The 72,089-nt window shown below is 40.9% G+C and overlaps 1 protein-coding gene and 1 long non-coding RNA gene across 2 annotated transcripts; both read right to left on the reverse strand.

Moving 5' to 3' along the window:
* Positions 1–25,558: 25,558 nt before the first annotated feature.
* On the reverse strand, positions 25,559–53,425 carry foxo6a (forkhead box O6 a; the record flags this gene model as incomplete). Its single annotated transcript, XM_082150582.1, has 2 exons — positions 53,027–53,425; positions 25,559–26,893 (listed from the first exon to the last, which is right to left on the reverse strand). Exons 1-2 carry the CDS (start codon positions 53,393–53,395, stop codon positions 25,559–25,561), a joined length of 1,704 nt encoding a protein of 567 aa, XP_082006708.1. The 5' UTR covers positions 53,396–53,425.
* Positions 53,426–63,983: 10,558 nt separating this feature from the next.
* Positions 63,984–65,011, reverse strand: LOC309484530. The gene is made up of 4 exons (XR_014200894.1): positions 64,849–65,011; positions 64,550–64,588; positions 64,280–64,467; positions 63,984–64,162 (listed from the first exon to the last, which is right to left on the reverse strand). It is a non-coding gene; the product is annotated as an uncharacterized lncRNA (long non-coding RNA).
* Positions 65,012–72,089: the final 7,078 nt, after the last annotated feature.

The raw sequence follows: 72,089 nt of genomic DNA on the forward strand, positions 1-72,089 counted from the left end.
AAATTATACTACCGGTAACCATATATTTCTATATAGCATTGATTATTCCACCACACAAAGGACTGTTTATAAGACGATAATCCGTTACATGTGAAGATTGTAGCCTATATGGCTGTATCTTGAAGATTTTTGTATTGTATCTTCTGTTATAAAGATGAAGATTGACATTTCGTTAATTAAACAAAATAAGAACACAATGTTGTAAAAAATAAACAACTTAGGCTACGTTCTGTTAGATGTGTTTTGACTACTTTTTGTTTAATTATATCTCTAGGTAATGAAGATATAGCCTATTAACAAAAATAAATCTTAGGCTATATATAATATATAATATAAAAAAAAACTTATAGGCCTATATAAAATATATTTTAAAAAAGGGCCTCATTGATTAATTTTGCCTGATTGGGGGCTGTTACTATTTGCTTAAGCTTTTTGAACGTAGAAGTGTGATAAAGGCGCGATAGGCTGTCAATTTTATGTGGATAAAGGCATATTTTGTACATGACTACACATGTCCTTATAAAGGCAAAAAAAAGATGTCGTTTTTAACGACATCTCGTTATTACGAGAAAAATATGTCGTTTTAATGACATAAGATCACGTTATTACGACAAAAGATGACGTTAAAACGACACAAGATCTCGTTATTACAACATAATTGAGGGGAAAAAATAATATGTATGTGGCAGCAGCTATGCGTCACCGTAGTACTGCTCTTGATGTAAAGTGTAACAATTATCGTCAGCCCTCTTGCGCCCTCTGTTGGCATTTGTACATAATATACATATGTTCATTGTTTATATATTTCTTCATGTATTTTAATAGTGTTGTTAAATAAAATAAAATAATTAATTACTTTTAATACCCTACTTTATTTGAACCAATTATATTGCCTCATTTGTAATATGTATTTAAGTCATAAAGGCTATTGTTCACTTCAGATCTATCTTTATGACCAAAAAATATATAAATAAAATAGTCGACACTGACAGCCCTAGTTTTGAACATTTGAACATGAACCTACATTGTTTTGCATTTTGTGACTAAAAGACTATTTCCCTGTCTTATATTTTTTCATTGTTGATTTCTTGAAAATAATAGGCTATTAAAATACTTTCTTGTCACCTTCTCCTGTAAACAATATCGTGAATAGTTTCATATTGTGTATTCGCCCATTATGGTCAACTGTGTAAATTAAAATTATTACCACCTTCAAAAGTAAAAACTCAGAATGACACATTCCAGAATATTATGTTTATAGATTACAATTAATGAATTTATCTGTTCAACTTTAAAGTTGTTGTTAATAATTGTGCAAAAAGTTGTGACTTTGATGGTGTATAATTTGCATAGTCCTCATATCCAGTAGAAAGTGAGTGAATTATTTTTTTTTAAAAATACTATGTTTGTAAACCATTCAGAGATGACATTAATGACATACACAACTTTGTATACAATACAAAATTTGTATCAGTGATATTTTCAATGTCATCAGAATACAAGAAAAGAATGATTGATTAGAAAGATAACAAAGGAAAGATAAGAAAAGCTAGGGGGAAAAATAGATATTATTTTATTGTGATGCGACGTTGGAGTCACACGTTGGTGTCACGCGTTTGTGGTGCGGCGTGCTGTGGTGCGACGTTGGAGTCACGCGTTGGTGACACGCGTCTGTGGTGCGGCGTACCCCTTCTGTCACGTAAAAGTACACGACTGTCGACTTCGGTAAGTTATCCGTGGCACTATCCACTCCTCATACGCCATAGATAACGTCTGCACGTCTGCCCGTCTTAACGTCTGTACGTCTTAACGTCTGCACGTCTGCACGTCTTAACGTCTGCACGTCTGCACGTCTGCCCGTCTGCACGTCTTAACGTCTGTACGTCTGCACGTCTTAACGTCTGCACGTCTGCACGTCTGCCCGCCTTATTTTCCTTATTTTCTCATAGGCTACATTTAGGCTACTGTTATAGACATTATAGATAATCTTATTTTGGCAGTTTACTTAGGACTAAATTGGATTTATTTATTTATTTATTTATTTATATAATGCTGAATGTCTGTTAAGTATGCATTTTGTATCCCAATGATAGATAAAAGTATATACGATGAGAGACAAATAAAATGGGTTAGTAAATTCAGAAAAAGTGGGTCATATATTTGTTTGTTTAAGATGTGTTAAAGCCCTGCAGCAGCCGGTCTGCATGCCTCAAGTTCATTCATAGATGCTGCATTTAGTATTAATTAACCATTCTGAAACCACTTTAAAACTTATTTGATTTTAAACTAAAATTAATTATCATACTTCTGATTGCTGGTTACTGCTATACTTATTCTGAACAGGTCATTAATCATTCAATTTAAAATAGTTTAACATAAATATACTATTTAATAGAGCTACACTACAGTTTTTATAAAGCCTAGCACTCTATTAAATCTAGCCTAGTCATACTGCAAATTTTTTTTGCTATATGTTAAGAGCATACAAATATATCACCCAACTCAGGCAAAACAATTGACAGCCCTGATAAATAAAGTAAAAGGCTTAAACAGATGCATCTTGTTTTCACCTGCAGGAAAAACAAACACTTAAAACAAAAATGGCAGTAAATGACCACTAAAGTCAGTAGGTGGCAGCAGAGGGACACTCATCTGCTCATTAGCCATGTCCACTCCTTCAGATACTTGTAAGAAGTTTCAGTAAGTCTTGGGTCATTTATTCCTGTACATTAAGGGCTCAATGCATTAACGATTTCTGAAAGGAGCAATGTTCGATATAGTATACATTTGCTTTTGTAAAATATTTTCAGTGCTTTAAATGTCTTACAGATTTGTATGGGTTCTGCATGCATCTTTGGAAGTTATTCCACAAGATAAATATTAAGTAAAATGTATGACTGAATTATTTTTTTTAAATGGATTTTTATGTCAAAACGAAGAGTTTTTTTTAATAACAGAATAATAGACTTAAATAGTCAGAGTATGACTGCTTTATTCTATGGTATTGTCTGCATGCTGGTCCTTTTCCTGTCTAGCACATGAGATACCCATACCTTTACTCTGCTCTTAAGCACACAATAATCATAAATGCTACACTAAATCTTTAAATCCTGGGAAATAAAGTTTGTTACATAAATAAGAATTACAGTAAAAAGCATTCACTTAACAATTTTGCAGTTAATGAAGTACATGTTATACAATATGCTCAGTATTTTGTGTTCAGTATTTTCAGATTTAAACTATATGGCTACGATTTATATTTATGTTCTTTATATCACAATGACATACATATGTACACATCAGGGTTTCCGTTGAAATGTCCGACAAAATTAAATCTCTCCGGTCAAATTGTCCGATTAAAATTGCCTAATAATCCCGCCCCCCAACACAATCTGAATTGGAGAATAAGCCTAAAATGTATAAAGCAAAAATACACCGACCTTTGGCTATGTTATAAAGGAACAGGCTCTACCGTTTTAAAGTTATTAAACATTATTACATGGCTTGGTTGAATTCCAATGTGGAATGCGGTCTGTTATTTCTTGATATCAGACCGCTGAAGCACTTGCGGCGCCAGGATTTTGATTAGGTGGGCCTCCAGAAAACTGGATGGCCCAGTTAAAATAAGCCAAAAAATAAATAAGAACGGTTTCCCCTTCATCTCCGTTTCAGCGCTTTTCTGGGCACTGAGGACAGCGACTCAGTAGCCAACCTGAATTTAATGCGTAATTAGCATAGGTAAAAATAAATAAAAAACAAACAAACAAAAAACACTTAAACAGGATTTTTTTGTTGCTTTTTTAATACAATTACAATTTCATTTCATTTATTGTTTAATAAAATTATAGGCCTATTATTTGTAGTTTATTAACAGCAACAACAGCTGTAAAGATGAAGTTGACGATCGCCATCTCCGTAGTGAACGCGCATATAGAGAGAAATGCACATGATTACATAATCAGAGAGTAGCCTAGCCTATTTCTTTTAGTTTTAAATTGTTAAAAAGACATTTCAAGCTTTCTTAAGATATATTTCATGTCTGTGAGGCCTATGCTGAGTTTTGTTAAATTAGGATGAGATGCGCTCCAGTTCACGAGCAATGCAAGTGACCGCGCGGGCGCCTGCATGATTAGGCCTATATCGTCTGCTATATTTCCAGGCAATCGGGTGATAAACATTTTTTTATTAAAATTAAGATACAATTTATACAAAACGAAATTCACTTCAGAAAAGTCTTTCTACAAAACAAAACTTAATTAAGTGGTCAAAATCATGTCTGACCCGCTCCATGTCTCTCGATATTGCTCATCCTATCTTACTTGTGCTGTTCACTTTTCATAATCAACATAAATAAAAAAATAACATTATAATATTTTAACAAATATTAAACTAAATGAGCTTAATGGCTACAACACTTATAGTAGGCTATACCTAGACTCTCTATTTGTACAAATTGCTGCACATTCATTTTATTCTGAATTTTGCACACACAAGTTGAAAGGCATTTGTTTGTGCATGCATAGCAAAACATATCTGCAACATTGATCAAGTTTCGCTGATAATTATGCGTGCAATTATTAATTATCTTAATGAATAATGAAACAAGGACGAAGCATATAAACTGCGTTGTTTGTTTAGAATGGAATGGATCGCAAATAGATCCGAATGAAGAAACGAACCATAGTAGAAAATGTTTTTTTTTTCGTCTATTTGAAAGTTAGGCTAATAAACATGTTGCATTCGGCCTGATTATGTAATTTTTTAAGTTGCATAGCTTGCCTCTAGTTTTCCTCAACTTTACTAATTAAGTATCTTTGACCAGCATATCATCAAAATGTCCGGAAAACGAAACCTCTGCCGGTCACTTGTTTTCTAGCGGAAACTCTGGTACACACACACACACACACACACACACACACACACACACACACACACACACACACACACACACACACACACACACACACACACACACACACTGTATATATATATGTGTGTGTGTGTGTGTGTGTGTGTGTGTGTGTGTGTGTGTGTGTGTGTGTGTGTTACATTCTCTATAAAGTACATTTACTGTATTACTGTATGTAAAATGCAAGTGGAGTACTTATACAGTATTACAGTACTGAAAATAATGTCTGATTACACACCTGTTCTGTCTACAAACGTTTGAATGATTGAAGACACTGTTGTTCTCCCAACATTCAGCTTTACCTTTTGACCCTCAGTCATTGTAAGGTCATGATTGATAACATTGTCTGCAATAGTGTCCTTATTGCATTAGAAACATGTCCACAATCTTGACCTCTTCCACTGTTTTGCCTCTGTACCCTTCTTCCACCACACATCATTACTCCTCTTCCAGACTGTTGACCCTGTTTGTTTCTGTGTTGTTCTTCCATTATCTAAATGTGTGACAGAGTTGTGCTCTGTCAATATATGCTTGTCAAATGAAGCTTCAGGAGATGCAGCTCTGAGCTATTTCAGAGACCTGGTTGATTTAATGCTTTACATTCCCCTTCATTAGTGAAATGCAAAATGTATAGCCAAGACACTGTCATTAAAATGTTAAAATGTAGCATGTCATGGGAATCAACAACAGCACATAAATTAGGCTATACCCATATTTCTATTTATAACGCAGCCACTTTAAATTCACATAATGTTTCACATCTGAGTAACAGAAATATTAGATTAGATTAGATTAGATTCAACTTTATTGTCATTACACAAGTACAGGTACAAGGCAACGAAATGCAGTTTAGGTCTAACCAGAAGTGCAATAGCAGCAAGTGCAGGATATACAGTGGTTCCATAAGTGCAGAACATGGATATGTACTGAATAAATATAGAGTTGAATACTATTATAAACAAAAATTTACAGATAGATTTGTCCTATGAATATAATATACAGATAACTATTACTGTGAACAGAATTTACAGCTAGATATGTACTGAATATAATATACAGATGGCTATTACTATAAACAGAATTTTTACAGATAGATATGTACTGAATATATATACAGATGGGTGTTACTATAAACAGAATGTGAGCATAATATACAGATGGCTATTACTATAAACAGAATTTTACAGATAGATATGTACTATGAATATATATATACAGATGGGTGTTACTATAAACAGAATGTGAGCATAATATACAGATGGCTATTACTATAAACAGAATTTTACAAATAGATATATGTATAAGTTAGGCTAAAATGAGCAGTATAACAATGGATTTAAAGTAGTGCAAATAAAGTTTGGACAGAAGCTATCCGAGTGAAAGTGCAGTGGAAGTAATTGCATATTACAGTTAAAGTATGGTATTGCAAATGTATATGTAAACAGTCGGTACTGTAAATAAACAGTCGGCAGTGCAAATTGAGCATATTCCAGTCAAGGTAGTAGTGCAAGATGCATATGTAAACAGTTGTTTCTGTAATAACAGTCAGCAGTGCAAATGAACATTATAGTATTGCAAATAACAATGGAGGCAGGTGTGAGGAGGGAGAGGAGAGTCAATCAGTATATGAGGGGAGTGGGATCAATGAGGGTTAGAGTTTAATAAAGAGACAGCTCTGGGGAAAAAACTGTTCTTTAGTCTGCTGGTCCTGGTCCGGAGGCACCTGAAACGCCTGCCGGAGGGCAGGAGAGAAAACAGTCTGTGGGCTGGGTGAGAGGAGTCCTTAAGGATGCTGCGCGCTCGATGCAGACAGCGTTTCCTCTGGATGTGCTCGATGGCAGGTAGTGGAGTCCCAGTGATGCGCTGGGCGGTTTTCACCACCCGCTGCAGTGCCTTGCGCTCTGCAACAGAACAGCTCCCATACCACACTGTAGCACAGTTGGTCAGGATGCTTTCTATTGCACAGCGATAGAAGTTCACCAGGATAGTGGAGGAAAGCTGATTCTTCCTCAGTGTCCTCAGGAAGAAAAGGCGCTGGTGAGCCTTCTTGACCAGGCTGGAGGTGTTGGTTGTCCAGGTCATGTCCGCCGAGATGTGGGTCCCCAGGAACTTGAAACTGGAGACACGCTCAACAGCCATTCCATTGATGTGGATGGTGTCGTGTGTGCCTCTTGACACTTTCCTGAAGTCCACGATGAGCTCCTTCGTTTTGGTGGTGTTGAGGAGCTGGTTATTTTCAGTGCACCATGTGGCCAGGTGCTTGATCTCCTCCCTATAGGCAGTCTCATCGTTGTTGCTGATGAGACCAATCACCGTAGTGTCGTCCGCAAACTTGACGATGGAATTAGATCCGTACACAGGCTTGCAGTCAGAGGTGAAGAGGGAGTAGAGAAACGGGCTTAGCACACAGCCCTGTGGTACACCAGTGTTGAGTGTGATGGACGTGGAGCAGTTGGAGCCTGATCGAACATTCTGGGGTCTGTTGGTCAAAAAGTCCAAAATCCAGTTGCACATGGAGGTGTTGATGCCCAGGTCTCCAAGTTTGGCTATTAACTTAGTTGGGATGACAGTGTTGAATGCTGAGCTGAAGTCAACAAACAGCATGCGTGCATAAGTGTTCTTATTGTCCAGATGTGTGAGCACAGAGTGCAGTGCCATGGAAACTGCATCCTCTGTGCTCCTATTGCTACGGTAGGCAAACTGGTGTGAGTCCAATGTGGATGGAAGAGAGTCTTTTAGGTGTGCCAGGACCAGCCGCTCAAAGCACTTCATTACGATGGGTGTGAGTGCTACAGGGCGGTAGTCGTTAAGGCACTTCGGCCTGGAGTGTTTTGGCACTGGCACAATGGAAGTGCATTTAAAGCATGTTGGTACAGCTGCTTGGGCAAGAGACAGGTTGAAAATGTCTGTAAAAACCCCAGCGAGCTGCTCCGCACATGCCCTGAGTACGCGTCCAGGGATGTTGTCTGGTCCAGCAGCCTTGTGCGCGCTGATCCTGCTCAGTGCATTGCAGACATCTGTGGAGGAGAGTGTGATCGGCGGGTGGTCAGCTGAGGATTTGAGCTTGGTGGCAGTTTCTCTGTTGTCTCTTTCAAAGCGAGCATAAAAGTCATTTAGCTCGTTCAGGAAGTTGACATCAGTGGCTGCGGGGGTGGAGTGAGAGGGTTTGTAGTCACTGATGGCCTGAATGCCCTGCCACATGCGCCGAGGGTCAGCGTTGGAAAAGTGTCCCTCTATCTTAAGCTTGTAGCAGTGCTTGGCCTCTTTGATGCCCCTTTTCAGATTTGCTCTGGATGTGCTATAGGCTTGTGCATCTCCTGATCTGAAGGCAGTGTTGCGTGTCTTCAATAGGAGTCGCACTTCCCTGTTCATCCATGGCTTCTGATTTGGGTATGTGGTGATCTGCTTCTGGGTTGTAACACTGTCAATGGTGGTATTGATATAATCCAGTACAGAGGAGGTGTAGCAGTCAATGTCCGTGTGAGAGCCACTGGTGGCTTGAGAAGCAAACATACTCCAGTCTGTGTGTAGAAACCTTTCCTGGAGTGAGGAATCTGACCCCGCAGGCCACACCTTGATGGTCTTCACTGATGGCTTCACGCGATTGATGAGAGGTGCATATTTGGGGGTGAGGAACAAAGAAAGGTGATCTGACTGTCCCAGGTGGGGGAGGGGTGTCGCGACGTAAGCTCCAGCCATGTTTGTGTAAACATGGTCTAAGGTTTTGTTTCCTCTGGTGTGACAGGAAACATGCTGGTGAAATTTCGGTAGCACTGACTTTAAGTTTGAATGATTAAAATCACCCGCAACAATAAACGCAGCTTCCGGGTGAACGGTCTGTTGTTTACTGATGGCTGCGTGAAGTTCTTTCATAGCAAACTTGGCATCAGCATCCGGGGGAATATAGGCTGCAGTTATAATAGTGGAAGTGAACTCCCGCGGTAGATAAAACGGTCTACATTTAACCATGAGAAACTCAAGGTTAGCTGAACAATGTCTCCCAACAATAGCAGAGTTTGTGCACCAAGCTTTGTTAATGTAAATGCACAATCCACCACCTCTGGTCTTACCGGAGCCATCTAATGTTCTATCCGCCCGGAATGTATGGCGTCCCGCTAGCTCAATAGCGTTGTCCGGTATTCCGCTGTTTAACCATGTTTCCGTGAAAATTAGAACATTACAGTTCAAAAGTCTCTTGCTGTATGTGATGTTGAGTCGAATCTCCTCCATTTTGTTCAACAGCGACCGTAAAGAGAGCCGGTGTGGTGTTAGCTTTAGCTTAGCTCTTAGTCCTCCGCGCTTCCCCCGCCTTTGTTTACGATCTCGACGCCGCCTGCGAGCACTTCCGCCCGGCCGGGCAGAGTGCATAGCCCCGGGTGTTTTGGCGATCTCAGGAAGGAGTCGAAGGTTGTCCATAAAACTGTCGGAAATTCGCAAACCAATATCCAAAAGCTCACCTTGGGTGTACGATGTTAAGGCACAACTGTTCTGCACGAACAGACCCGAAATGAGCAAGAAAAATACTACTAAATTGCAGAATCTGGAGAGACCGCGAGCCTCGCGATGTACTCGCGCCGCCATCTTGGTTTCATCCATATACATATATATATATATATATATATATATATATATATATATATATATATATATATATATAATGAAAATGAATTGCCAACATGCCAAGAATATCAAAAAATACCAAGTAAAACACAAATTTGTAAATATTTGTTTGAATGTTTCTGTAATGAGCAGTTTTTAGAAAACCAGAATGCCTGTAAATAAACAATATATTAATGACTGGCATTTCACACAAAAGTCAATGAAAATACAGTTCCAAACAGCGCCACAGCAGAACAATTGTCTAAAAGGAGTAGTTGTGTGGGTGTTAAATATATATTTGTGTTTTTGAAAGAATAGGTTGAACATCAACCAGTAATCTCAATAGAACAGGGCCTTGGCGCCATCTACCGGCAATTTTATATTGATATTTAGTAGTTTAATATTAATTTAGCCTCCGTTCATTTCGGCATTTACAACTCGGTTTAAATGAGCTTGCTAGAAGTTCATAGAATGATTTTTTATAACATAGAATTTAAGAATATATTTAAGTAATGCATCCACTCTACTATAGAGCTTTTTTATTATTATTATTGTAGCCTATATCCTATTTCATATTCCCACATGCTCGTGCATAATTGATATTGCAAAATAGGCCTACATTCAAAGCTTTTTACTGTTGAGATTCGTTTTTTTATGTATCCAAACCTAAATAGTATTTTCTTAATATTCTTCGAGGATGTTAAAAGCTAGGCCTATGTTAAATAGCTATTAATGTGATTTTCTCTGCTGAAAATTACTTAATCTAATTTAATAATAGCTTTAATAGCTAAATGATCAAGTCTTCTAGCCCACACTGTTCGAACAGTGTCTCAAATAAGACAAGTCTATTCAATTCAATTCAAATTTAGCTGTAGCGCTTTTCACAATATTGTTTCAAAACAGCTTTACAGAAAATGCATTTCAGAAATGTACATAGAAAAATACAATTAGTAAGTTAGTCATTTATTAATCCATCATACAAGTAGCTGCATAAAAGTACGTGCGCTATTTTTAAATTAGCCAAGGCACGTTTTGCGTTCAGACGTGCAGACGGGCAGACGTTCAGACGTGCAGACGGGCAGACGTTCAGACGTGCAGACGGGCAGACGTTAAGACGGGCAGACGGGTAGACGTTCTCCACACGCACGTTAACACGTCTTTAAGCTTGGTTAGGAAAGAAATGACACAAAGCGAGCGCCATAGAGTGAGTGTGTGTGTGTGTGCGTGCGTGCGTGCGTGCGTGTGTGCGTGTGCGTGTGCGTGTGCGCGTGTGCGTGTGTGTGTGTGTGTGTGTGCGTGTGCGTGTGCGTGTGCGTGTGTGTGTGTGCGTGTGCGTGTGTGTACGTGCGTATGTGCGTGTGTGAGTGTGTGTGTGTGAGTGTGTGTGTGTGTGTGTGTGTGTGTGTGTCATTCCTCTGTTTCCCTCAGGATCTCATGTATAATGCATGCAGGTCCTCATGAATATGCTAATTGGTCAGAATGCAGTGTGAGGTGAGAGGGCTTCCCCAGTTCTCTGCTTCTGATGAGAGAGGAGTGTGTGTGTGTGTGTGTGTGAGCGGAGACATGCTTCACAGACACGAGATGAGAAGAGCTGAGGAATGGTATTCAGCAATGAAAATTAGGGAATTCATAAATCCATATCTAAGCAAGATATACATTGAAATGTGGTTTTCTGATAAAAAATGCACACGGTCTGATCTGACGAGGCCACACACAGCACAGGACAACTCTGTTAAATACTAATAATCAGGGGCGGGTCTACGTGGTGGCCAGGGGGGGCACCGGCCCCCCCTGAAATTCGATTGGCCACCCCAGGTGCCCCCCCTATAAGATGTCTTGTGATTGGTTCATTTTACGGCCAATCAGTTTATAGACTCTACTGAAGTTCGCGATTCAAAGAAGTGCAGCGCCAGAGAAACAACGGTCGCAAGTTGTGAGTAAGTAACCCATCTTAAGTACACAATGATGGCCTAAGACACGAAACGAGCGGTTTGTGTGAGAAAACGAACAGTATTTATATCGTTTTTTACCTCTTGTACACATCCGAGATCACGTCCGGCTCTTTCCGGAGCTTGCGCAGACTAAGCCAGAACGCGCGCACACGTCACACACCAGGAAGCGCGCGCGCCCTCAGATCACTTGGACGTGGTTGTGTAGAGATAAAAACGATATAAATACTGCTCTTTTTCTCACACAAACCGCTCGTTTCGTGTCTTAGGCCATCAATGTGTACTTACGACAGGGAATTGTTTAATTTGGACTTCATTGTGCATGCTCTTTGAGATAGTGATCATAGACCTGCATTATGACTGACAGACAAGAACGGTTTGACCTAAAAATATCAAAATTGAAACTACTGCGGAAAAAAAAGACACCTACATCTTGAATGCCCTTAAACATACGTAAGCTAAAACATACCAAAATTTAATTTCAAAGTGAACCATCCCTTTAACTCTGAGTTACTCAGCTTTTTTGTAAATGAGTCTGAAAGAAATGCTGAATGAAACACTGATGTTTTGGCCAAACCATTTGAATTATTACAGTGGGGGGAATTTGTTTTTATTTTATTTTTTTATTATTATTATTTGAAAGAGATTGTGAATAAAACTACTCTATATTGTAATGGCCAAACTAATTAAAAGAAAATAGTTGACATCGTTTCTGCTTCTGGGTTTTTAAAATGGCTCATTATTAAAATTGCTTTTATTTTATAAACTTGTTAGTTTTATGAAAACACAAAAAATAATAAACACTGGCTCTCAAATTTAACTTAATGGATGCAGGGATGACAAAAAACTAAATTAATAAAAAATGTGCTTTATTACTACATTTGTTTACAAGTAACTTTATTCAAGTTAAAAAAATAAAATCAGTAGGATTTACGTAATATAGGCTACTGTAGAATTTAGCTTCTTTTTTTTTTTTTTGGTCACTGGCGGCCACCCCGTTTGGAGGCAGTGCCCCGGCATGGCCCCCCCACTGAAAATGCTCTAGACACGCCCCTGCTAATAATAACAGTTAAAACAGTTAAAAACTACTTTCAACTTTTAAAAAGGAGATTCAAATGCTTGTCATAAGTTCTGAAATCATTTGATGTGTTTGGGCACAGATGTATCCATATGTCATCATCCTCAAATATCATGGACAAAATGCTATCTGTCAGGTCTGAGCACGTCTCTGCAGAGATCTCCATGAGCTGAGGTACAGTACGTCCAGCTGTAGGAGTGATTCAGAAATGCTCACTTTACACTGTAATGTTGGGCTGGACGGTAGCAATGCTTTGACCACGCATTCATGCGTTCACATGCTTCTGTCATGTTTGCATTAAAGCCCACCATATCTTATGATTTTGCCAACTAGATAACTTATGCACTATTATGGGTTTAGTGAGAGAGTTCCAGCACTATTAAAAAATAAAACTTTTAGGATTAAAACTAGTATTGTTTCTGCTAATTAGAATGTTCTTTATAGATTTGTAGTCACTTTTAAAGGGACATATCATGAAAATCTGTCTTTTGCTGTGTTTAAGTGCTATAATCTATAATCGGGTCCAGGCGCTTCTAACAACCCAGAAAACATGAAAAGTGAAACCCAGTAACTGTGTTCTGGTGAGTCTCTCTCTGCAAGCATGTCAGAAAATAAGCCGGTCAGATTTCACTCTCCTTCTGACGTATGAAGAGGATCTTATTATAATATTACCGGCCCTTAATCTGCACGTTTACACACACCAGCCGACATTTGGTCCCACGAGCGACAACAGAGACCAGTTCTAACGCAATGATAAAGATCCAGCAAAGCCTGAAACTGTTGTGTGGTTGAGCACAGACGAGCACTGAACACTATTGACCAGAACATGTCACCGCTGTCTTATAAACACCTCAGGAACTGTGGACACTTGTGGAGAAGTTAAACATGATGATGAGATGATCAATGTAACTCCACAACAACTACAGAAATGTCTCCACTAACATTCAGAAGCTCTTCCTGAGTCTCTCCGTAAGGCTGCACTCGCTACTGGTTATTCTGGGATTCTGGATGAGTGAGATTGGCCTGTTTTGTTATTGCTGGAGTTTCTGAAGCTCGTGTAAAGGCTCCGCCCTCTTCTGAACGGAGGCGGAGCTAAAGCTCATTTGCATTTAAAGGGACGCACACAAAAACGCTGTGTTTTTGTTCACACCCATTACACTGTGTCATAGTTAGGACACGGTGTAAAGGGGCAAATTTGACAAGTTATAATAAATAATCAGGAATTTTTAAATTAAGTTTCACAGACACATTCTGGGGAAACTATATTTATATTACATCTTGTGAAGAGTGGCATAATATGTCAGCTTTAAAGCACAGTCTTTAAAGATAGATGCATACATTTAAAAATGACATTCCACAACATCTTTCTTTTTCACTCCTCTGTGAGTGTGTGCATGTGTGTGTGTGTGTGTGTGTTGTGTTGTGTAGTCAATACACTGTAGAGAGAGACGGGTCCGGTTGAGAGGGTTCAGTGAGAACAGAAAGCAGAAAATAAAGCAAGACATGCTCATGCATGTTCACAAAGTCATACAAACCTTCAGGCACACATATCGGAGAGTCAGATTGTTCACTATCTCTGGCTAAAGGTTGTTGGTGGCTGGCGGGTCAGAGAGAGAGAGAGAGAGAGAGAGAGACCTTCAAAGACAACAGATCAACAACCTTGGGCAGACGTGAAAAGTCATTCTGACACTGTAAAATGTATATATGTTGTCCGAAAACATTTCAGAGTAATATATTGATGTTATTTTGTTGGAAAATCAGTATGTAGTTTTCTTGCATCACACTGTTGTATTTTTTTTATTCATTTAAATTGGTAAATGTAGTAATAAATAACTTTTTGCACATTCACTCATTAATTAGATGCTACTGATCATATACAATATGGTTTAAGTTGAAAAGTATTAAGTTATGTCTGTTTTATGTCTTGAAGGCAAGACTTCAGTGCCGTTGGTAAAAGCTTGACCTCACAAAATATGTCCTCTTTCTTTCTTTTTTCCCAAACTTCTCCCACTACAGGTCACAGTTTCATTCAGAAATGCTCAATCTTCATGTTGTTGTTCCTGAAAAAAGTGCACTAAACAGAATCAAGATAAATTAGATGATTTGTTTTATTACAACCAAGCCACTGTATGTGCAAAATAACAACAGTTATGTAATTTTCCATAATGCTCTGCTAGAAGAGTTTCATCACCTGATGATACTGGATCTCTTTCCCTCTCCAGGATCCCAAGAATAGCCAGATTACTTTGGCTTGAATGACCTTCATCTTTTACATTTGTGATATTGGGCAACATGTACTCAGTTTCTTCCTTCATCCCAGTATATTCTCTTTGGATTTCAATAATCACACATGAGTTTTCTCTTGTAATGTTTTCCAGCACACATGATATGATAATCATCAGTTGTCAGAGCTCTGAGGATAATGATAGTGGCGGATCCAATACCCTCGGTTTGAGAAACCTGGAGACTTACACCGAGTCTCAAGCACAAGCTTAAAGTCACCATGAAATCAAAACTGACATTTCTTGTTTTTTATGGAATATAGCAGTTTATTGTAAATGATTTATACACACACATCAGCATTATTGTGCCTATAATCTTAAATGAGAATAAGTTCCTCTTGCAGCATCTCTTCTCTTCTCTGATGACGAGGGCGGGGCAACCTGTCACTCACATGAGATCAGCCAATAGCAAACCACAACCATCCAATCAATTCCCCACAGACACAATCAAGCTTGTTCGTCTTGTTCCAGAACGTTTCAGTAGTCAAAAGTCTGGCTCTGATATTAGCAGCAATAGTGTTTGATTAAAACTAATATCTCTAATATCATCGTCTGTCTCTTCCCATGTCACTTCCCAGAATTCCCTCTTTCTCCTGTAGCTGTGGGAACGCCGTGTTCTGGCATCTGTGTGTTGGAGGAGTCTAATGAGTCTAACGAGACGTCTATCGCCTCAGTCTAGACGTTCAGTTCAGGCGAGCGCGATCACAGCTTGAGTTCTGGAGAGACAGCACTGGAAGTGACAGTTTTGCTGGTGTGTGTGTGTGTGTGTGTGTGTGTGTGTGTGTGTGTGATCTCTAGAGTAGGGATATGTGAGTGTGTTAATGTTGCTCAAGGATTCTGTCATGGATGCCTTCACAGCACAGCTGGATCCGTACAGATGAAGATGGGCTCTGTTCCAGAACTCAGAAAACTGTTTTCTAAAGCAGCATCCGAAACATGATAGATTATTATTTATTTATTTTTGTCCTCGAGAGGAAATTAGTCTCCACCGTACAGTAGATGCGTACATAACACAAACACACACAACATGTTCAATTATCAACAAATCATAATAAAATTAAAAATAGTCACTGACATCATAAAAAACAACAACAAAATATCAGCAAAGAGAGCATGAGACGTATCAATGGCCGAACCATCATGGAATCTTAGAAGTTACTGATTTGAAACAATCTGCAGGAAATATAGCACTACTTTATTTGTTCACTGAGCTTGTCACAATGCATTCTGGGATTGTTTCCTCTTTTAAGGAGACATGTGATGATGCCTTAGAATTTGGCCAAAGTAAATGAGCCGTCATGCTACTGTACTGCAGTTAAAGCAGAGAGAGAGAGTGTGTGTGTGTGTGTGTGTGTGTGTGTGTGTGTGTGTGTGTGTGTGATGTTCATAAGCCTGCTGTATTCACCGGGGACATATCTACTTCTTATTTCAAATTTCATTCAAAGGCTTCTCTTCTAATCTATCATTGGTGATTGTAAACACTCAAAGGTGATTAAGTAGTCTAGAGAAATAAAGAATGAGTCATGAACCATAGGAGGAGAAATAAGGAGGGCTTTAGTAAAAGAAAAACCAGAAGACACAAAAAGGAGCATGGTACAGTATATATAATATTATTTTAGCTGCACAGATATTCATCAACTAGACTTCAAATAAAGTTTTTTCCTTCTTCATGCCTTAAAATATATTGACTGTAACTCGACACCCTTGCCTCATTTAGTATTTGTGGTTCTATGAATATGCAAATGAGCCCCGCCTCCACTCACTCACTCAGCTCAGAGATCCACTGGTTGACGATCACACGTTGATCTGATTGGTTACAAGGTAGTTTGTGACGTCAGAAACACCAGCGATTTCAAAGCGTGTGTTTGAGACTGTCTTTGGTTCACTGCAGTTTTAAGGAGGAAATACTCAGCAATGCTGTCGACTTATGAACTTACACATGCTTTGTCTTAAAGTGTATTAAACACACCACATAGACACATAAACAACATTAAACGCTTCTGTTTCTGTTGTCTTTTCTGCTGTCTCCTTTTCCTCCAGTAGGATTGGTCCTGGACTTAATGTGAAGCTGTTAGGGGTTGGACCAGAGAAGAGACCTGGGGTGCGTTTCCCGTACAACTATATAGCTCGCTGCTTAACTACCATAGTACGATGCATCGTTGGAGAAATCAACTAGCTAGTCACGACTGTTTCCCGAAACCGTATGTCGCAAAGTATCGTTCAACCACGTTGGTTTATGACGTCTCGCACGTGGTGGACTAATAACTTATTTTAATTAATCTGTTTGAGATCGAATTAACGCTAGATTTTGTCATATAAGTTACAGACATGGCATCTGAAGACCATTTCTAATTTTTCTCAGTTATTTTGCTTTATTACCAGACTCAATATTTGGCTCGTTCTTACATAGTAGAGCACGTTCGCACATGCGCAGTCTTCAAAAACGGTGCTTTAAATCTCTTGACAAACTAAAAGACATAAATTACATTTGTATGTATTCTAAATAAATAACACGGGTTGTACTGAATGTCAGCTTGCTTATTTTGCTAAAGACAAGGATTTATTCAGTCTACATCTAATGTAAACTAGAAACTATGCTTCTAACGACAGCTCGAGAGCTGTCGTTCCAACCACACAAGTTTGCGATGCTGTTTGCGAACGTTCGTTTGAACGATGGTTTCGGGAAACACCAAATCGTTGAACTATGCTGATAACGACGGAACTTGCGACCATAGTTGGCTAACGATGCTTTCGGGAAACGCACCCCTGGACTATAAATTCCCCAGAATTCCTCTGGAGGGAGCTCTCTGCCTCTTTGATTGCACCTGTTGTTGTACTGTGTGTTAGCTGGTGAAAATGTAGCGCAACAGATTGTGATTTCTGTGCTCTTCTTTGTGTTAACACAAAGTGTTAAAGGGATACTCCACTTTAAAATGAAAATTCTGTCACCCTCATGTAATTCCACACCTGTATGTGTCAGCTTTCAGTAGCATACAGATCTGAATGCAACAGTATCAGATTTATTAATAAAACTCTGACGGAAACACTCAGGGCTATGAGCAGAACAACAGAACATAATATTAAAAACACAGAATGAAATGAATGAAGTCTCCGGTTATATCGTAACCTCGGTTCCCTGAGAGGCGGTAACTCTACATTGCGTAGCTGACGCCATGGTTAATAAGCGGGACTGGACCAATGAGACATCAGCTCTGACGCTTCAAAATTTGCATATCCAAACGAGGAAATGAAAGCAAAGGCTGCACTGATCCAGGGAGACACAACACAATAAGCACTCAAGCATGAGGGTAAAACACAGTGTCAACGGTGGTAGCGGTAACAGCTGTATTAAACACTAGTGGCCATATACACAGAGTCAACAGCATAGCGGTAACCACTGCGTACAACTAGAAAGTTCACAATACATGAGTAAGAAACTTAACTCGCCGAAAGCACTTGCGACGTGAAACTCACATCCAGCTTGTGAAATCTGGCGAAGGTGTTCAGAGAAGCCCAGCCAGCAGCAAGACATATATCCTGAACAGACATCCCTCTCGACCAGGCCCACGGAGAGGCAACAGCCCTCGTCGAATGAGCTCTGATGTTAAAGGAACACGCCGACTTTTGGGGACTTTATCTTATTCACCGTATCCCCCAGAGTTAGATAAGTCCACACATACCCTTCTCATCTCCGTGCGTGCCGTAACTCTGTCTGACGCACCCACCGCTAGCCTAGCTTAGCACAAAGACTGGAGGTAAACGGCTCCAGCTAGCATACTGCTCCCAATAAGTGACAAAATGATAAACGCCACTAAAGCGGGGTGGTCTGCCTCCGAACTGAAGAGAATATCTGTGTTGAATACTTTGGCCAAATTCAGTGGGCCTCGTCCCCGTTATCCGATTGTTAAGTCTGACGTCACGCGTGACGTTTTGGGTCCAAGCGCTCCTCTCGTCCAGAAATAACAACGGTGGAACCTGTAAATTTATTTAAGATCACGTCCTTCTTAGTGAGGCACCCTTGGCGGTCAAAAAGGGTTTAAATTCCTTTAACACCAACAGAGTGGTTAGTGAAGCTCATCACTCAGGTGGCATAATTAAGGGTAGAGTCCAGGCATCAATGAAAAAGAAGATTTACGAGGTTGAAGTGAGTTAGCTCGGGACACGGGACACAGCACTGCGGCATTGTAAAAACACTCAATAATAACCAAAACACTAGCGAAAGCGGTAGGTAGGTAGAGAGGACCTGGACTTTGGACCCGGAAAGAGTATTGGTTACGTCACGACTTAACAACCGAATAGCGTGAACCACATCCATATGTCTAAAGTGCACTATTGAAATAAAGGGTAAACAAACAAATAAAGCATCATAAAAGTAGTCCAGATTTGTCCACAGAAACCTCCTGACATGTAAGTTACAACTAAAGCAAACACCACTGGAGGTGTAAGAGAGACTCGATAGTTGTGGCAGAATGGAGGAATTTCAATTAATAACAAATTATGAAGAACTTTTGTGATATTTTGGTGCAAGTTTTTGGTGCTTCACAGTCCACTGTATGGAAAAGAGCAGTGTGATAAATTTCTTTAAAAATTATGGAATAGACAAAAGAAAATTGTATGGACTGGAAACCACATGAGGGTGAGTAAACGGTTACAGAATTTAAATGTTTGGACTACATTTTTCTTTAACGCATTAGAGCCAATTTAACATGCAATGCCATTCTAACTTTTGCCTGTAAGTCATATAAAAGTGTAAGAAGTTGCTTCAGTAAAGAAGCCAATAGGATAAATAAGCAGAAACTTCTTTCATATCGGTCTCTCAGCATTTCCCGTCTGTCTCTCCTCGCCAGTGAGCGACAGACAGCACTGAGTCAATTAAAAGCACACGCCTGTGGAAGAAGGGAGGGACTGAAGTTCCCCAGTGAGAACACAATATGTCTGAACTGAGAGACGCACTCCCTCTGAGACTCCCTCACGACAGCTGTGAGCATCTCCAGATAACAAGCCTTATTAGACACACACACACACACACACACACACACACACACACACACACACACACACACACACACACACACACACACACACACACACACACACACACACACACACACACACACACACACCTTCACAGCACATTCTATTTTTATACACATCATCTACATTTAAAATGTGTAAAATATTTACACTAACACTGGCTTCATGTGTAGAGGATTGTAGACACACAGTTTGCATTTACTGTATTTAGTTATTCTTTTCATCATGTTCTTTTATTTTTTGAGTGGGACATATCAGTTTCACAGGCTCTGTTGTATGATCACACACACACACACACACACACACACACACACACACACACACACACACACACACACACACACACACACACACACACACACACACACACACACACACCTGAGCATTTCAATAGTTCTGCTGTATCGTTACAAAATAAACTTAAATTATTATAAAAAAGAAACTTGTTCAGCCACACGACAGCATTATCTTGTCATTTATTTAGCAGTCACGAAATAATGAAAACATTCTCTTAAAAAAGAAATAAGCAATGAACTCAATAAACATCTTTTAATGTCTTAAAGACTATTATACAATATTCTCAATATATTGATTTTGTTTGTACAAAATAAGAATACCTTGACGAAACAATGATTCTATTTCACACACAGAAAGCATCATAAAGTATCAGGACACACACACAACGAACCAGAGAAAGATGGACCTCTCTGATACATCAGTTTCATAGGCTGTTGTTTTTTATGTATCATTTGTTTAAATGGAAGAGTTTGAGATGGAGTGAGCTTTTTAGAGCAGCACTTCAGATGTAAAGAGTCAGCAGGATATGGTCTATGCTTGTGGGTTTGAAATTACAAGATAGATACACATTTTGATAGAGTAAAATTGAGCTTTTGGTCTAGCTTAAAGTGTCATGAAACCCCCCTGTTTTAGTCTGGACATTCACACCTCAGAGTTGGAAAAAGTCTCAAAGAATTGGCGTGTAAAGCTGTGGAAAAGTGGGAGAGTAGAGGGTGGGAAAAGGGGAGACAACAACAACCAATAAAACACAGAGCTGCAACACTTATTATACAGACACATGAATATAAAAATATGACCTCGGAGAGAAAAAAACAGAGTTAAGGGTTAAAAAACTCTAACCCTATAACAAACTGCCTAAACGAGGGAGAAACTCGTCATCACTTTTCATTACATTTACCAGCACTACAGTCTCTGAACCAATGACGTGTCAGTTTAACAGAAATAATAAAGACATGGTTACTTTTTTATCCATTGTTCTATGAATTGTTGGTTTACATAATTGTCTTCTGTGTATCAGAATAATCCATCGTGTCATCGTGTTCATGATCAGACGTACTTATTTGCACATATATTTCATTTGAAGAAGACATGTGCACACACACGCTGCTGGTTCATGTTTAGAGCACTAGAGGATATGAAATAAGTAAATGCGTTTGCTCCGGTCAGTATATGTACTATATGATCCGCATTGCGAGCAACATTAGCAACTCTCATGGCATGCGCACCAATGGTTTTTTGAATTCTCCGCTGTGATGCGATCTCAACGAGCTCTTTCTCATGAATAAATGCAGAGATTGGCTGGAGGGTCAGCTGACGTAGACTCGTGCAGCAGCCAATCACACACTCCGAAGGCGCTTCTACCTCACATTCCCTGACGGTGCCTCGACTTCGCTTTTCAACCTGGAAGAACGAAATTGCATGGAAAAACGCAAAAATAACCAATTTCCACTTAATCATAACATTTATGAGTGCTTTTAGTGTCTTCAGTGATGTGCAGCCTGTACATATCTGTTCACATCTCAAAAAATGTGTTTTGGGGTTTCATGACCCTTTAAGAAAACAAGAGTTTGGGATGGAGAGTAATCATGAAACCACACATCTTCATGGCTAGATAACATTTAGCACCCATGAGGAACTGACCACTCAGATCAGACAAACAATATCAACTCAACAGTTCCCTTCGTTTCTGATGATCATATGTATGATGACGATTATCACAAAATAATTCAGCATTTTGCTAGGGTGTATTTCCAGTCCCAAGCTGCCCTTGTGTCTCCTTTCTGAGAGAAATTATAAATATGGATTTGTTCAACGTAGTTAAAGTGCACAAGAGTTTTGATTGAAGAACAAAACAATGTTGGGTAATATACATTAGATCAGGGGTTCTCAACTCTGGCCCTCAGGATCCACTGTCCTGCTCCAACCCTGATTATACTCACCTGCCTGTAACCTTCTAGTAATCCTGAAGACCTTGATTAGCTTGTTCAGGTGTGTTTGATTAGGGTTGGAGCAAAACTGCAGGAAAGTGGACCTTGAGGGACAGTTCCAGTCCAAAATTGTCATGCCCTTCACTCGCTAACTTCCCTCCGTCTCGTTCACTCGGATGTACGTCATTGCTTATGTTGCATGAGTGCCCACTACTGGCGGAACCTTTGCAATAGGAGGAATTGGAACGTCCTAAGCCCTTGATCACTTAGAATCCACTATGCGGTTGATTTTTTGACGTCACAATCATGTTGCATTGTGGTATATGGAGCTGCCTGAAGTGTACATGTGAAGTAGACTTGCTCCCTCAGTCAAAATCGAGGGGGAGCGAGGATCTGTCCATATAAACTTCCCTCGTCCACTTCATGAAGTGGAACGCACTTCAAAATGGCAGGGATTCCCAAGAGGGGAAGTGCTTAGGGAAGTTTGTAAGTGCATGTCTTAAAGTGGACTGGAACGCAGCCAGAGTTGAGATTCCCTGCCTTATGCCGGGTTCAGACTACATGATTTTAGCCCGATTTTAGCACGATCCGTTTGACGTAGTGTGTCGTGGTGATTCGTAAACTGTTATGCCTCATGACAGAAAGTCATTTTTTTTCCAGTCCTTCTCGACGAGTTCCTTCACATCTGTGTGTTTGACCAATGGGAGCACAGAAGCTCTTCCGTACTCAGCTTTCAAACATGGCAAAAATGAAAGAGAGACGATGGTATTGGTGCAATGGAGGAAAGATTTGTGGAGCTATGGCAGAACTCCGACCTTATGATGTTTCCTCGAGGGACAACCATGATAGAGTGAAAAAAGATGAATGATATCGGAGGTGCTTCAGCATATTGGTGAGTAGGCTACATTTATTTTTAGTACTGGCTAAAAATAAAAAAATATTGTGACGGTCTCCTACTCTTCCTACTATGGCCGGCTAGTGGGTGAGGCTAGGAGGCTCATCAACAGAACGATGTCCACCTGTTCTTCCCTCTATAAACGTTTAGGCTTTTTTGGTATGGGGGTGTGCTAGCTTGCTCACGGTTGTTTTGTGTTTGGCTTTGGCTTCTGTTTGTTTACTTCGACCCTGTTATTAGTTTTAAATATTGTTCTGATACTTTTACATCATATGTCTGACAGAAATTATATTTGATTAAGTTTTTTTTTTTTATTATATATTTTTCTACTTATGTTAATACATATTTTTGGTTGCAACCTTACCAACCTTAGGCTATGTTCACACTTAGCGTCTTTTTTGACAAGAAAAAGTTGCACCGGCGTTTTTTTAGCAAAAAAAAAAACGCTGGCAGCGTTCGGTTACAAATAGCAGCCGAGCGCGTCTTTTGTTGCTATAACAAGAGCTGCAACAGTAGCCTAGTGCTGTGTGATGCAAAAAATGTAGAGAAAGAGAAAGTTGGCTCTTGCGTTGGCTTTTGAAGTTACCGGGGAGGAGAATGTCGGTTCACAAAGACGTTTGTGGGTGCACGACAGACAGTTGTTCTTGTTGTTATGGAAACGACAGGTCTCGCTATTCGCTTGTCATTGGTCAGCTGTCAAAAAGGCGCTTGACGTAGGGCGTTCTTTTCAGAAAAGTTGAACTTTTTTCAACTTAAAAAGACGCTCTGAGCTGCAGAAAAAGACGCCGGCGGTGGCGTCTAAAAAAGCGCTCAGGACTTTTTTGAAAAAACGGTTCACTCCATAGGGTTATAATGTAGAACAGACGCTGGCAGTTTGAAAAAAGACGCTAAGTGTGAACATAGCCTTACTCTGTCCTCCTTTCATTTGTCACGGCTTTGAGCCAGTCATGACAAATATGGGTGCGAGAGGTCCCGGGTTCAGATCCCGGACGAGCCCCCATATTTGTCACGAAATTGTCAAGTCAAGTCAAGTCAAGTTTATTTGTATAGCGCTTTTCACAATACAGATTGCATCAAAGCAGCTTCACAGTATTAAATTAAAATAATACAACAAAGTTTGTTTCAAGAGGAATTTATTGATTGATAAAATTAAATTAGATATCCCCAAAATATCCCCAACTGAGCAAGCCAAAGGCAACAGTGGCAAGGAACCGAAAAACTCCATCAAGTGACCTAATGGTGTCCTAAAACTCCATCAGGTGCCTTAATGGAGAAAAAAAACCTTGGGAGAACCCAGGCTCAGTCGGGGGCCAGTTCTCCTCTGGCATTGGATAGAGGCCGGATTGTAGTTTGAACTGTAGGATTATATGAATGCCTGGCTGAAGAGATGCGACTTTAATCTAGTTTTAAACTGGGAGAGCGAGTCTGAGCAACGAACAGTATCAGGAAGACTATTCCAGAGTTTTGGAGCCAAATGTGAAAATGCTCTCCCTCCTTTGGTGGTTCTGGATATCCTAGGTTTGTCAAATGAATGGAGGACATAGTGGGTTGGTTTGCAAGAATTAACATTTCTAAACATTAAATAGAAAAATATATAAAAACAAGAAAACAATGGTCATCTGTAATATCTGTCTGGTGCATGGATGTACCAAAGATAGAAAACAAAATACTCCAAAACAAATAACAAACGAAAGCCAAAATCAAACACAAAGCTACCAGGAGCAAGCTCAATCAACACTAACACAGCCTAAACTTTTATCGAGGGAAGAACAGGTCGACATCATTCCGTTGATGAGCCTCCTAGCCACACCCATTGGCCGGAAGTAGCATGAAGAGTAGGGGACCCGTCACAATATATATTTTACTTCAAGTTCTTTTTGGAAAATTCCATACTGTCCTCTTTGTGCAATCTAGGAACGTGTCCATTGTCAGGTTTTCTTTCTTTTTGATAGTTTTTCTAATGACAAGATATCCAGTGCAAAACACACCGCTTCGGTAGCCATTGTTTGTTTATGCTCACAATACCTGTCAGTCGATAGTTCCACCTTCTTGATGACATCACACACATCGTTAAAGACTGCAAGCAATAACTTGTCGGGAAGCAATGTGTAGTCTGAAATGTTGTTTGTCAAGAACACAACAAGAATTTAGGAGCCAAAATCGCATTATCTGACACAGTGACTATCGTAACAGACAAAAATATTGTATAGTCTGAACCCGGCATTAGATTGTCATTGTGGTTCAGTCAGCATTACTAAAGGAGGTTCACAAAGAGAAACTGTAAGGGACAGAGACGTTTGCAATACATAGACACACAACATTGACAGAAACAGACAAAGATGGTTTTCAAAAGAGATCTTTCCCAGACAGCAACATAATGTCGGCCCAGATCCGGCCCACATCTGGTACATGTGGAATCCAGGTGTGCCAGATGTGGGCCGACACTATGTTGCTGTCTGGGTTCCGTCTTGATTTGATTTCAGTGTTAGCACAGTGTTTTCACCCTGAATAGTGGTGGAGTTGCCGGGACCCCACTGCTGGCTGGCATTTAGGTAGTTATGTCTTCAGAAGGATTCTGTGAGTTTATTTATCCAGGAACCCAGCTGTGTTTGCTCTGCTGTGTGCCCGTAAATCCAAATCCAATGCCCATTCCTTGTGCCAGCGAGGAATCAAAGTTGAAATCGATCTCTTCTCCTGACTCCATTATGTCATGTAGAAGTATAGACTCCATGTCACAGTCCAGGCTGCTATAGAATACATCCATATCCAGGTCTGGTGGGAGCCGCTCATGTGGGAAGAGCTGATCCAGGTGGTGGGAGTTGTGGAAAGTGTTCCCAGTCCCCTGAGGTTGACGGTACAGTCCGTATCCCACACTGTGCTGCTGTGAATCGGTGTAAATATAGGCATGGGGTGGATGGTATGGGGCTGTAGTGAGATCGCAGGAGATTGGGTTGGGGGGAAGCGAAGTGGCTGCTGGGAGATGTGCGTTAACTGCAGGACTATATAGGTAAGGGGCTTTATGTATGTACGAAGGCATGTGTCCATCATTGGGATGAGAGTGGACCATTGCAGGTCGAAAGTCCTGGCTTAAACTTTGAATGATGTTGTGGCTGTGAAACGGCTTGGAGGAATGGTTAGCAGTAGGGTCATTGTTGTAAGCACCAACCATCATAGAGTGGACCTCATTCTCTTTCCCAAGTATCATGTCCTTGACAACGAACTGGGATCCGATGGTAAGCAAGCTTTGTAGGGTGCTTGTGCCTTTTTGAGCATGCATACTACTGGAGTTATCCTCAATAGTGTGCATGGAGGAATGGTGCTGAAGCATGCCTAGATCTGACTGGCTATAATCCCAGCCTTGCTCCTCGATGTCACTAGTGTAGAGGTAAGGAGGGTGTTTATGGCATGGGGATTGGTAGATAACCGTTGATCTGAGATCTGTAGGGTAGTGGGATGCAGGTGAATGAGCACTGGAGGGACTGGGATAGAGGCGTGGAGATGCCGAGCTGGATATCCTTCCTTCGTCAGGTTCCCCCAATTCCTCAGCTAGGACGGGTGATAGCCGACCACTAAGAGTTGACGCTGACGAGCTTCCGAGTGAATGGAGGTCCATCCAAGTCTCAAACTCCTCCTTAAGCACCACCTCACCTGCTCCAGACTTCCCAGTGGGACTGCAATGCTTCGGAGAGCTACAGAACCCTATCAACGTCTTCTCTGCTTTCCCAGCCGTGTTCTTACGGTTTGCTCGGCCTTTCCTCTTTGGGGGCTTGGTGCCATTGTCCACTGAGGCAGCTCGACGCCGGGGAGACTTTCCCAGCTTCCCTCCATCGGGATTCAGCATCCACCAGGAGCTCTTGCCAGTTCCCTCATTCTGCACACGGATGAAACGTGTGTGCAGGGATAAGTTGTGGCGGATGGAGTTCTAGAGAAAAAAAAGACGAAAGTTTTAGAATAATATAGTTACAAAAGAAAGGTGTTGTCTCTTGAGGAGAGTGAGGTTTACCTGCACAGCTATCTTTTTACCAGATGGCCTCTTGTTACATTAACAAAAATTGATCTGAATCAGACAGATACATTTCATCTAACAGTGGATAAACAAAACAAACAAAAAGCAGTAAACAAAAAATGTATCAAGAGCAATTTTTTAAGGGGACACTAATACAGCCAAAATTGTACTTGTAGCATACACAAAAAGGGATAGTTGTTTAAATATAAGTTAGGTTCATAGGTTCACCACGCGGTCATATTCTAATTAATTAAATTATCTTGTGTCCTCCACACAGTATTTTAGGTTTCGTCTGAGACAGACAAGCCCATTGATCTGCCACCTAACATCATATTGAGCAAATCCCAACACAACGGTAGATCTACAATTTTAGCCTAATATCAGTTCACACATAGGCTTAGCACTGTGTTAGTTGTAGTGGGCGACTTACTATCCAACAAGCTACTGCATTAAACATGCTACCAAACAAGCTAGGTAACATTATAATCGCTGACATAGCGGACTGTCATGACTAATTTATTAATGACACAGCATCATCTGTATTAAAGAAAAAAGAATCACTTCATCCGATGATTAAAGTGAATAAGATAGCCTTGACAGCCGACTTACTGGAGTTCCACAACTATTGTATAACTTGTTCTGTCCCACTGGACTTGTGTGTGTGTAAGCAGTGGTTAAAGTGGGATTTGGCAGGTGGGGGAACCCTCAAATTTTGTGTTGGTGCAATAGGGAAAAATGACTCGCCGTGGGACAACATATTGAGTATCGTGGTATTCATGGATTTCATCCGGTCCCTTTCCACAGGTGTATTAATCAAGCACAATGCAGTCTGCATTCATAATCTAGGTGCTTGATTTTATACACCTGTGGAAAGGGACCTGATGAAACCCATGAATAGCAATACTTTTTGGGACAAGATTGTCACTGTGGCACCAAGTATCACAATACTTATTTAATACTTATTTTAATGTTTTTATTTTGGTCCATCTACATCTACACTGATATGATGACGATACTATGTAAAAATTGCTGAACACCACAATATGGAACACAACCTTGTTTTTCACAATGTAAATTTAAACATAAAAATGTGAAGTCCAAAACTGACAGAAATGTGCGGTAGTTAGGGGGGTTGGGGGGCATGCTCCCCCAAGGAAATTTGGATTTGTTGCGCAACGGCTGCGGTCATGACTGACAGCTGACGTCACGAGGCCCCATGTAATCTCGCGAATTCTGGTCTGATCGCGCGATTCATGCTAATCAAACAATCCTGCAACGGCTACTTAATAAAATTTTTTTATGTGTTTTTAACCTGTATAGCTATTTAACTTCTCATTACGAGTACATAACTAGCTATTTGCTTTCTATCTTTATTTCTTGGACAAAAATAGTGACTTACCATCCACACCAATCACTTCTGCAATAGTTTTCCACGCTGCATCCTTTTTAATGTTGTCCTTATAAAAAGGATGTGACGGGTCATAGATGATGGGTTGATTCTGTACCTCAATAATCAGCATTTCTTCATCCATCGTGTCAACGGGGTTAAAACTTCAACAAGCCTGTCTCCGCCCATTATGACGTTTTCAAGGTGCAGTGTAGGGAAATATGAGCGCGGTGTATTTTATTTTGAAAATTAAACGGATCTTTTATTTTGTTTCTGGCTGTTCTGTTTTGTCACTCGACTTCCTGTCCTGCGTACTCTGCCCTGTAGTGCTGCGGAGCGCTCCGGCATCCGGCAAAAATAGAAGCTCTGCGTATCTGCTATGGAGGGCTGCGGATTGCCGGAGTCGGAACGCAGCTGTACCGCATTCAGTGGAAATACACTCATTGACTTTAATGGAAACCTATTGACTCCGCCGCCGTGCCGGAGCCGTAACGCAGCCGGTGGAAATTGGGGGTCAGTCAGTATTGCCAATTCATGGGTTTCATCAGGTCCCTTTCCACAGGTGTATAAAATCAAGCACCTAGATTATGAATGCAGACTGCATTGTGCTTGATTAATACACCTGTGGAAAGGGACCTGATGAAACCCATGAATAGGAGTCTTCTACAAGCTTTGGAATTTGAAAACGTCTGTTTTTAAATGTTAAAAGTAATTTTAAATAATACAAATTATAGTCTACGTTTAACGCAGTTGGTGGAATTGGCAGACGTTCCCTTAAATATCATGCGCTGTGGAAACGCGTCAAAGCATTCTCAGGTATAAATATAGGCTAATATATAATATAATAATAAATAATAAAATATATTACAAGGGAAAACAAATGTCCGGCGAATATCGAACCCAAAACTTACTTTACCGCGCTCAACCACCGTGAGTGCAATCACGCATTAGTAGTCGCTGGCGTTCAGCGGGGAGGGGAGGCGTGAACCGGTGCAGATGCACTCAAATCAGACAGGAGAACCGTGACTGAGAACGTAACGTCAGGAAGCGTGTTTGTGAAGGCGCGGCCAGGCGGTGATATTCAGTTTTGATTTGATGAATGATGAGAATCATTGAATTTGATGAGAATGGTTTGATTTGATTTGAATCTATTTATTTATTAATTTATCTGAGGTGCCGGAACGTAGTTCCGGACCGTTCCGGCCCACTTTAACCCCTGTGTGTAGGTGAGGTAAAGGCAGAAAGCAGGCAGTGGACCAAAGCACTGTGAGGCAAGGCAGGGGGGACATAAATAGTTTGTATTGTTACAGGGCAAATTAGCATGAGACCACAATCCCATAAATTTTGGGTTTGGGTAAATCCTGACAGTAGTTTTTTAAAGCTAAAAGAGGGTTTGCGCTGGTGCATGTTGTTCATAAATCTGGCTCCATACTACTAGGTTCCTATTTAGCTACTGAATGAACTCTTTTAGCAGCCATGTCACCCTGTAGCCCAAGACCGGTTGCCCACTGAAGCTAAGCAGGGCTGAGCCTGGTTAGTACCTGGATGGGAGACCTCCTGAGAAAACCAGGTTGCTGCTGGAAGAGGTGTTAGTGAGGCCAGCAGGGGGTGCTCACCCTGTGGTCTGTGTGGGTCCTAACGCCCCAGTATAGTGATCGGGACACTATACTGTCAAAGAGCACCGTCCTTCGGATGAGACGTTAAACCGAGGTCCTGACTCTCTGTGGTCATTAAAAATCCCAGGATGTCTTTCGAAAGAGTAGGGGTGTAACCCCGGCATCCTGGCCAAATTTGCCCCTTGGCCTCTGTCCATCATGGCCTCCTAATCATCCTCATATACTGATTGGCTTCATCACTGTCTCCTCTCCACCAGTAAGCTGGTGTGTGGTGGGCGTTCTGGCCCAATATGGCTGCCGTCGCATCATCCAAGTGGATGCTGCACATTGGTGGTGGTTGAGGAGATTCCCCCCTTCTATGTAAAGCGCTTTGAGTGCCGAGAAAAGCGCTATATAAAATGTAATGAATTATTATTATTATTATTAAGTAGAGTTGTGGATTTATGCCAATGATTTATGTATTGCACAAAGAGACTTGCACCATTTGCTATTTGACTTGATGTTTGTGATGAGATTTAAAATGATTAATTCTGGTAATGGCTTTCAATCGAAGCCAGTATGAATCAAATATGTTACAATACTCTCACACCTGGGAAGAACTGTCAGAATCAATCAAATGTTTATCTGTTTCTGTGTGAAAATTAGGTTTCAATTAATTCATGTACTATTTACTAATATTTTCTCATTTTTCTTCTTTCAATATTACATTAAAACGGATGATAAACAAATTGCATTGCTGTGAAAAATCCTTTTGGAACTTTTATTTTTAAGAGTGTGAGTACCAGTATAGGTCAAATGTACTTATACTTTTCAGTGTACTTCCCAGTATAATTTTGTTGAGTATATTTTTGATGAGTACAGAAAAAGTAGAGAAAATTGAGGAGGTGGCCGTATAAGTGTGCTTTAATGTGGTGGATATGGACTAATCTCTGGCTTCGGGATCTTCGCTGGAGCCTGAGAGATGAAATGTCTCTCTTTCACGCTCACATCTCCTAATCTCAAATATTCATTCATTTCTTTTTACCTCAAGGGACGAATCTCATTGGTAAGGCCATACCTCTCACTGTCAATCCAGCATTATAATGTTCAGTGGAAATCTTATATTCTTAAGTGCTCTTAGTAAATCTGTTCTTTCATTGGAACAGATCTTCAACTTATACCATTCATTGAACCGATATAATCAGTCCAGTCACTCAAACACAGAGAGCATTGTTTCAAAGTATTTACACTATGGGGAATTAATCTATGAATGGCATAAACATCAACAAGCTTGTCTAATAGAGTAAGACAAAACTGTGACGTTTGTGTTAAAAGAAAAGAGAAAAAGAGTTGGCTGCACTGGAAAGGTCATCCACAATAGACCTGCGGGAAATTGTGACAGTAATGCCAATTGAATAAAATAAAACAATCTAAATTTAACACTTAATCTGCATTTGCAGACAAAAATGAAACGTAAATGTTTTGTTCTTTATTTTTTTGAGCTAAAGCATAATCCCTGAATGGGTGTTTCAAGTAATGAATTAGGTCTCAGAGGTTCATCTGACACAAAAGGTTTCCTAAGGTAACAATACAAGGAGAGTATCCATGGAAACATGAAGAGAAAAGAGAGCCGGAATTCATCGGTGGAGGTTTTGGACAGACAAACAGGGATCCTTATTATGAAGCTGCCGTAAATCAGGGCAGTTTTTAAAATGTTGTTCCTAACAAATCTGGAAACTGGAAATAACTGCTAACTCTCATTGATATCCCAATTCATTCTCCTGAGTATTACATATAATTCAAGGCTAATCCTTATTATGAAAATGGGTGAATAACTCACAAAGATTGCACTTATTAGTGGTGCACTACTTTCTGAGAATGACTTTGATGATGTGTTGGATAATTAGTAGTGGTTAACAGATCGTTCAATAATGAGATATACTGAATGTTCATTTAGACATCATGTGTGCAGCCCAGAGGTAAATCTAAGCGTCTCTCCGAGGCATTTCCCAGTCCAGGAGGGAAGAGCTGCTGGTTACGATAACTGGCATTGACACTGTGTCCACTCCTGTTAGACGAGAGACGAGAGGCCGTGTCAAACTCTATACACTCAACATCCACTTTCTGCAGCGCTACTAAAACACTTCCAGGGACTTTTAATTAACCACAGACTCTGGCGGCACAAATTAGCAAAATACTTACTCTTTTGCAAAGGACATGTTACATTTCGGAGCTCATTAATGACTGAAATGTACTTTTTTGTTTCTACAGGTCTTCCATGGCACAGTCTTTAACAGTTTAAAATCATCAAAAATGATTAGACAAGTTTTTTCCCCCCAGTGCACAAGAAGCCACAAGAGAAATATTTACACAACACTAAATAAGCACTCAACACTATCACAAATGTACAAGCAAAATGTCTTAAGTCCCCCTGTAGTCAGTAATTTTATCCCTTAAAACTCATCTTTGATCACCAAAATGACACATTTAAAAATGTTTTCAAAAAAAAAAAGATTATTCATGCCTTAAAATACTTTGAATAGCCTATAACTCGACACCCTTGCCTCATTTAGTATACACGGTTCTATGAATATGCAACTGAGCCCCGCCTCCACTCACTCAGCTCAGAGATCCACTGGTTGACGATCACACGTTGATCTGATTGGTTACAAGGTAGTTTGTGACGTCAGAAACACCAGCGATTTCAAAGCGTGTGTTTGAGACTGTCTTTGGTTCACTGCAGTTTTAAGGAGGAAATACTCAGCAATGGTGTCGACTTATGAATTTACACATGGTTTGTCTTAAAGCAGATTAAAAACACCACAGAGACACATAAACTATATTAGACGCTGGATTTTCACCACAGGGGGACTTTAAAAAACAATCTTACACATCCATATAATCTTTGCAAGTGTAGGTAGACTGGTTTTCCCTGGTGAATCCTGGATTCAGTGCTCTGTTGAGACTGTGTCCAATTTGCATGTATAAACTGAACTAACTTCACACCAAGTAACCAATAACTGCAAGTAAGTATTTTCCTTAATGAACTCAGTCATGGTAAGTTGCTTTACTCCCTCTTTATTAAGGTTTGTTGCCTGGAAAAAAACATGAGCTGAACCCCTGAGCAAGACATGTAAGCAGTAAAAGTGAAGCCAACACATGTTGATCGCCCCCTGGTGGCTGGTTGCAGTTTAAGCCATAAACCCCGCCCTCTCCATGTTATCAAATGGGACGCAAGACAAACCTAAAAAACCCAATTACACTTCATTTTTTTTTCCAGAGATGATATCATCATTTTAGGTCGTTTTTATTATGCTGATGTATGTTCAAGTGTTCATTTTTCCAATAAGTTTTGTGTCAGTTAGTTATTTGATGCTACGGTTTATAAAACGGGCTGTGACGTCATGATTGACAGCTGTGCTAGCGAATGAGTCTGCAGGAGTGTTTAGATCCAAACCCAATCAAACATAGGAGGGTTTATGTGAGAATAAGATTGGGTTGCCATTGAAAAAGCTGGCCTCTCTGGATTTCCTCCTTTCTCACTGCGTTAAGTAGATTGCCATAGTGAGGACAGCTGGAGCTCTTGCCTCCAGTCTTGTTTGTGCTTAATTGCTGATTTCTCTTTCTTTGCTCCAGGGAATGTGTCCCATAGGGCCAGATACTCACAAGCACCATCATGAGACCCTGTGCCATCCGGACACCATTTGCCACCCATCTGTCTGCTTCAACCACACCCATAGTGATGATCCCAGTCCTCTAAACCAGTCCAGAAACCCATCTGACTCAACAGTGCTGTCATTACTTCTAGTAGAAATTACACCTTAAAAAACACTGGGTTCAATTTGGGTTGTTTTCAACCCAAGGGCTGGGTAAATATAGGACAGAACACGTTGGGTTAATTTTACCCAGCAAATTGGGTTGTTTATTTAACCCAGCACAATGGGTAGATTTAACCCAGCATATAGTTGATTCATTTTTACTATAATACTAGCTTCTGTTTAGATTGAAAAGATTGACACGAAACTTGTTTAAGTGACTCGCATCGCACCCCTGTATGTTGCTTTGCATACTATTAAACGATATACAGCACAATAACGAATTTATACATCAATTAAAATGTACACAAACCTGTATTTTACAGAAGACATGCACCATCTCTCCTGAAGAGGTCGCAAAAAGCCAGTCATAAATAACTCAACCCCTGGGTTGCTATATCTGAACCTGGAGCTGGGTTACACAAAAACTACCCAAATACTGAAGAAATAACCCCAAAAATCCCCCAAAAGGTTCAACTCGGGATTTGGGAATAACTCGGGAATAACCCAATATTTTTTGTAGTGTAGACTCCACTAAAGATACTACTGACATCCAGCTATCCCTTGAGCAGGTGATCCACCTGAAGGGCATGGTCTACTTTTCACATCTGGGCTTTTGAGGGTTTGGGGAAAACTTGAGGCAAAAAGTTTTGCATTAAAATTCTAGCTGACGGCAGAAGGTCTGGACTCCATCGCAGCTTTCATTGGCCATTTGACTGGCATGTAAAGCAACCAATCACAGTTTGTTTTGTTCAGTGTCATGTTTAGGGGTGTGGAAATGTAAAGTCAATGTACCTAAAATAAGAACTCTTGGACATATTTTAAAGAGTCTATGCTGTGAACTTTACATTCGTAAGTCGATGCTGATAAGAGCTCATCGTCACATGAACCGCACTAACAGAGCAATCGCACCAGAGTTCGCTTTAATCCAACCAAACATGCCAAGTGTGAACACAGCCGGAAATAATACTGGCCAAAAAAAGCGTGATTAGCATGAAGTAGATCTTCAAATAGTTATATGAGAAAATAGAATGATAAATAATAAATAAATCATTATTTGTCTTTTCAAACTTTTCAAGAATTTGAGCTGCATTTCCAATTGAATCTTAAAGGTTTTTAAATAAAATTTCTGGCCACACACTCAAAAAAGGTACAAAAACTGTGACTGGGGCAGTCCCTTTCCAAACGTGCATCATGTACCTAATTTACCCCTAAAAGGTGAATATTAGCACCTTTAAAAGGTTATAGCCCCAGTGTCTGAGAATATTGAGATACTGTATAGCATTATAATAGGGCTATAAAAAGTGTCAGGCATAAAAACAAGTGTGGTCAAGACTGTGTACCAAATGCACACAAAGCAGCCACATAAAACCTTTTTCTGAATGGCATGGAGCCATAATAATATGAGCAGACGTGGGAGAGAACTGGGAGAATGGTGGGTGATTCTTGGCAGTGTTAATTGGCCGGCTGTGTTTCCCGCAGGAGCTGTGTGTGTGTGTGTGTGTGTGTGTGTGTGTGTGTGTGTGTGTGTGCGGGTTAGGGAGATATAAATAGCGTCTCCAGATTAGCTGAGCATCTGAGAAGCAGACAGGAGATCGGAAAATCCCGAATCCTGTGCCAGTTTGACTCCTGGGATCCCCAGTCCACACAAACCCGGATCAAAACACAATAATCACGTCAGCGGGAAACCTCCTCTGCTTTACAGAAGGACACCAGCAACAGCTTCTCATTCACAGAAACACGACTCTCATTTCCTTCAGTGCCAAGGTCAGAGTCCATCTCTAATCTCAATTCACTCTTTAATTCAATCAAACCAGACATGTGAGGTGTGTGTAGCACTGAAAACACAGACTCCTCGTCGTGAAACTGCATGTCAGTCCAAAAGCCCTTGGATGTTGTATATATGAATGCTGACATGATCTCAGTAACATTTGTAGGTGACGTCCCATAGATTTGTTTTTAGTGATCCTACAAGTTCATTAAACCATCAAAATATGAGGACAATATTTGATATATTTTAAATATGAGGGATGAACAAAACAGGTTTACTTTAGGCAAAAAATGCACATAAAAACAAAAAGCTGACAGCAAAAAGCAAACGTTGACTACAACACAATCAGTTATTAATATTTGCTTGGTTCTCTGTTGTTTTTGCATGTGTTCATCATTTCTTTGTATTCTTTTTATTTTATAAAAATAAAATTCTGTTTAAAAATGTATAAGGAAAGCCCAGTACTTTGTTTAGGCTTGGTCTGTAGGGAATTCCAAACCTGCGCACATATATTCAAACGCACATAACTATAGAACCAATTCTTAATACGCATGTGAACGCCATCAGCGTTTCTCACAGGTTGGCGTTTAAAGTCTGTGTAGAGAGAATGGTGTCGTCTTAGCGGCCCCTAATTTAATAACAAATGATCGTTGTGACCTAAGCGAATCAATCAAAACTAACTTTAGCTGGAAAATAACTTTATTAAAGAACCTCTACAAAGCCAAAACAATCTCTGTTACCTTAAATTATACGCTTATCTCTGTAAAGCTGCTTTGAAACAATCTACATTGTTAAACGCACTATATAAATGAGGATGACTTGACTTGACTATGCTAGTCTGGACATCATTTGCACTATTTGTCATGTTTCTTTGCTTTATTATCAGAAATAAAACAATCGACTGCAGTTTTCCTGGGCTGGACATCACGTTTGACCACTACTGTATACAGTGTGTTTTTAGCACCCAGACAGCAACATAGTTTCGGCCCAGATCCGGCCAACATCTGGGCCGTGTGGAATCCATGTGTTCCAGATGTGGGCCGGATCTGGGCCGAAACTATGTTGCTGTTTTCTATGTGTGGAGAGACACTAAAACATACTGACAGCATCTAAAAAAATTAAGCTTTTAATGTATGTCTTTGTCAAATTTGACTCAGATTTGTGTCTGAGTGCTGAACATTGTAACCTTGCAAATCTTCAGTCCTGAATAGTCGTCAGAAGGTTCATGCATCTCTAACGCTGTATATAGCCTTCATAAAAGTTTTCACATTTCAGATCTTGTGAGTATGTTGTTTATTGTGTCTATTCAAAACTGCATTTGTACATTTCTCATATGAATGTCCATTTGGACATTGCCAGCTCTCATTTTAAGGTCAGCATCACCATAAATAAATAAAGCTCATACACTCAAGCCAACATTCAGACTGTATGACGTGCCCCAGTCATGCTTTAATAACACACACACACACACACACACACACACACACACACACACACACACACACACACACACACACACACACACACACACACACACACGTGCAAGACTGGCACACCGGGCACAGTTGCTAAGGAGACCCATGGGAAAGGGGGTTCTTGTTGCCATAGCAGCCTTTTCCCTCCCATCCCTATGGAAGTGGGTGAGTTTCGGTGGGATTTACTCATGCATGATGGGAGAAAGCAAAGGATACAGGTTGCTTGACTTGACTTTAACAAAGAAACCCGTTGCCCTGGTTTACATGCAAACCAATGACCCTGCAATGCAAGAACACAAGACTTCATTAACGTCAGGACAATCATTGATGGATCCGACTCGGAGTATACCAGTTGTCCTGTTGATTATGAAGCATTAAAAACCGGAGAGTTACAACATGCAGCGGGAAACTTTCCTTTCCGGGAGATGCTTTCCTTGAGCACCGGATAATGTCTTTACATGCCGGACTTAGATGGGGTAAAATCCAGCTGACTTTACTCTGGTAAAGGAAAACAGGTTTCCATGACCACATGCACTGTTGGCTCATTAATCATAATCGGGTTAAGAACTTGCACTCAAAATATGTTACAAGCACCTTTATACAAACAATCAATGATTCATTTGTGAGCAAAACACTAGCTCTCAATTACTGAGCCACTTACTTAAAAATAAAGTGATCGTAAAGTATTTTAAGGCATCATAGGAATGTTCCCTACGGTGGCCCAGTGGTGCACAACACAACGAAACTTAAAGAGCAAACATAAGTTCACAACACAACGAAATCAAGCCACAACGCAACAGAAATGCTCCCGCCCACTACTGGGCTCTCGGAGCGCGGTGAAGTTAGCTTTCCTTTCCACTGTTCTATAGAGTCGGCAGTCTTACAAAGATATATTAATTCAAAACCACCTACGTGCATTATTGCTGCGTATTTATACATTATTGCAGATCCGGAAAAACGTCTCAGTTTTAAGCATATCGTTGCCGTGTAAACGTACCCTCAATGCACCGGGTGAATGAACTCAATGATGAACAGGTGACAACTATTAATCAAAAACCATGGTAACAAACGAAGAGCGGGAAACTGGATCAAAGGAAAACAGGTCACTGAGAAAAAGTCTATGAAAACCAAAACAAAAAAGACAGTCCGTGACAACCAGCCACATATTTCAGAAAGATTCTGTCCTGTAGATACTCCACAACACTGCACAAATAAACCTATGGGTGATGAGTGACAACAGGAACCAAAAGTGTAGCTATAATGTCTGTAGTGGAGAAATCTTGTGAAGGTTATACACTGCAAAAAATGTCTGGCTTCCAGTCCAAAATATCAAAAAATTCTTGAAACAAGAAGCATTTACTAGATAAGTAAAATAAACGTATCTTCTTTTCTGAAGAAAAAAAAAGAAAAGTAATCTTAATTTAAATTGAAAACAAGATTATTTTTCTTTTTGACGTCCATCCGACTCACCTTCTTCCCGAAACACAAAAAAGCCCACAATTAAGTCTCTTTGAGTTGGAGTCTGATAGTAACTGAGTGCGGAAGGGGGAGTAGAGAGAGAGTACTGGCAGACGCTTTCAGACATGGAGAAGAGAAACAAACGAGAAGCATTCATCTCTGAGACCCTGGACTCGAGACGCTGAAATATTAATGTGCACTTCAGCTCAGTCCAGTGTCTGCGCTGAAAGCTCTCGAAGACCAGCGTGAATGTCTGACGCACGTCTGCTGGCGTGTTTGAAAGATGGTGGAGGTCGAGACCTTTAATGGAGTAAAACACACACACACACACACAGGCTGACACACACTAACATCTACAGCACAAGAGCTGTCTGAAATCACCAGTTACACACTGCCAAAAGTAAATAAATAATAATAGTATTAAAAATCGTACTAACATTGACGACAATTAAAAGCATTCTGTATTATATATTGTACTCCTAATGTTCCAAAAGAGAATGTTCAAAATGGTGGTCGAGAGGAACGGTGAGATTTTGAACCCACGATTCAGAGCTCTATTCAAGCCAAACATGAGGGGTCGTATCATTAACGGTCTGTAGCAAAACCAATAATTACCCAGATTATTATCCTTTAAACAGCAGCTATTGTGCTGTTTCCATCTCTCTTTAGTGTGTAATGTTGCTGTGTGATCATGATAAAGCTCCAGTTCTTCTCTATATTAGTGTCAGTGTTCCTGAACTCCTGAAACGCCTCCATTGTAGTCTTGAGTTTCTTCCGGGAACCAACACGTCACAATATTCCTCATTATAATAATTAATGCGCAGAATAAAGGGGCGGGGCCTGGTTGAGTTAGTCAGTAGTGTGTTAAACTGGCGGTTATGGTAAGGGGCGGGACAATTCCCAAACACACTCGAAGCACTCGACCAATCACAACACACTGCTCCAGCCGACCAATCAGAGCACAGTGTGCTTTTCAGAAGGAGGGGCTTCATAGAGACAGGAAGTAAACAGAGCGTTACTGACAGACTGGGAAGAGAGGAGCCGCAACAATGGAGAATATGAGGAGAATAATCAACATTCAAGCAGGAAAACCTGTTCTAGTAGAGCCTGAAAACTACAAGACTTGAAGAAGGTCATAATATGGTCTCTTTAATTTAATTTTTTTAATTAATTATTCTTAAGCCACGTTTACACTGTCAGGCTGAACGCTTCTAACAGTAAGGAACGTTTCTAGTTATATTTCCACTTGAGCTTGGTTTGGTACGCCAAAAGATTAAAGTCCATTAGCTGCACATCAGTCTTTGAGAAACGTTTTCCAGGCAAAACCAAAGAATTATGTGTAAAATATGTGTAGACTGTAGAATTAACATCCATCAAAAAGTGATGTTTTGCAGAGGGTATACATTTCTGCAAATAATTAAGGTTCAGTTTTGCAAACTTCTGTCTTATAATTCTGTTGACATCTCTTATCTTCTCTCCTCTGATGACGAGGGTGGGGCAACCTGTCACTCACATGAGATCAGCCAATAGCAAACCACAACCATCCAACCAGCCAATCAATTCCCAACAGACACAATCAAGCCCCGCCCACATTTGTTCTTGTTCCAGAAGCGTTTCACTTAGATATACACCAAAAGGTTGTATTTGATTTATTTATCTCTTCATTGTTTTAATTGTTATCTATACTCAGACCGATTAATCACCGAATTAACAGTAGCATCTTTGGAGGGCTTCTCAAACAATGTTTGAATATGAAGCACATTTGGTGGTGCAGGATAAAAGAGTGCTGTTACGTACCTTGAGGAAGTGTGTTATTCTGAATGTCACGTTCACTGGTCAGAAGATTGCTTCTAGTGTCAGGTGGTTTGGGAATCACATGTTTCCATGAGTCCTTTCTATATCTTTTTTCCATCTCTCTTTCTCTTGTCTCACACAAAGAAAGAAAAAAGCCCCTGTGGCCACGACCTCTGACCTTTAATGCAGGTTGACTGCCACAGTAAAGTGGCAACGAGACGCTCACTTCAGACACGAACCCTAGACGGACTCGAAGGAGGAGACTCGAGCGAGGAGAAAGGGGGATTTTATGACTTTTTGAAGCGTGATCACAGTTCACTTTAGTTATATGGAAACGAGCAGAGTAAACATTTTATTAATGTCCGACAGAAGAAAGTCACTGTGGTTTGGAGCACATGGGGTGCATTGATGACGTGTGTTTGAACTATTCATACACAAGACTAAAGGCCATTGCACACCGAGTCCGAAATTCACATCCGAAATTTTCGCACGTTAAAAAAAAAATTCGACCTCACGTAATGTCAATCACGCTTGCACACTGTCTACGAAACTTTCGTCCATAATAAAAAAATTCGGATCGGGTTCGATTTTCTGCGTTTTTCGCATCCACAGCCAGTATTTTGAGAGGTTTTTTGACAATTCAGAGCCTCCGTACAAGCGAACGACAAAATCCAGAATGGCGTCTGAGAAGTTGATACACTTCGTCTCGCAGCACAAAGTACTGTATGAAAAACTAAAACGTGTGTGTGTGTGTCCATACCTTAGACAAACTGCCAGTCTCTGTTCAGGATCGATTGGTTCACGGAAATTGGTGGTCTTCTTTTTAATACGTGGCTCCAGTATCGCTAGCAAAGCATCAAACTGTTCCACTGACATTCTGAGGTAAATTTTTAATCGCTCGGGATAATTTCGCAACTCCTTGATAAGGAGGGGAAACTCTCCTTCCTCTCGGCGCAATCTCAGGATTGGATGGACCGAATATTTCCTCTTTCTTTTTCTCTTTTTAAGAAGAAAGATGGCAACAAAATCATTCTCACTGCTTGACGAATCCATTTAGTATTTTTAGCGTTTTTTTCCGCAAAGGTTTAATAAATACGCATCGGACTCAGTGTGCAAGGTTTCTGTGCGTGACGAATTTTAAGGCTGACGAACACGAAAAAACGCATACGAAAATATCGGACTCAGTGTGCAATGGCCTTTAGAGTGAGGACTGACTGACTCAAAACAGCCTGAAAAAGACTGAATCCACCAACAACCAAAAAACAGAACCTTGAATGTGTGGATCAAACAAGAACAGCAGAGAAGTTCTGGAAAAAGACAGATTAAAGGAGTAGTTCACTTCAGAATTCAAATTTCCTGTAATTTACTCTCCCGCACGTCATCCAAGATGTTCATGTCTTTCTTTCTTCAGTCGAAAAGTTTCTATTTGTGATTAAAAGTATATAAGTGTTTATTTTGTTATAAAATGTCTGCTGGTTTGTCTAGATAAGACTCTTATTCCTCGGCTGGATCGTGTCGAGACTTTGAAGCTGCACTGAAACTCACATTTGGACCTTCGACCCGTTGGACCCCATTGAAGACACTATATGGAGAACAATCCTGGAGTGTTTTCCTCAAAAACCTTCATTTCTTTTCCAGTGAAGAAAGAAAGACATGAACATCTTGGATGACGTGGGGGAGAGTGAATTATCAGGAAATTTGAATTCTGAAGTGAAGTAATCCATTAGGAGAACAGATGAAAAATGGAGGGAAGAGTTGCAGAGATGAAGAGCATGCGAGCTCAGAGTTTACATGTATGGAATAGCAAACATCCAGCGTTCAGACTGACCTACTTTCCTCAAGCGAACACAGACGGGCTCAGGATGGCCACATCTCAGCCGGGTGAACCTCACATACTCCTGAAGAACTGCTCAGGTCTCCTTCGGTGGCTCTGAGTGTTTGTGCTTCATATCGAGTGCTTGGTTTATTCACTGCTTGGCTGATTGACTTTAGATGTTGCCTTGTTGATTTGCAAGTGCTCCTGAAAGCCACAGAGATTTTAATCTCGCGTCTATGTCTAATCCTACACGATTCCCATAGAGGATAACAGGGCCAACACTCACTCATGTACAGACAGTGCCAGAGCTCGAGTCTTAAAGGGACACACCTCATGTGAGAACACGGACAACAGACATCTAAACCAAGCCTAAACAGAACGTGATGTCATGAGATGAGACCCTAAACAGGACGTGATGTCACGAGATGAGACCCAAACAGGACGTGATGTCACGAGATGAGACCCAAACAGGATGTGATGTCACGAGATGAGACCCTAAACAGGACGTGATGTCACGAGATGAGACCCAAAACAGGATGTGATGTCACGAGATGAGACCCTAAACAGGACGTGATGTCACGAGATGAGACCCAAACAGGACGTGATGTCACGAGATGAGACCCTAAACAGGACGTGATGTCACGAGATGAGACCCAAACAGGATGTGATGTCATGAGATGAGACCCTAAACAGGACGTGATGTCACGAGATGAGACCCAAACAGGACGTGATGTCACGAGACGAGACCCTGAACAGGACGTGATGTCACGAGATGAGACCCTAAAGCGAACCAGGACTAAATGTATTATTTACTTTTTTAATCTGGATCTAAAGGACCAAAAGAAGACATGAACTACAAATGTGAACACACACCTATAGAGTGAGGAAACTTTTAGGTTTCACATCACATTATGATTCACATTATGATTGAGTTAAATGAGCCACTCGGACACTCTCCGTTCACATGGACTCACAGAAATACACTAGACTGAAGTGTGACGGAGCCTATATCAGTCACACTGATAACCTCGGATAACCCCACTGTGTGTACAGCCTCACACACACACACACACACACACACACACACACACACACACACACACACACACACACACACACACACACACACATCACCACAGACACTCATAACCGTGCACTGTGCTCTCCACCCCTCACTCTTCACAGCCTCACACACACACACACACACACACACACACACACACACACACACACACACACACACACACACACACACACACACCCATCACCACAGACACTCATAACCGTGCACTGTGCTCTCCATCCCTCACTCTTCACAGCCTCACACACACACACACACACACACACACACACACACACACACACACACACACACACACACACACACACACACACACACATCACCACAGACACTCATAACCGTGCACTGTGCTCTCCACCCCTTACTCTACACACTGGAGACTGAGAACATCAGCAGGACCCGTTGCAGGATCTGCTGGATCAGGAGCTCTGTCTGTGGAAGAGAACTACACTACCCTGGAGAACATGTGACTACAGTGTAGAATACAGTGAACACCTGGTAACTGGAGAAACTGTAAGTTACTTCACCATATAAGTGCACATTCACAGTCCCTGTGCAACACATCACATATGATTATATGTTTTATATCAATTATTTTGTTTTCTTCACTGTGTGTGTGTGTGTGTGTGTGTGTGAGCGAGCGCGTGTGCATGTCATGTGTGTGTGTGTGTGTGTGTGTGTGTGTGAGTGTGTGCATGTGTGTGTGAGTGCATGTGCGTGTGTGTCCGTGTGTGTGTGTGTGTGTGTGTGTGTGTGCGTGAGTGTGTGTGTGTGTGTGTGTGTGTGTGCGTGTGAGTGTGTGTGTGTGTGTGAGCGCGTGTGCATTTAGGAGATGTTTAATTATTACTAACCCTAAGCCTAAAAAAGACGTAGCTCTTTACTTAAAGCCTATGTATGCTCTATTAAATGTAGCTTATTGTTGAATTGCTCTTGAATTCTTGAATTCATCTTCCGAGTGCTATAGAAATCATACGTACGTTATTCAGCTCTCAGCGCAAGGCTGTTTATTATAACAATATTAACAGTAAACATATTCTGTTGCTGTAGAAGTGACATTAACCTTGTTGTTTCTTTACTGTCTTTCATCACACGCTCATGTTTTATATCAATCATGACCCTGCTGTCTTTTTGGAAAACAAGTAAAAAAGTTTTATTATGGGCAAAGTTGTTTGTTGACATGAAAATAATGCCACAACTGCAAAACCACAATCATATAAATCATTTGACCACAACAAATATTGACAGGGTTTGTGATTATTTCACTCTTTGTATGACAGTAATAATTAATATTGTTATAATGAATTTTCAAAGTTTAAGAAGGTGTGAGACGATGATAAAACCATAAAAGATATGCATTTAAATGAGTAAAAGAGATATGTATATGAGATATGTATATGAGAGATATGAGATTTATCTTTTTTCAGAAATATGAGCACTGTCACGGTAGGGATGAGTGCAAAAAGGTGCGAGGACTCAAGTGCAGGAGAATGAATATTTATTAACAATAAAGAAATACAAACACAAAACAAAACCCACGAGGGGGTAAAACATAACTATTAAATACAACACAAAACCAGAACATGAAACTAACTGCAGGATCACGGGGAACAAGAAACATTAGACAACGTACCGACACAGACTGCAAACAAGAGGGAACTAATAAAGGGAAACTAATCAGGAGGGAACAGGTGGATAAACTCAAACAATAATCAGTTAACAAGGGGGAGGGATCAGACAATAACACGAGCACATGGCCCAAAATAACAAAACACCCATGTGCAGCACAAGACAGGACAGGCATGTGACATTACCCCCTCCCTACGGAGCGGCTACCAGACGCTCCATAAGACCCGGACGGGACGGGAGGGACAGACCAGGGCGGGACGGGAGGGACAGACCAGGGCGGGACGGGAGGGACAGACCAGGGCGGGACGGGAGGGACAGACCAGGGCGGGACGGGAGGGACAGACCAGGGCGGAAAAGGGGGAACAGGAAGGACAGACCAGGGTGGGGCAGGGGAAATGGGCAGTTTGGGAGGCCAGGGCGGCCCACAGAGTTCGGGAGGCCAGGGCGAAAATGTCAGTCCATCTGGCGGCCAGGGCGGAGAAGATCGTGCAGGCAGCCAGGGCTGAGACGACCCGTCGGGCGGCCAGGGCGGAGACGACCCGTCGGGCGGCCAGGGCGGAGACGACCCGTCGGGCGGCCAGGGCGGAGACGACCCGTCGGGCGGCCAGGGCGGAGACGACCCCTCGGGCGGCCAGGGCGGAGACGACCCCTCGGGCGGCCAGGGCGGAGACGACCCCTCGGGCGGCCAGGGCGGAGACGACCCCTCGGGCGGCCAGGGCGGAGACGACCCCTCGGGCGGCCAGGGCGGAGACGACCCCTCGGGCGGCCAGGGCGGAGACGACCCCTCGGGCGGCCAGGGAACAGGCACCAACTCAGGAACTGGAACAGACACCACCGGCTCAGAAACAGACACCACTGGCTCAGGAACAGACACCACCGGCCCAGGAACAGATACCAGCGGCCCAGGAACAGACGCCACCGGCTCAGAAAGAGACACCACCGGTTCAGGAACAGATATCAGCGGCCCAGGAACAGACGCCACCGGCTCAGACACCACCGGCTCAGGCACTGGAACTGGCACCACCGGAACTGGCACTGGAACTGGCACCACCGGAACTGGCACTGGAACTGGCACCACCGGAACTGGCACTACCGACTCAGGCACTGGAACCACCGACTCAGGCACTGGAACCGGCACCACCGGCTCGGGCACTGGAACCGGCACCACCGGCTCGGGCACTGGAACCGGCACCACCGGCTCGGGCACTGGAACCGGCACCACCAGAACTGGCACTGGAACCGGCACCACCGGAACTGGCACTGGAACCGGCACCACCGGAAGTGGCACTGGAACTGGCACCACCGGAACTGGCACCACCGGAAGTGGCACTGGAACTGGCACCACCGGAACTGGCACCACCGGCTCAGGCTCAGGAACCACCGGCTCAGGCTCAGGAACAGACACCACCGGCTCAGGAACAGGGACCACCGGCTCAGGGTCAGACACTGGAACTGGCACCAACGGCTCAGGCACTGGAACTGGCACCAACGGCTCAGGCACTGGAACTGGCACCACCGGCTCAGGAACAAACACCGGCTCGGCGGCGGCCATCTTGTCCAAAGACACAGGCTCTGCAAACGTGACGTGAACAGTCTCTGTGGTGGCCATCTTGTCCGAAGACACAGGCTCGGCAGACGTGACGTGAACAGGCTCGGCGTCGGCCATCTTGTCTGAAGACACAGGCTCGGCAGACATGACATGAACAGTCTCTGTGGCGGCCATCTTGTCTAAAGACACAGGCTCGGCAGACGTGACGTGAACAGGCTCGGCGTCGGCCATCTTGTCTGAAGACACAGGCTCGGCAGACGTGACCTGAACAGTCTCTGGCTGGGCAGACGTGACGGATCGCTGGGGTGGCGCAGGCAGTGCGAGCAGCTCGGGCGGGGCCAGTAGAGCAAGGCGCCTGGGCGGCGCGGGCAGAGCAAGACGCCTGGGCGGCGCATCAGGGACGGCAGTCACCTCCGGGATGGCCTCCGGGTTAGGAGCCGCCGGACAGGTCATTGAGGAGGCCTTTCTCTTCCTCCTCCATCTCCGGACCACCGGAACTGGGACCACCGGAACTGGGACCACCAGACTCGGGACCACCGGAACTGGGTCCACCGGAACTGGGTCCACCGGAATGGCCACGGAGGGGTTCTTCCTTCTCCTCCTCCGTTTCGGAACCACCGGAACTGGGACCACCGGAACTGGGTCCACCGGAACTGGGACCACCGGAACTGGGACCACTTCCCTGGCGATCCTCTCCCGATGGCGAATGAAACCCTCCACCATCGCCTCAAAACTGACATGATCAAAAGCTCTACAGATCAGCCAGTCCATCGGTTCATCCAGCGCATAGTTAAACAGATCCCTGTAAGCCTCCTCGCCCAGGTTCAGCCCTTCAGCAGCGCGACGGAACCTCTGCCCGAACTCCCTCACCTCCATCCCCTGCTGACGGAGGGAGACCAACTCCTGAAACTGGAGAATCCGCTCCCATTGCGGACAGGAGGCTGGTTGCGCCTCTCTTCTCCGCTGAGTCCTCATAATGGTCGGTACGTTCTGTCACGGTAGGGATGAGTGCAAAAAGGTGCGAGGACTCAAGTGCAGGAGAATGAATATTTATTAACAATAAAGAAATACAAACACAAAACAAAACCCACGAGGGGGTAAAACATAACTATTAAATACAACACAAAACCAGAACATGAAACTAACTGCAGGATCACAGGGAACAAGAAACATTAGACAACGTACCGACACAGACTGCAAACAAGAGGGAACTAATAAAGGGAAACTAATCAGGAGGGAACAGGTGGATAAACTCAAACAATAATCAGTTAACAAGGGGGAGGGATCAGACAATAACACGAGCACATGGCCCAAAATAACAAAACACCCATGTGCAGCACAAGACAGGACAGGCATGTGACAAGCACTAACACAATTAGATTGAATAAACCAATCAGAAGTTTGGAATAATTACATTTTTTCAATAACAATAATAAATGTCTCTTATGGCTGATGAAAATGTATCTTTGGCATCATTACATTCTAAAATACATATTCAAAATAAAACCTATTTTAAATTGTAATCATATTTCACAATATTATTGTTTTTACTGTATATTTGATATAATAAATGGTGAGCAGAAGAGACTTTCTTTCAGAAACATCTTATTTATTCCAAACTTTCGACCGGTATAGAGCAATAACAGCTCATATGTGACGTTGATAAATATCATCAAAGGACGACGCAGAGAACGTGAAGCTCTTGAAGTGCACGAATCTCAGATTGTGAGATTGTGCAGGGAGCTGAAGCCGTGACCTTGTGTTGATCTGAATGATCTTCTGTTTGAGTCTCTTATTGTACAGAAATAACTCTGTTACTGACTCCATCTTTCTCAGCAGAAGTTTATCTCTAATGTTGTGATGTTCATCAGACTCTTTGTGTCAGTTTTCTACACACATGCTTCATTACTGGTCTCTTATGACGCACAAATATCTCAAATAAATATTAGACAACAGATATTACAACCAGTGTTAATGCATTACAAGTAACATAAGTTATGTAATCAGATTACTTCAAGCAGGGCCAGCTTTGCCGACAGGCGACACAGGCGGCCGCCTGGGGCGCCATCTGCTGGACGGGGCGCAAAATTGCAGAATAAAAAAATAAAAAAAGTTAATTAAATGTATGTATCGTATTATGAAAGCTGCGCACACGCTGTACACTTTTACTGTGCACTGTCCACACACTGCTTGTATTTGTCCATTTCTTTTACTAGATTATACAATCCTAAAAAACGACTGAGTCACTCTGACAGGCCAACTCACGCGCGTTGCTCAGCAACCAGGAGTGGCGCAAAAACATCTGACAGCTGGTTTTAGCGCTTTAAATGATGGGGTAAAAGTTGAACATGGACAGGTTACCACGGTAGTGGTAAAACTAAACTTTTTGTAGTTCTAAATTTTTCCTGGTTTAGATGAACACTATCTAAGGCTGCATCGAAAGGTAACTTTGCGTCTGCTGCCATGTTAGATCCATAGATCTAAACAAACTGCTTCTGTGTGTCGCATAAAATAAAAAAAAGACAAAAAATAAAAAATTCAACGAGACAATAGATTTCTTATTATTCTATGGTACTACCTCCATTATATGGTGGTTATAAGTTTTGAGGTACAAAGCAGGGTTTTTATGTTCACGTTTGTTATAATATTACATAATTTAATTAAGGTCCCGACGCTTCAGTTCAAACACACTGATCCCAGTTCATTTTACAGTTAGAAATTGCATGTCATTGTTTGCGCTGCGAGAAAGTGAAACTGAAACTGGGGCACTCTCGCCTTGGGCACCAAATAACCTAGAGCCGGCCCTGACTTCAAGTAATGCATTACGTTTAAATTTACTACAAAATATCTGAGTTTCTTTTTCAGAGAAGTAACTCAAGTGTGTGTGTGTGTGTGTGTGTGTGTGTGTTCCATTAAAAAGTAACTAAGTAACTCAATTAGGGCCTTTTTTGGGGGGGAGTAACGCAATATTGTAACATTACTTTTAAAAGTAACTTTCCGTAAATACTGTGTTTGTAAGTGTGAACCGGTTTACTCTCTCTCTCTCTCTCTCTCTCTCTCTCTCACTGACTCTTTGCATCATTACAGACCTTAAAGACATGTTATAAATAACACTCCAGTCACTTCACATAACAGTCTGACTGACGGCCTGCTGACCCAACACACACACACACACACACACACACACACACACACACACACACACACACACACACACACACACACACACACACACACACACACACACACACACACACGTTCTACAGCTGAAATCTAGACTAGAGACGGAGTGATTGAGCACAAGGATGGGTGTCGCACGATACACTCTTTATGGTTCATAACCTGATGACTATATGATGCGGAGAGTATATGATTGAGCGTGATATTCCACCAAGTTCATGACAGTTGCATTATGATATACATACCAGCGGTGAACTATTAACTATAGGAGACTGACAGTATTTTTTTACTTCAACGGAAACAAATTAGTTTGAGGAAATTTGAGGAAATAAACATGTGTCCTCTTCACAGTCTGCTGTTGTTTTGCAGTGTTTGAAAGAGTAGATAGACGAGTCTCAGCAGAAGAGCTCGTTTAAACGACTCAATCAGTCACACACACACACACACACACACACACACACACACACACACACACACACACACACACACTACTGATGACATCATGGGATCAAAGAGATCAAAGAGAGGATCATGATGACATCATGGGATCCAGGCAGCCAATCAAAGATGACCAGTTTCTGACAATCAGCTCTTCTGTCATGAGCATGTGTAACATCTGTGTAACATCTGTGTAAGATCTGTGTAAGATCTGTGTAACATCTGTGTAACATCTGCGTAAGATCTGCGTAAGATCTATGTAACATCTGTGTAAGATATGTGTAACATCTGTGTAACATCAGTGTAACATCTGTGTAACATCTGTGTAAGATCTGCGTAAGATCTATGTAACATCTGTAACATATGTGTAAGATCTGTGTAACATCTGTGTAAGATATGTGTAACATCTGTGTAAGATATGTGCAAGATATGTGTAAGATCTGTGTAAGATCTGTGTAACATCTGTGTAAGATATGTGCAAGATATGTGTAAGATCTGTGTAAGATCTGTGTAACAGCTGTGAAAGATCTGTGTAACATCTGTGTAACATCTGTGTAAGATCTGTGGTTCTGTGTAAGATCTGTGTAACATCTGTGTAACATCTGTGTAAGATCTGTTAAGATCTGTGGTTCTGTGTAACATCTGTGTAAGATCTGTGTAACATCTGTGTAAGATCTGTATAAGATCTGTGTAAGATCTGTGGTTCTGTGTAACATCTGTGGTTCTGTGTAACATCTGTGTAAGATCTGTGTAACATCTGTGTAACATGGTTTGGGACTCTGGTCTAACTTTAACCCTTTAAATTAAGTGAAAACTAAAGTTTTAAAGATGATTATTCTTTTTACATCTAATTATAAATGATAAAAGGATAAGAGTGTTTCCCTGACTACTAGCAGGTTTGGCTAATGGATGGTTGGACGGATGTTTCAAGGTTTTTAACTTACTGCATAGATTCGATTTCTAAAAATAGAACCTTGTGAACAGAGTTGTGTGTGTCTGAGGCGGTGACCATAGCAACAGTACGCCACTCAAGTGTGTTGAATGAAACATTGGCAAAGTGCTACAAATACTATTAAGTACCATAGTTGAGCATTCAGATTGACATCCGTAACTCAACAAACTGCTTGAAGTATACTGGCAAAAGACCATTAAACTACATTTCCTGCATAAATGAAGTCGATCGGACCTGAAAGGCACTGTGTGTGCAGAAAACACCTGTATCTGTCCTATTAGTCAACTATTCAGGGGTTATTTATTACTGAATGATATATCGAGCTGTGACTGACTGCTGGACTCTTGGATCTTGAGGATGATGTGCATCGATCAAATAAGAGCTGAAATCACAGAACAATCTGAGAAAACAGGAGAGATGATTCACAACTCAGTGAAGGGAATAAATGTTTTTGCTGCTGAAGTCTGACATGTGTACAGAAAAAAATGTGCATTCATAAAGTTCAAGTGTGAGGTTCAAATCTGCAGAGAAGGAAATTACAAAGAAGGAGATGGGAATGAATCAAGAGAATGAATCAAGAGAATGAATCAGGAGTTGGGAATGAATCAAGAGTTGGGAATGAATCAAGAGAATGAATCAAGAGAATGAATCAAGAGTTGGGAATGAATCAAGAGAATGAATCAAGAGAATGAATCAAGAGCTAGGAATGAATCAAGAGAATGAATCAAGAGCTGGAAATGAATCAAGAGAATGAATCAAGAGCTAGGAATAAATCAAGAGAATGAATCAAGAGAATTAATCAAGAGCTGGGAATGAATCAAGAGAATGAATCACGAGAATGAATCAAGAGTTGGGAATAAATCAAAAGTTGGGAATGAATCAAGAGAATGAATCAAGAGTTGGGAATGAATCAAGAGAATGAATCAAGAGAATGAATCAAGAGCTGGGAATGAATCAAGAGAATAGGGGTGGTGGTGGCGCAGTGGATAAGACACATGCCTTTGGTGTGAGAGACCCGGGTTCGAATCCACTGTGAGACACCAATGTGTCCCTGAGCAAGACACTTAACCTCTAGTTGCTCCAGAGGCGTGCGACCTCTGACATATATAGCAATTGTAAGTCGCTTTGGATAAAAGCGTCAGCTAAATGAATAAATGTAAATGTAAATGAATCAAGAGCTGGGAATGAATCAAGAGAATGAATCGTGAGAATGAATCAAGAGCTAGGAATGAATCAGACTGACTGCAGCGTATTGAACCGTTGGAATGTTTGATAATACATGATTAGGCCTACATTAAGTATGAGTAATTTCCTTCCTCATTCAGTCAGCCACTTACAGTAAAAACACACTATGTATATTCCTGATATCTATTCCTCATGCATAAGCATGCATCCTTTCTTTCCTACGTTTTTCCTGCTTGCACTTTTTTCCTCTGTATAAAATAACCAGAGCTTCAGAACGAGACTAAATCTGTCTATAAAGGTCCAATACTGTAAGGCTTCACGATCAAGAACACTTTCATTTGACCTCTTCACCCTTTACACACACTCGGCACACCCATTGTTTACACCCTCGTGTAACTCGACCAATGTGAATGAGTCGTGTGTGTGTGTGCGTGTGTGTGTGTGTGTGTGTGTGTATGGGCTTCACAATCTATGCATATTAAGAACACTTTCATTTGACCTCTTCACCCTTACACACACTCGGCACATCCATTGTTTAGTATATTTTGAATTGGATTAATGCATATTATGTGTGTGTGTGTGTGTATGTGTGTGTGTGTGTGTGTGTGTGTGTGTGTGTGTGTGTGTGTGTGTGCGTGTGTGTGTGTGTGTGTGTGTGTGTGTGTGTTGAATACTGTATAGCCTAATGCATTTTATTTGTAATGTTGAAACCTGATTGATACAGCGTTAACTGTGATTGTTTTACCCCTTGTGTAACTTGACCAATAAATGTGAATGAGTCGTGTGTTGAATAGTTACTGTATATTGCTTTTTATTTCCAGTGTTGAAAACGTGTTAACAGTGATTTCTTTACACCCTTGTGTAACTCGACCAATAAACGCGAGTGTATCGTGTGTGTGTGTTGTGCTGGTGTGTGTGTCGCGGTACCTTCCAGCCCGCAGAGCTGTTGCTGTCTCCTTTATCGCTGAAGTAAGGCACACACCGGACCATCCAGTCGTAGATCTGGGACAGGGTGAGCCTCTTCTCGGGCGAGCTCTCGATGGCACGGGTGATCAGCTCCGCGTACGACGCGTTTCCCCACGCGTTGCGTCGCGAGGACGACGCGTTGGTTTTGCGTTGAAATCCTCCGGCGTCCCGCATCATCATCATCATCATCATCCTCCTCTTCCTCCTCCTGTGCGGAACATCATCCGAATCCACGGAGAATATGGAGAGATCCGCGTTCAGCTCGTCCAAACCCGAGTCCATATCATCCACCTGATGCGCTTCATCCTCCTCTACCCTCATCATCTTCATCTGTGCGGAGTCCCCGTCAGGTGTGTGTGTGTGTGTGTGTGTGTGTGTGTGTGTGTGTGTGTGTGTGTGTGTGTGTGTGTTCACTGAGTCCACCTTACACAGGAGAGAGGAGGAGGACGCATGGTGAAGTCAGGATAATGAATGCATGATGTGTTCAGACAGCGGCTCGTCTTCTGTCTCCATGCCGGGTTTAACTCACTCTGACCAGATTCATCATCTTCATCTTCATCCTCCTCTTCCTCCGGTGATTACAGAACTGGAGCAGCAACAGATGACAGGACTGAGAACTACACACCGCATCATGGATGTCGTGACGATTGGAAAAGTCTCCAACATATTTTATTTTACTAAGTTCTAGGCTATTTTATTGTTAATTTGATTTTATTACAGGCAAATTTGTTACTGTTTAGATTTGCTTTTCAAAACTGTTTAACTAAAGTTCAAAACCGAATATAATACAAAACTGAATAAATCTGCTACATTTCTACAGCAATATACTGAAATACTGTATACAATCAAAGCAGTTAAATGCACTGAACACACAGGGCTGGTTCACACAGAACGGGAAGTGCAATGGGGAAAAAACGCAAAATATAGAAATACGTTTTTTACCAGTTGAACAGCGTTTTTAGACGCGAAACGGTCATGCGCGTGTTTATAAAACACTGTATAATTCTCCTGTTTTTAGTGTTTATGAGTGACAAATTGTGTTTGTTGTGCGCAGGGGCGTCACTAGGCCCTTTTTAGGGGGGCTTCAGCCCCCCTAAACTTCTGCCCAGCCCCCCTAAAAAATATTTGATTAATACATTTTTGATCGCTTCAGTCCCCTTTAAAAAAACTTGCGGCAAGCTGCGTCAAGTTTCGGCTCCTCCCCTTATCTGAGTCTGCTTGGATTTAGCGCATTTTTCAATCTGCAGGGGCGCCGAGCAGAGCGAACATCAGAGAGTACAAGGTGTGTCGTGAGTGCATTTATTGATAGATTGCTATGATATTACATCTGCATCGGTGCAGTTCTTTGTCATAAATGCATTGCAGTTTACATAATGTAATGTTACTGGAGCATTGGGAGCAACACAGGACGGTTCGGTTTCTCATCCAATACCAATACGTTTCGCTGCGTTCACCTTCAGCCCTTATCACAGTGTGATAGTTGTTTTTTCTTCCAACAAAAATGAAGCGATTAACACCCATGAAAACATACTTTAGAAAACGATCATGATTTATTTTAATTTACTTTTTAAAATTTAAAACATATTATTATGTATTTCGGCATTACATTATGCAGCCATGCACAGAAATGATTAAAGACACATCATTGTCTGAAAGCACTAGATGGCCCAGAGAGCGAAACATCATGTGGAGTTATTTTGTTTTGTATTAATAAATATAGTTAAGTAATAATGAATCAGGAGGAGTGTATCATGATACATAGAGTAAGAGTAGAGTAAAGGGATTTGTGATTTTCTTTTAAGTAGGTCTACTTGATTTATAGAAGTGGCAAATTGATAATTCATGTTATTTTTAATAAATATAAATAAATATAGAACAGATTAATCATATTGCCAATAGACAATTACATTAATACATGTTTTGTCTATATTCTTAATGAATATTAGCTGGTTAGTTAAATTATTTGAAATTAAATAAATTTTCACGGGGTGACTTGATGAATAACCAACCGTATTGTTGATTATGAAGGCTAAAAAGCTTAAAAAATAAAATAATTTATATTTCATTGTAGATGGACTTAGTTACCTAGCTTTCCTGGTAGCTTTGTCTGAAAAATCAGTTGACCCTATGTTTACTTTCTTCACTGACAGACAAAAATGAAAAGCCTATATCAGTCTAAGCTCAGCTTTAGGAGGGGAAAAGACAGAGCAAGATAAAAACAAAGAGAAAAAGAGTGTGATGCTGATGAGGTGAGAAAAAAACAGCTGCCCGCACATGGTTTTTAAGCTATTATCCAATTTTTTTGGCCTTCAAAACATCTTAAAATGCACATAATTTTATGTAGATCAGAGAAATTAAAATTTTCTCGGGGAAGCATGCCCCCGAACCCCCCTAAATACCTCACATTCAGTACCTCAGTGATTATAAAACCGTGCCATATGCATGTTACTGGATGAATGAATGAAACTAGTTAATAATGAGCATTAGACCATAAACTAACTTTTTTTTTTTTTTTTAAATCATACCCTCATTGGGGGCTGAGCCCCCCTAAAATGAAAATCCTAGAATCGCCCCTGGTTGTGCGAATCCTCTGCTAGTGTTCTGGAAGAATCTTCATGATTTCAAGTCTTTAATCATTGAATACACAGACGCTTTCACAGTCGATCATTTCTCAGTCCTCTAATGCGCATGCGTGAATAAGACTGAGATTCAGACACTAATCCAGTCTGACTAATTACAACACAAACCCAAATGACAGACTACAGTTTCCACAGCCGTTTCACAACAGTCTTTGATTTGTTATATTGGTGACTATGTCATTTGGGACTGGAGGGTTGTGTTGTTAGTGGTTTAGTGGTTATATTATATCCTCACCACTGTGTGCTTCACTGAGACTCGCATTATTCCAAGGCAATAGAGCCTTTAATAAATGCTCACTTTGAATAAATGAATCTGCTAAATTAATATGAACCATTTTTAAAGTTGTGTTTGGAAGGAATTGGGATTAAACTCATGAGCACATCTGGCGAAAATGATTTTCACAAGTTAAAATGAAATGAATTAGACTATTCTGGAGGCAAAAGGCACATATTAAGGACACAATAATTCCCTTTAACAGATAGATGTGTTCATTGTGCAGAAACAGAGGAGATGTGAGCCAGTTTTCTTCTTTGTGTTGGTTATAACAAGCGTGTTCATTCTAAATACAGTGTTTTCTGAGGAAGAGAGAACAGCCGTGTTTAACAGATCACACGTGTAAAGGATTGAGAAACGACTACATTCCCAGAGTGACACAATTCACCACAATGCAGATCCTCAAAACATCCACATACAGGTGTGTTCTGTCCCAACACAACTCACATTACACAACACAACACACACATTACACAACACACTCACATTACACAGCACAGAAAGCCAGAAGTGTGCAGGAATAACTGTGATCTCACACTCATGATATTATCAGGCTCAACACAGGCGTAACCTGGGCGTTCTGCATACAGACCTCTATAACACATCCTTTATGTCAGTGTGAGTGTGTGTGTGTGTGTGTGTGTGTGTGTGGTCCTGGTAAACCCTACGTTATGATGACACAGTGTTTAATTCCAGAGGACACACAGAGAGTAAATCTCGGTTCATTACAGCAGAAATACTCCCGGACGCTTCTGTGTGCTTGATTTACATGTATTTCATGACAGATCTGTATTATTCTTTAGAAAACCCGAGCTCTGCTGGTAAATGGCTGTTATGAAAAGCTCATCTGGCCAGTAAGTTTATAATGTTGGCCCTGACTTCATCACAGTTAGCAGACAAAGAGCATTAAAACAGGATTGGGGATCTGATGGTTATTAAAGTCTGTTGAGAAACAGTGACACTGATATAGAGAATGAGGGAACACTTTACAATAATGTTCATTACATTAGTTAACATTAACTAATAATGAACCACTTATACAGCATTTTTTTAATCTTTGTTAATTTCAACATTTACAAATACTTTATTAAAATCTTGTTAACATCACTTAAAGGGTTAGTTCACCCAAAAATGAAAACTGTCAGTAATTATTACTCTCCCTCATGTTGTTCAACCCTGTAAGCAGAGCCGCCTTAACCTAATGTCAGGCCCCGGGGCTGAGAGGTTTTTTAGCCTCCAAAAAAGTGTAATATCTAGGTAATCTACATCACAAAATGCATTAGTTTCTTTCGAGACCTAAAACAGTGAGTTTTCCCTCTTTGAGCCAGAAAACACCATAATATTGTTATTAACATATCACTGAGCCCACTTGAGCATAAACACAAGACACTTTATTTAACAACCACACACAGCAACTAAATTTCAACTTTATGCAAATGAGAAGCGATTTTCGCGAGCGACAACCAATAGGAAAGAAGCCTTTCAGTGGAGCTCAGCTCCCGTCACTGTCACCGTCTCGAGTGCAGGAAAGACAGAAGAGTTCGAGGCCGATTTCACTGTTTCATATGATTTGACTGTAACCACAAACATGGATATAATAAAATGATGCATGGAAAAGAAACTGTCGACAGTCTCAGTGAGTTTAATCATACATTTATAGTTCGAGTGTTGTAGTTTTATGATGCAAGTTTAGCACTGCTACAGTTCATTTTACAGTTTCCCCTGCATTATGCTGACTATCAGGGACAAGGAAATTTATTATTTGTCAAATTCGGATGACGTTTTAGTAATTTATGACAGTATGAGTGAGTTTAATTTGTAGATTGATCGATTGTTAATCTAGTAAATTATTTAATCCACTGACCACTGCTGTGTGGTAATATAAAAACACTCTCCCAACAGCATACTGTTTCTTTTGAGCCTTTTCTAGTCAAATTAAAATAATATAGTTGTATCACTTGTGATGGTGTTGTGTATAGATGTGGCCAGACGAGCAGTCTATAACATTAGAGCGACAGCGCTACCAACGCCCACAAGCGACTTCACAGTATAGAGATAGCGACATACAGCGACAACATCGCTGGCTGTGTGAACGGGGCTTATGGGGCCACGAGGGTCACTCAATCAGCAGACATGTAACGTGCGATTAGAGTGATTGACAGAAAACCTGACAAGTTACAAAACAATATGACCTTTTCAGCTCATCATGAACCTGAACATGGGAGGCCCTTGAGCTTCAGCCCAGGTAAGCCTGTGCATTAATGCGGCCTTGCCCGTCAGACTCTCGTTCATCTTCAGAACACAAATGAAGATATTTGTGATTAAATCTGAGAGCTGTCTCACTCCTCCATAGGCTTCTCTGTGACTGAAACTTGCCGGCCCAGAAAGTTAGTAAAGACAATGTTTAAAATAGTCCAAGTGACTACAGTGGCTCAACCTTAAGTTTATCAAGCGACGACAATACTTTTTGTGCGCAAAAACAAACAAAAATGGGTGAGAGATGTTGTCTATGATGAAGTCAGCTTAGCTAACATCTCCTTGATGGTGTCCAGAGGACAATCCAGGATAGAGCTGGCCCTCTTGACCAGTTTATTAAGTCTCTTTCTCTCCCTCTCAGTGCTTCCAGCTCCCCAACACACTACTGCATAAAAGAGCGCAGAAGCCACCACAGTGTCATAGAAAGACTTCAGCAATGACCTGCACACACCACAGCACCTCCGTCTCCTCAACTAGTGAAGGACACTTTGGGCCCTATCTTGCACCCAGCACAAGTGACTTTGTACAGCGACGCATGTATCATTCCTATTTTGCACCCGCGCAAAGTGTGCTTTTCCCACCACAGACGCACGTCGGTTAACTAAGAAATACACTTGCGCCCCCGGGGGCGGTTCAGCGCAAAGAGGAGGCGTGTTCCGGCGCAAACGTTCCTTCATGCTATTATGCAGTTGCGCGTTGCGCATGTTATTCATATGCTATTTTAAGAGCGCATGCTTGGCCATAATCAATGTAGCGTGTGCGCATACACTTTGATTCTCTCATCTACACAGAAGCAGCAGTTTTCATTTTTGCAAATCATACATTATTACGATAGATAGATAGTTTATTATAAAAGCATACATCTAGCTTACACATGTGTTTCTCCATCCCCAACGTCACTTCTCTGTGTTTTACGGCCGTGACGAGAGTGTTGCTCCCCTCGGCTGTGAACCGCTCCTGGCGTGCGTCTGGCAAATCCGCCGTTATAATAGGAATCCGCTTTAGAACAAGCGCGCCTGCTCTTAAAGGAAATGTGAGATGTCGCTCTGATTGGTTTATTTCACGTTACGCCCAAACCACACCTATGAGTAATGAAGCTACTTCAGACCAACCCATTTTAGATTTGCGCCGGGCGCAAGAGTCATTTATCCCGCCGGGAAAATAGCAACAGCGCCGGAGATCCGCCCACAAAGTTACTTGCGCTTTGCGCTTGACACTTGCGTTTCAGATCATTAAAATAGGGCCCTTTGGCTCTTCTTGTACAGAACCTCTGTATTGTTAGACCAGTCCAGTTTATTGTTGAGGTGAACACCCAGGAATTTGTATGTTGTCACCATCTCAATGTCCAAACCCTGGATTTTCACCGGATTAATCTGGGGCGCCTTCCTACGAAAGTCTATCACCATCTCCTCTGTCTTGCTGGCATTAATGCAAAGGTGGTTTACCTTAGGTACGTTTTCACATATTCACGCTGAGATAATTATAATTTTTTATTTGTATTTTTTAAAAATAATTCAACACCTGCACCTTGAAATCTATTTCAAGCTTTGTGTTCTCGAAAAAAAATAAAAAATAAAAACCAAATAAATCTGTTACTTTAATTTCCTATTATTACTGTAAAGCTGCTTTGAAACAATCTATATTGTTAAAAGCGCTGTATAAATGAAGGAGACTTGACTTGACTATTGTGTTGAAAGCGCTGGAGAAATCAAAGAGCATTTTTGTCATCAAGTCTTCAGAAATCAGAGGAAACAGGAGTTTCCCCATTGCTTCTAGTGACGCAGTACGAGTGAACCGTATCGATATAGGGAACAGAAGAGATCACTTTACAACATCAGGATTTATTCATTATTTAATATTTCTAAATAATTTCTGTTCTTTCCTCTTAATGACTTTTGACCATTTCAGTTATTAAATTAAAAGTGCTCCAAAGTGCAATAAAGTTATCAGTGCAGGAGCAATAAATTAAACCAACCATTAAACTGTTAAAAAGTTTACAATACAGTATTTTTTCCAGTATAGTTTTAATTGATCTGATTCTTTCAGGTTTGTGTCACATTGCATTGTTCCACATTTGTAGATCGCTCTAAATGACTAAATGTAATTATAAACATGATTGATGATGACAAACTTATTTCAGATGTGATCAAACAAAGTCCTCTTTATTATTACCAGGAACTCTGTGTTCTGCAGAAAGATAAATAAAAGACAAAACTGAACAAATGAAGGCAAGGATGAACAAATAAAAAGAATGAACGAGTGAAAGACAACAAAAGAATAAACAAAACAAATAAAGAAGAAAAACTGATGAACAAACAAATAAGTTAAAGAAAGTATAAATGAACAAACTAAATGGAAGAGAGAGAAAAAATAATTAAATTTAATATAAAAAAAAAAATAGTAACACAGATAAAAACAAACTGAAAGTTGAACAATGTACCACAAAAAAAAACAAACAAAAAAAAAACACATAATTTATCACTTAAAGTTATTAATATTGTTGTTATTTACAATGGAAACTACTGTAACAGAAGAAAATAAAGAGGGAAAAATACAAATGATTTTCTCTAATGACTTTTTGTGTGACATATAACATACATTTCATGAACTACATATAAAATTATCTGTAAGCCATAATCAAAATCAAAATGCTGTACATGCCTTTCAAAATTATGGTCCATCACAGTTATTTTTTTCAAATAACGGTCAACACATGTTATTTCAAATAACGGTCAACACATGTTATTTCAAATAACGGTCAACACATGTTATTTCAATTTACAGTCAAACTCTGTTAAATAATGATTAAACATGATTTCAGTTTACAGTCAAAACATGCTTTATGAAGTAATGGTGTCAGCATGTCATTTATATCTACAGTACATTCAAATCATGTTTAGTTAAACAACTACTACACCATGTTTTTACATTTACAGTTAAAACATGTTTTATTAAATAAGGGTTTAAACATGTTACGTGAACTTACAGTCAAATAATGCCATTACATTTAATGGTCTATGCATGTATTTGCAATTATACAGACAAAGTATGTTATTTCAGATTACATTTTAAACATTTTATAGTACTGTATGGTCAATGTTCTTTTTCATGTTGCTGTGTAAACATGTTACTTCAGTTCATGGGGTTTTACCGTTATTTTCATTAATGGCAAACGTTTTGCTGCCATGCATTTGCTCGTTTTTTTCTGTGGTTTTTTTTTTACAGGGTGTATTAGCGCCCGCCAAAGTTAATTTTTGTCCCGCCAAAGTCTTATTTGATCGTGAGTAATGTAGATGAACTGCTGCGCTTGTGACAGGGCGCATGTTTAACTGAAAGAACAAGCAGAGATAGAGAGCCGGTCGTGGGTGAAAGTGTAAAAAAGACTTCACCGTCTCCAAACTAGGCGCTGTGTTGCTCTCTCTCCCTCGCACATATTAATCCAAGTAAATCGACACGGTGATAAAAGGTCGGAACACCAAAGTTTCATGTGGAGCATTCTGAGATTTTTTCCCCCTGAATTAGAGCCAAAAGGCCAACATGAACAGTTGGAACAGGACAAACCCTTACAAGCTAACAATAAACTTGGGATGGCCAAACAAATGAACAACGGCTCAAACTTGCTAATGTAGAACTCAGCGACTACAACCTCTTTCTTCTGCATGTTCCTTTATATCCAGCGATGAACCTTGTGGACGCTTCAGGATTCAAGATTGTTATTTGTTACAGTCATACAACATAGTAGTTTAAACATAGTAGTTTAACTGTAAACTTGGCCTAGTCTCTAATGATTGTGTAATAAAAAATGTGACAGAATAAAGACTACATGAATAAACTGAACAAAAGAAGAATGGAGGTAGAGATTTTGCTTTTACCTTGTGTGTGTGTCGGGGCTCTGAATGATTTGTTTTGTGGGGAAATGAAGAACTGAAGGCCTCTGTGGAATGGAAATGTCTTCATCATCCTCTCCAAATCCTCTTCATTGCTCAGAGAAGGAGGGCTACAGGAAAACACACAGGCCATGCTCTCTTCTGGGATCTTGTGTGATTCCTGCCTGGGGATTGGACCATCATCAGTTTGCTCCTTCTGTATGGCTTGATGTGGTTTACATTGTACTTGCTCTTTAAAGTTACACCTTCAGAATTAGACAATGCAAGAAGCTTGCCACATATAGACTGAATGGCATAGGGTCCGGTAAAATCAGGCTCAACTCTTCCTCCTTTCCTTCCCTGCTTCCTCATGTTGATCAGAAGATCCTCATCTCCAACACCAGACACAGTATTCTTGAACTTCTTTTGTACTATTCTTGCATAGGCCTGCTTCTGTTTATCCTGAGACTTTCAGATGTTTTCGACTGTTGTGTGTTTTTGCAGTCTCCATTGACTTTTTCTTCCCATCCAAAAATGTACCGTAAGTTTCCTCCTCAGGAAGAATTATGTTGGAAAGCAGAAATGAAAAGCATTTTTTTTCTTCTGAAAATGTAAACCCACAGGAATTTGGAGTTATTAGGGCTTATTTTGCTATGCAAAAATAACACAAATTAAATTATTTAATTAATTTACAGGATTCATTTAATTAATTAATTAATTTTATGGAAAATAAAATATCTTTTTAAGAATGTTAATAACCAAACTGTTTTGGTCTGTAAATATATCTACCAATTAAGATGCAGCTTCTGAAAAATCATATAATGAATTAGATTTTTTTAAAATGTAATCGCTTGACAGCACTAATATATATACTGTATATATGATTTTGTGAACATAACATTTTGAGAAGTAGTCTGTGTCTGTCAGTATATAAAATTATAGCCATATCTATCGCTTCATCTTACCACATCGTAAAGTCCTACTGCGCGTTTCTGCTTCCGTCTGTGACCACATCAAATAATTCAGTGTAACTTTGCTGAAGATTCTTATAAGGCCGTGGTAGGATGATTTTACAGTACAGAGTAACGTTACCTCATCAGATCGTCCTACCAGTGTGAAATAAACGGGTAGATGATTTTACAGTCAAAGTGTTTAATCTGTAGTTCCTGGACAAATGTTACAAACTCACCATAAAAAACATGATAATGTAAATTGAAATAAGATTAGTTATTGAGATCATTTATAATCAAGCAGAACAATATAGAGAAGAGATTATTAATCAAATTCATTTCAGAAATTCAAAATCATGCAACACAGAGGCACAATACAAAACAAGTAAAACAATAAAATGAGTTATTAATATAAATAAACCACATTGTGCTGCAGACTGTTATCAATGCAAATGACAAAGGAAAATACACTCAAACTATAACACACATTTTTTGCACATAAATACATTTAGGCTATTGAAGCTGCAACATCTAAAATGTGCTCATCTATTGCAGCTCTAAAGTGTGAAAACAGCTGGTTTTCTGTCCAGCTGTTGGAGACGTTGGATGAGAGCAGCTTTTGCCCCGGGCTGATCTGTGTGTTTGATGGCAGAGCACAGAAAGGCTCGCTGCTGATGGAGCTGTTCAGGTACAGTTCTCATCTCCTGGTAAAGCATGTGCTCTTCCTCAGCTGCCCGAGTCTTCATATGCCATCAATCCCTCGCCTTTTTAGACTCCTCGAAACATTATCTTCTTCAGTCTGGAAGACAAAATAAATAAAAAGTGAAATGTCATGTTACAAGGTGGTTTCTAAAATGATAGTTGTGGTTGGTAAGCGGTTGTCAGATTTCTAGAGTGACTGCTGTGTGGTTACTAGGGTTAGGGAACTAGTGTCATCAAAGCAGAAGTAGACATGCCGAGAGGGATCGCACGCTTCCTGAAGATCAGTTGTTGCAGGGAAGATGCTCATCTGCGGTGGCCACTGAGTGCTGTTGTATTCTTGTATTGCCTGTCTCAGTCTCTTGTTGGAGCTGGCTAATGCTTGGACAGTCTAATGGCAATGCCCTGCCCATCTGTAGCAAAGTTAGGAAACACGCATGCAGAGAAATTCATTTATTAGTTTGTATTATGGTCCTTTTCAAAGTTGCTCTTAATATCTTAATGTATCTACTTATCCAACATCACTTTACCTGGATATTTTCTTTTCAGATGGAGGAGGACTGCTCTCTCCCTTGATTCAGTTCTAGCCTTGTAGATTAGTTGTCCTCTGAGCTCACGCTCAACATCTTTACGGGTAGACTGGAAGTCTGAATCAGATTCTTGCCATCTTCTCCCAATCCGGTGTTTTTTCTCCATGTTCAGCAGAGAGTCCTCAATTCTACAATGGTCAGCAAATAAATCGTATTAATTGTTATTTACACACTTGCTCAGAGAACAGTGACAGATTACTGCTTACTTACTCTGTTTCACACTCCATGTACGACTCACGAGTCCCAGATCTATACATAAAAATAAAAAAACACACAGCACAAAAATTCAGTAGCTACCAAGCAGAAAGCATTACTGTGGTACACCTGACCAAACAGAGTGTACGTTATAAGGGAGGCCTTGGTGATAATTGATTACTAATCACACCATATTAAATTACTGCAGTCCTAAAGATTTAAGGAAAACATAGAATAATGGGAGGAATAATTATCTTTTTTCATAAGTTGAAATCTCATGGACTCTTTTTTGCAACTTTGCAACTATGACTAACCTCGTGAGGCTTTGAGCTGTCAAGATGTGATAGCAGGAAGTCCTCTACATCCTTTTCATCAACAAACATGCGGGCTCCATGAAAAGGCTCAACCGCACTTGTACCGGAGCTTTGCTTCCTCACAAGGCCAAAGTTGGCATCCAATGTCACAATCATATCTCCATCCGCCTGGAAAACAAACACTTACAGTAATCCTGGTTTTGTATCTGCACCAGGTTTATACATTTATACTATTACTATTTTATTATAATACTTTATACAAAAATTAACTAAGTTATGCAATCAGGTTAATCAAACACGAACCACGCTGGAACTAGAACCAACCTTTGGACACGCTGGGCATATGGTCCCATCATTTAATTGTGGGCAAATATCTACCAAACTTCTTTGTGGGAAGTGGTGATGCCTAAAATGGGATATGGATTCTCCCACCAGGGCTCTGTAGAGAGTGTTAACCTCGGGTATAAGCAGCAGTCAGGGAAAACATTACTCGTATACTTGCATCTGGTGATGGTGCTTCACTCAGAAGTTGTTATTTTATAAAAAAAAAATATCAAGAATACTTTTGCATGCAAATGTACAATCCTAGATGATTCCATAAATGTTTACTTTTAGATGTGATAATTAATGATGTAGTACAATCAAGGAAGAAGGTGTAATTTTCACGTCCATATGGACTGCGCTTAGTCAAGGGCCAAATCGGTGCCGGGGCTACTGTTGGAGAGCATTTTGTCGGTTTCCTATCAGTGCTTGACACATCAGGCGCAGGGCTAACAGTTGTCTTCTTGAAGCATTTGGAGAAGTTAGGCCTGGATGTCGAAAAATGCAGGGGACAGGCGTATGATAACGGTAGCAACATGCGGGGGAACAATAGCGTTGTGCAGAAAAGGGTGCTTGATAACAAAAAAGCACTGTTCATGCCATGCGCCAGCTACAGTCTAAACCTCGTCATTGTAGATGCTGCGAAGTCAACAGTGGAGTCTGTGAGCTTCTTTGGGGTGCTGCAACGTCTGTACACCATGTTCAGCTCCTCCACACAGAGATGGGAGATTTTCAAGACAAGCGTACCACAGATGACCCTAAAGGCCATATCCAACACGCGATGGAAATGCCGCGTGGAAAGTGTGAAAGTGCTGCGCTATCAGCTTCCTGCTGTCGGCGAAGCTCTTCTCTCACTGGTCGATCATGCAACAAAAAAAGGTAAGTACGAGTCGAGTGTGTGTTATTTTGCTTTGTGATAGACAGTCTATGATTTTAGTGTGTTAGGCTACTTATTAGGGTGTTTTTAACCCATTTAAAAACTTAAACCAGACCCGGTGCCAGGATTATATTGAGCTGTTTCAGTACAATGGACATTGTGATGCGTCATTATAAATTGTTGAAATTTAAAAAACAACATTATTGTTATTATCAGGTGACAGTGAGACTGCGTCTGCTGCCAGAGGCCTTGAACAGGAGATAAGGAGCTGGCAATTCCTGCTTACTGTCATCATCTGGTACAACATTCTACATGAGGTTAATCGTGTCAGCAAGCTGCTCCAGAGCCCACAAGTTGGGATTGATGTGCTACAGTACGAGGTGGGATATGTTTTTAAATTCCTAAAGGAATACAGAGAGAATGGCCTTTCATCCGCCCTGACAGATGCTAGAGACATCGCGGAAGAGATGGAGATGCCAGTGGTCTTCCCCACTACACAAGGCCGAAAACCCAAACGCCAGTTTCCGTACGAGCCCCAAAATCCGGATCCTTCCTTGACAGTGACACGCGAGGAAAAGTTCAGTAGAGATGTTTTCCTCCCACTAGTGGACTCTGCCATTACAGGCACTAGTGAGCGTTTCAAGTTGATGGAGACATTTCATGGTCTGTTTGGTTTCATTTATAGAAGAGAGGAAATGAAAAGGGCTGTGGAAACTTACACCCTCAAAGAAAGCTGCGCAAATATAGAAAAAACCCTCGGCGATGTGGACGCTGAGGACCTTGTGCGTGAGATCTCGGCTGCTGTCACTGCCGTGCCTGCAAAAGAAACCACTGGCCTGCAGATTCTGAGCTACATTTACAGAAACAATTTTGTTGAACTGTATCCAAACCTCAGCATTGCTCTCCGACTAATGATGACAGTGCCTGTGACTGTAGCGAGCGGAGAAAGGAGTTTCTCTCTCTTGAAGCTAATAAAAACACACCTGAGGTCAACAATGCTCCAGGAGCGGCTGTCAGCTCTCGCTCAGATTTCTATTGAGCAGGAGGTGACAAAAATCGCTGGACAAAGATGAACTTATCAGGGCATTCTCAGCACTCAAACACAGAAGGGTGGATTTCTAAAAAGGGCTCAGGTGAAATCTACACCCGCCGCCCGGTGAGCTGTCCACTAAGCTGAAATAACGCGAAAACATCGTTATTTATGATAAGTTCGGTTCAGTGTCAGTCAGACACTTTTTCTTCTTTGCTTTTGTTAAATAATTCAAGTTGAGGGGATGTTTGAGCTGTTTTTTTTTAAAGTCAGCACAGACAGCTGAAAATATAATGCGCAAATCAATTAAGCAGTAAAGTTGCCCTGCGTGAAAGGGCGAGGCTTATTCCAACGTAAAATGCTGTATAATTGTATATAGTTTTAATCAAATAAGGTTGGATTTCTATGTTGAGATGCCTGGTCATGAAGCTGAAATTGCACGTAATAAAGTAATATACCATTGATGCAAACCAACAGGAATCCTTGCTTTTTCTTCTCTAATGTTTATGTTTTATGTGGGTAGGGCCCCATATTAGTTATTGAAACGGGCCCCCAGATGCTTAAGGCCACCGCTGGAGAGAGGAAGCAGCCAGCTTGCAGGACTGTAACAAACAGGGAACACAACAAACACAAGACAAGGTATCCAGGCCTGGGGGTAAAACCAGTACTGATTAGCAGGGCCCCAAGGGAAGAGAGGGCCCTTGAAAAGTTTATATTTTCATTTCATAATTAAATTTCATAATGAATGTCAGATGAAATGTAAAGTTAGTGTATTGGCTAAATAACTTGGTTGATTGACTGATACATTTTGTATACAAAAAAGTAAAGACTATCTAAGGTCTCACGGTCCCACCCCTTGCTAATGTGCACACTGTGGTCTGTCAGTGAGAGAGTTGATGGCAGTCGACTCCGGCTTCTAATAGCTGAGCCCAGAGCAGTGACGGCTGTATTGAAAATTATGAATTTTTAAGGCCAGACAGGATAGCTTGTTGAGGTCAATTTGTAGAGAAAGACTAAACGCCTGCGCACATATATATTCAAATGTGCATACCTATAGACTAAACACGTAATACGCATGTGCAAGAGCATTTTTTCTCTCTGCGTGATTCTATAAGGCTTCAGTAATCAGAGGAAACAGGAGTTTTCCCATTGCTTCTAGTGACGCAGTACGAGTGAACCGTATCGATAGGGAACAGAAGAGATCACTTTACAACATCAGGATTTATTCATTATTAAAATCATTCTAAATAATTTCTGTCCTTTCCTTTTACGTTTGACCATTTCAGTTATTAAATTAAAAGTGGTCCAAAGTGCAATAAAGTTATCAGTGCAGGAACAAATTAAACCAACCATTAAACTGTTAAAAAGTTTACAATACAGTATTTTTTCCAGTATGGTTTTAATTGATCTGATTCTTTCAGGTTTATGTCACATTGCATTGTTCCACATTTGTAGATCGCTTTGAAAAAATCATCTGCTAAATGACTAAATGTAATTAGAAACATGTAATTATCAACTTATTTCAGATGTGATCAAACAAAGTCCTCTTTATGATTTATTATCAGGAACTCTGCGTTCTGCAGAAAGATAAATGAAAGACAAAACTGAACAAATGAAGGCAAGGATGAACAAATAAAAAGAATGAACGAGTGAAAGACAACAAAAGAATAAAAAAAACAGAAATAATGAAGAAAAACTGATGAACAAACAAAAACTAGTTAAAGGGATACTTCACCTCTGGAAAGATGAATGTGTATTTAAAATAGGTCATTTATATAGAAGAAATGTGAAATTACTTTTGAATTTGGAGCTTTCTAGACTGAGAAAAGCCAGAAAATTTATTTTTGGCTTATGTGGATGAAAGACAACAACTCCCAGAATGCACTTGCTTCGCTGCCCTAGGAGGCCACTCCCAAGCCACGCCTACCGGTTAGAGAGCGCAGTTGAAAACAACAAGGCTAGGCTACTAGTGAGACTCTGACGAGTTTGCCCGGGATTTCGAGATCGCCCAAAATGTCCGGGATTCGGCTTTTGCGTTCTACAGTCGCCATTCATCATGTTTACTGTGGCGAGCAGGACGAGGCTGAGGGGCGCGGGAGAACGGCGCGAGGCCGGTGGCGTGATTACTGAGACGCACCGGTCTCCTATCTCTCACGGAGGAGCGGGAATTTTCTTAGCAATGTTAAAACGCACATCAACCGATCACTTGTTTAGCATTCATGTAAACACTACATTCAGATTCACGAATTCATTAGATTGAAACAAAAAGTGTGCATGTAAACAATGAATGGCGACTGCAGAAAGCAAAAGCCGAATCCCGGACATTTTGGACGATCTCGACGGCCGGACATGTCCGGGAAAAAGAGGATGGTAACCCCTAATACTCAGCTTTCTCCTACTACTCAGCTTTCTCCACAGAACAAGAGCCTGCTAGCTTAGCTTCCAAAGAAAGATGGCTGACACTATGGGCCCTATTTTAACGATCTGAAACGCAAGTGTCAAGCGCAAAGCGCAAGTAACTTTGTGGGCGGGTTTCGGCGCTGTTGCTATTTTCCCGGCGGGATAAATGCCTCTTGCGCCAGGCGCAAATCTAAAATGGGTTGGTCTGAAGTAGCTTCATTATTCATAGGTGTGGTTTGGGCGTAACGTGAAATAAACCAATCAGAGCGACATCTCACATTCCCTTTAAGAGCAGGCGCACTTGTTCCATGGCGGATTCCTATTATAACGGCGGATTTGCCAGACGCACACCAGGAGCGGTTCACAGCCGAGGAGACCGACGTTCTCGTCAGGGACATTGGGGATGGAGAAACCCACCCAAATTAACTTCGGTTAAACAGGCGTATGATAATTTGGGTAAATGTGTCAGCTAGATGTATGCTTTTATAATAAATTGTATGTCTATCTATCTATCTATCTATCTATCTATCTATCTATCTATCTATCTATCTATCTATCTATCGTAATAATGTATGATTTGCAAAAATGCACACGCTACATTGATTATGGCCAAGCATGCGCCCTTAAAATAGCATATGAATAACATGCGCAACGCGCCACTGACTTTAAACAATTTTTTCCTGGTTAGTGGCGCAATTGTTTTCTAAACCTGCAAAATAGCATGAAGGAACGTTTGCGCCGGAACACGCCTCCTCTTTTCGGAGGGTATTTCCTAACTTACCGACGTGCGTCTGTGGAGGGAAAAGTCTGCTTTGCGCGGGTGCAAAATAGGAATGATACATGCGTCGGTGTACAAAGTCAATTGCGCTATGTGTACATTCTGTGAGTGAGATCCCTCTATAGGCGGGTTGAACACATGCGGGACAGCTCCTCCTACTGGCTGTAGTCTCTCGCCTTTTCTCCAAAAAATCCTCCAATGACGCAAAATGACGATTTTTGCGTCATCGGAGGATTTTTTCCAGACAAAAAATACATAAATCTCTCATCTCAGGGGGATATGAGGGTGGAAAGCATGGTAATTCGAAAATACTACAGGTTTTCTACTAATACAAAGCTTAATGCTAAATCCTGAAGTATCCCTTTAAAGAGAGTGTAAATTAACAAACTAAATAGAAGAGGGTAAATAGAGAAAAATAAAATAAAATTAACCAATGAATATAAAAAAAAAAAAGTAACACAAAAAAAAAAAGAAAAAGAAAAGACGAGGGAACAAAGTCTGCTCTCACACATGCGTCATGGTGCTCTCATGAACACTCTCTGTTAACGTGTCTGTTAAAGGAACACGCCGACTTTTTGGGACTTTAGCTTATTCACCGTATCCCCCAGAGTTAGATAAGTCCATACATACCTTTTTCATCTCCGTGCGTGCCGTAACTCTGTCTGACGCACTCACCACTAGCCTAGCTTAGCACAAAGACTGGAGGTAAACGGCTACAGCTAGCATACTGCTCCAAATAAGTGACAAAATAACACCAACATTTTCCTATTTACATGTTGTGATTTGTATAGTCACAGCGTGTACGAATAACAAGGTCACATGAGACACAACCATCTTCTAACCGTATACATACTGGGAACTATTCTCAGAAGGCGAAGCACTGCCACTTCTGCGGAGTGATTTACTCCAACTCTGAGCGAACTCTCTGCTCCTCACCACGGGGCTTCAGGCGCTGCGAGCAAATCACTCCGCCCAAGTAGCAGTGCTTCGTCTTCTGAGAATATAGTTCCCAGTATGTATACGGTTAGAAGATTTCTGTGTCTCATGTGACCATGTTATTTGTACACGCTGTGACTATACAAATCACAACATGTAAATAGGAAAATGTTGGCGTCACTTATTGGGAGCAGTCGGGTCATTTATTTATTAAAAAAATAAAATAAATCTTTGGTCGGGCTCGGGCTCATTTAGCTTTTCTCCTTTCATCGTGCCCATAATATACGTGCAGAGCGCAGGCTACTGTATGAAATATTGTTATATTGATAATATTATAAATATGCAACGCAATATGCGATTACGCAAGTAATGCGACACGTGTGCAATACATTAGGTGACAGTTGACCATGCAGAGCATCAGGGAGAAGTTGGAGCGTAGGGAATTACTAAAAGTTCCCAATACTTCAGGAAAAGCTGTATTTTGAAAGAGTTTTGATTTGATTACCACAACAAACAATGAGCCTGAAGCCTTCAACAGTGCTATGCTTTTTCTTCACAACACTCACGAATAAACAGTGAATGAGCCTACTCAGTTCAGCGGATTTTGTTTTCTTTATTATATTTGTATTATTATTTAACGTTAGCTAGTTGGCGAAGAGTTCTTTGAAACGTTATTCTTCAGTAAAGTTACTTGACATCAAAAAAAGGTAGGCAGTAAATCTTTATTTACTGCTGGATCACATTTGGCTTTATAATATTCTCTACTGCATGCTTATGCTTCTCTGTAATGGACAGTCTGTATTAATATTTGTGGGCATGATTGTCGGTGGTGGTAGTTATGTTTGAGGCCTATAATACAATTTTACCTAGTAGCGTATGTGTATGTGCGTCTAGCAGAG

This window comes from Leuciscus leuciscus (genome assembly GCF_965113295.1).
Source record: "Leuciscus leuciscus genome assembly, chromosome: 20".
NCBI classification, from domain to species: Eukaryota; Metazoa; Chordata; class Actinopteri; order Cypriniformes; family Leuciscidae; genus Leuciscus; species Leuciscus leuciscus.